Source organism: Haliotis cracherodii, unplaced genomic scaffold (genome assembly GCF_022045235.1).
Source record: "Haliotis cracherodii isolate W230 unplaced genomic scaffold, xgHalCrac1.p SCAF_7, whole genome shotgun sequence".
In the NCBI taxonomy this organism is placed as follows: Eukaryota; Metazoa; Mollusca; class Gastropoda; order Lepetellida; family Haliotidae; genus Haliotis; species Haliotis cracherodii.
In genome coordinates, this window is record NW_027266330.1 from 29,898,603 (window position 1) to 29,970,691 (window position 72,089).

The 72,089-nt window shown below is 42.1% G+C and overlaps 1 protein-coding gene across 2 annotated transcripts; it reads left to right on the forward strand.

Moving 5' to 3' along the window:
- The first annotated feature begins 5,912 nt into the window (after nucleotides 1–5,912).
- Nucleotides 5,913–50,912, forward strand: LOC139447375 (neuropeptides capa receptor-like). Of its 2 annotated transcripts, none has more exons than XM_071228693.1 (2): nucleotides 5,913–5,977; nucleotides 46,212–50,912. In XM_071228693.1, the coding sequence occupies exon 2, from the start codon at nucleotides 48,516–48,518 to the stop codon at nucleotides 49,548–49,550; it is 1,035 nt and encodes a 344-aa protein (XP_071084794.1). In that variant the 5' UTR covers nucleotides 5,913–5,977; nucleotides 46,212–48,515; the 3' UTR covers nucleotides 49,551–50,912. The 2 variants fall into 2 exon arrangements, with proteins under 2 accessions (XP_071084794.1, XP_071084793.1); XM_071228692.1 differs by lacking the exon at nucleotides 5,913–5,977 and adding an exon at nucleotides 18,941–19,038.
- Nucleotides 50,913–72,089: the final 21,177 nt, after the last annotated feature.

The window sequence follows — 72,089 nt, forward strand, 5'->3', positions numbered from 1 at the left end:
AGTAGTACATATATGTACCTACGATTTCGCGGCGAGTTACACAGAAGCTAAGTCATGTTTCAAGTCCCAACAAAACAGTCGATTCAAGTCTCATCTGGCGTGGTGGGTGGAACGTTGCTGACAGCCACGTAAAGCAATTCCATCCAGAACTAGCTAAAGGTTGGTGTGTTTTCCCAGTTATGCCACTATTTCGAGCCAACTATCTCGTTCGTGTGAGGAAAATATTCACTGCTCTTTAGGAAGCTATACCAGTCATACAGATTTTGTTTTAAGTTAGGAGTCGGATTTCTACTGAAACACGTGCTATGAGGAAGAAAATATATGGATGTTAACTTCTTTATTATGAGGAACAAAACGTTTCGGAGTATATGCTTACTCTTTCATCAACTTCATTCACATGATGAAGGAGTAAGCATATACTCCGAAACGTTGTGTTCCTCATAATAAAGAAGTTGACATCCATATATTCTCTTCCTTATGTGAATCACTTCTAAATGCCCTTCAAAGACCTGACACGTGCTATGGCTGGTATTAAAACTACAACAGCTCAATATTGACTTACGATAGTCATAAATTTGACTAACACGCAAACATTATTATTTTATTGTTTGATTTCGCGCTTAGGAATATTGACACTATATAACGGTGGCCTGAAAATAAATTTGAACCAGAAAATCCAGTGATTGATATTATGCGCGCATCCTATCGGAGTACGAAGATGAAGTACCCGATCCCGACTGCTTCTTAACACAAGAGCAGCCTGGTGGTTAAAGCGTTCGCTCGTCACGCAGAAGACCCGGGTTCGATTTCCGACATGGGTACAATGTGTGAAGCCCATTTCTGGTGTCCCCCGCCGTGATATTGCTGGAATATTACTAAAAGCGGCGTAAAACCATACTCGTTAACACAAGGATTATGTTGTTAGGGGCCTATTCTAACCTGAAATCCCCACTGGACGTGAGATGTTCATCAGAGAAAGTACCTTGATAAAAAGCAAGACCTCTGATGCATGCCAGTTATGCTTATGCTGGAGACGAGGAATCGAATGCCTGTGATAAATCTTAAAAATATAATTAAACATATTTTATTCTAATGAACACGAATTGGCACAAGTTATCACAAACAAGACCGCCCTGTCCCATTGATGTACATGTATTCTTATTTACAAATAATACACAATCTCATTAAAATCAGACCTATGTTCTCGCTGCCTCTAAACAAAGAACCTAGGACATCCCATTACGGGTCACGTCAGGACGACCTTTAGCGAACTTTGACCGACCACTGAAATCACAACAGCCAAGTCGACATCAGCCAATTAGAAAGCAGCTTTCTCGAGCTTTACGGCGCTCGTTTCAACCTAGCGAATTCCACCATTCGTGACCAACTCGTATTATGCCGGGACAAGCCAAATATCGACTCGTGCCCATCTCGTGGCCATTTTTGCGACTGGGTTCCGTCTTAGCGCAAACGGGCATACCTAAAATAATTGTCAACTCATTGCGTAATGGTTCACTTATATTTCCCCATATATTATATATATTTCAGATGCAATTTAAAGCACATCTGGACATGTGGGATTATACAGTATGATTGAACACATTTAACTCTGTCTTGGGTATATTTTTAGATGCAAGACATATGTAAAATCAAAATATATTTCTGAGCGATTCTTTGACGACGAACTTGAAGTTATACGCGCATTCTGATTGGGTTGTCGTATTTTCGCACATAACATTCATCGATAGGGGGACAAGTATTCTTGCAGGTTACGGAAAGAGGCGAGTGGTGACGAATGGAATCCCCTTTTCTGTCCACGCTTGAAAAATATATTGACACAGTTCTCGATTAATATTTTAAAAACTGAAAAAACGAACATTCCGGAATGTCTAACATATGGTTGAGAGTGTATGACAGTACTTCCTACGTACTGTGCAACGCCCTCTCCGTTCAAATGTTGATCCCACGGAACCGAGAGATAGACGATAAATTGACGGAATCGGTCGTAACCACATGTCGTTCGGAATACCCCGTTTACGTTTTCGAGGTTGCATGATTAGAAAATACATTCCGACTGTCACTTTCATGATCTGGTAAGCGACGCTTTGATTTGTCGGATGAAAGGTCGTTCTGACGTGACCCTAAATGGCCCTAAAAGGCTTCCGTATCATTCATAATTAACAATAGTGTGAAAATATATTTCCCCAGACTGTGCATAACAGGAAAGAGGTAGAGCAGTTAGGGTAAGCCTTGAAAAGACAAAACAACACTGAGCTAAACCTAGTCATTGATTCCAATCATAACGTCAGTTTAAAGTGACCCTTTACGACGTCATCACAGCAGGCTCTGTTTATTTTCAATCTCGAGCCTCATTCTCCAGTTACGCAGTTTAATGTAATTTCTCTGTCAGATCATCCCTTGAACGTATGTTTTATTGCTGCTGCCTCATCGTAGTGTCATAAACGATTACTTTCCTCGTGAGTGTGTCATGTTGAAACGGAACGTGAAACCATTGATCTCAGGGATTGAACAAACAGCTGATGGAGAATAGTGAATCAGTTCCTCCACGTAAACCATTGATTCTCCACGAGCTGAGCAACGGTGCGTTTTAGTAAAATGCGCTTCTCATTTGATAGATCCGGGAAAAAATAAATACACTGAATGTACTGGAGTCTCAGAACACATCACTTTTTTAAAAGGACTCTCGCTTCAATCAAGCGAACTGGTTTTGATGACAAAAAAACGAGGAAACAGGACATTTATTCCTATTTGCTTGTAGCATTTGAATCAAATAGTGCAGAAAACGACACAATTCCTTCCTCGTTTGGTTAGCTGTGTCAGTATTTGTGCTGTGGGGCTAACACTATGTTCACTATGCATCAAGACGGGTTGCACTGAGGGTATTCTGTCTGTGGAACGCGGACGTTAATCGATGATGTTTTCATCTCAGATATGTCTGTTTGTCTGGGAAGCTAGTGTAACTGAGCTTAATTCGGAGAACACATTGCGTTTGAAGAAGTTTTTTCGTGATTTAATTTTGCTTGCTTTACAGCGGTAATACGCCATGGAATTATTCCCAACAGAATTATGGTTAAAGGCATTTGGACTGATCATTTTGTATGGCAAGAGGCCGCATGCTTTCAGATGATTCTGATTGCCGAATTACTTACCGGTGCTTGATTAATGGACGGTCGGGTAGCCTAGTTGGTAAAGCGTTTCCTTGTCATGCCGAAGACCCAGGTTCGATTCCCGATATGGGTACAATCCCTTTTCTGGTGTCCCCCGCCGTGATATTGCTGAAATACTCCTAAAACTTTGATAAGTGTAAACAGTCCAACTTGGACCAAGACAACTTGGTCAAAGTTTTGCTTGACCAAGTTTTTTTAAATCAAAGTTTTTGAAAGTGTAAGGGGGCTATAGGACCGGTTTCTATCTCATCAAAGCGACATCAAAAACTTTGAAAAAGTTTTTGACGGCTTGTTACACTATCAAAAACTTGGTCAAAATGGACTCTGACCAAGGTTTTGATCAACGTTTTTGATAGTGTAACGGGGGCTTTAGAATCTGGCACCAAACCCATGACGAAATTGGGAAACTTTGTTGTGAGATACACCGAAAAAAACACAAAAAAAACACGTCAGCCTTGCAACGGGGAAGCTAGGGTCATTGAGTATGCATAAGCTCCTTTCGGTAATCCAGCGCTTCCACACGCAATGTCATTGAATAAGCCATGCGATGTTGAGAGTTTCAATATAATTGTTAGTGAAGCTAGTTCCGGCAGTACAAAAGCATGCGGTTTGGTATTAAACAGTGTTATCTTCTACGGGGGAGTAATGAAAAGGAAAATTAATATTGAAAAACGGACGCTATAACTTCAGGAACCGCATGTATTGCTTTTAACTCAGAAAACGAAAAGGCATAAAAAGTCAGTAATTCTCAAATAATTATGTTTATGCATTAAAGGCGTGGTTACTTTTTATAGACAAACGTGACAGACCTTCATTTTGTATTATTTTATCAGTGATCAGTTGAGTCACTTCCTTTTTTCGAATATTAACGTCACATGTGATTTTTTCATGAAACGGGAAAGTCGTTTTTTCTCCAGATCGGATAAGTATATATTTGGGAGGACGAATAGTTGAAAAACAAAACCCATATATCATTCGTGAGTGGAATGGTTACTCATGACAGGTGGGTGGGTGGGTGGGTGGGTGGGTGGGTGGGTGGGTGAGTGAGTGAGTGAGTGAGTGAGTGGGTGGGTGGGTGGGTGGGTGGATATGTGAGTGAGTGAGTGAGTGAGTGAGTGAGTGAGTATGGTTTTACGCCGCTTTTAGAAATAGTCCAGCAATATCATGGAAATGGGCTTCACACATTGTACCCATGTCGGGAATCGAACCCTGGTCTTCGGCGTGACGAGCGAACGCTTTAACCACTAGGCTACCCCACCGCCCGTGAGAGATTAGGAATACCCAAAGAAATGAAGAAGTGTCAAAACTAATAAGCGAGAGCTATGGGTTCTGAAAATACAATATACATCACTTGACTCATCTTCACATCAAGTTGACCTATATTCTGGTGTTAACAGAGATATACGTATTTGTTCCATATTCCCTCCGAACACTGGCATGACGTATACTGGGTATATGGTTTATTTCCCCCGGTTCACATATACTGCCGGGAAAAAGAAAGTAAACACTTGAAGATTTTGTACAACTTAATGAACTTTAGAAAACCTACAAAATTAGAGGTACATTTCTTAATTACTATCGGGTTCTTTCAAATACCAGTATACCTAAAGAACGGATGGATGCTATTAGAAATAATTACTTGATAGTACATTACCATCACCTCAACATACCAAATGTGGGTGTACTCTCAACATCCCGTGAGGGTCCGGGGTAAAATAGGTCTTCAGCAACCCATGCTTGCCGTGAAAGGCGACAATGCTTGTCGTAAGAGGCGTCTAACGGGATCGGGTGGTCAGGCTCGCTGACTTGGTTGATACATGTCATCGTATCCCAATTGCGTGGATCGATGCTCATGATGACAATCATTGGATTGTATGGCCCTGACTCGATTATTTACAGACCGCCGTCATATAGCTGGAATATTGCCGAGTGCGGCGTTAAAGAACAAACAAACAAACCAAACGCTGAAAACAGTCGCCGAAACACTGCAGACATAACGTCCAAAACACACCTATGATACCCGTATCGTATACATCAGAATTTGCCTGAAAATTTCTTGTTTGTTTTATTTATAGCCACTATCAACCACAGGTGTATACAGTAAACTACGTTTATAACGAACGGTCGAACTGCCGGATATATCGAACTGTTTTTTTATTCCCGTCCATTTGCTGTATATGCATGTATGTATGTATGTATGTATGTATGTATGTATGTATGTATGTATGAATAATTATATATATAACGAACTACGGTTATAACGAATTAAAATTAGTGTTCTCTTTGAGTTCGTTATAACCGTGGTTCACTGTACTTCTATTGCGTGAGAATTTACATGAATTTAACGCATGATGCTCGCCTCCTTTTGTCAGACTATCTCGTTATTGAAATAAAAGTCGTTTTATTTGATACTGTTTAATATTTTGCCAGTTTGTTGTTTAATGGCGCACTCGGCAATAATCCAGATATATGAAGGCGGTTTGTAAACAATCAGGTCTGAAGCACATAATCATGCAGTTCCCATTGTGGGCCTCGATTGTTCAATTAAACACGGACAGCGAAGTAGTCTTAATTTAACTGGTCCTTGCGTTTTCGAAGAGAAACGTCCTTTGCGAAATCAGTAGAATCGGAGGCTAGCCAATGGTTTCATTTTAGTCGATATTTGCTCACGTGAGTGTTCTTTTCTTCAGCGCATCGACTCCTGACGCCAGGATCAGCCCCCACCCGGCGTGAGCGTGCACACCAGGGCTTACCTCCAAGGACGGAACTGTCCTCTACCCAGGGGAAAGGTATGTTTCAAGTTTGCCAATCGGTGTAGCATTTTAATGTGTCTATAGAATATTATAGCATTTTAACACATTACTTCAATACAAGGTATCACAAACACTTAAGACCCGTGAAGATCCGGTGTGAACTAGGTCTTCAGCAACCATGCTTGTCGTAAGAGGCGACTAACGGGATCGGGTGGTGAGGCTCGCTGACTTGCTTGATGCATGTCATCGATGTTAATCACTGGATTGTCTGGTTCAGGCTCCTTTATTTACAGACCGCCGTCATATAGCTGGGATATTGCCGAGTGCGGCGTTAAACAAACAAGCACATATTATGCATTATTTTAGTCATCAAGCTGACCTCGGCATTTATTTATATACGATATTGGACAATTAAGATTTCAGCTACCAATTATCCTCACAATTCTTTTTATATGATTTAACAAAAATCATTCTTTTTAATTGTTGAACGGAAGTTGAAATATTAGTATGTGGCGTTATACCTCGTATCGGCTAGTGTCATCTAAATCAGAAGAACAGACAGGCTCTAGAGGACAGTGGAATAATATCTGATGCAGGCTCTTGATGACAGTGTTAAACCAATTGATGGAGGCTCTAGAGAAAAAAATATAACAACTGATGCAGAGGAAGGTGGAATGACAATTGATAAAAGCTCGAAAGGACAGTGGTAAAACAATTGATGCAGGCTCTTGAGGACATGGTATAACAATTGATGGAGGCGCTAGAGAAGAGTGGCATAACAATTGATGGAGGCGTTAGAGGAAAGTGGTATAACGATTGATGGAGGCGCTAGAGAAGAGTGGCATAACAATTGATGGAGGCGCTAGAGAAGAGTGGCATAACAATTGATGGAGGCTCTAGAGGAAAGTGGTATAACAATTGATGGCAGCTCTAGAGAAGAGAGGCATAACAATTGATGGAGGCGCTAGAGGAAAGTGGTATAACAATTGATGGAGGCTCTAGAGAAGAGTGGCATAACAATTGATGGAGGCTCTAGAGGAAAGTGGTATAATAATTGATGGCGGCTCTAGAGAAGAGTGGCATAACAATTGATGGAGGCGCTAGAGGAAAGTGGTATAACGATTTATGGGGGCTCTTGAGGAAAGCGATATAACGATTGATGGAGGCTCTAGAAGAAAGTGGTACTTTCGTTAATGGAGGCTCTAGAGGAGTGAGTGAATGACTATGGTTTTACACCGCTTTTAGCAATATTCCAGCAATATCACCAGAAATGGGCTTCATACAGTGTACCCATGTCGGGAAACGAACACGGGTCTTCAGCGTGACGAGCGAACGCTTTAACCACTAGGCTACCCGACCGCCCGACTCTAGAGGAAATAACAGTTGATGGTGGATGGAGAAGAAGTGATATAACAATTGATGACATAATGCTATATCCAGCAGACAAGAATGCGGGTATTGAATCAGGCGGTCAGCTTCTGACATCTGCATCCGGAAACATGACAAAAGAGACGACTAACAAATAACTAAATCTCTGTGGCACACGTTGAAACATATCCGTTTCCAGTCCCAGAACAGTCGCGTGCCCTGGGCGTGCCATAAAGCTCTGACTCCGCAGTTATCCTGATTTATCAAAAGTTGTTTCATCAGGGTTACGCCGCAATATGGCTGAATTAAGGCCAATGCGACGTTAAGTTACCTCACTCACTCATCAAGGTTACAACATTCAAAGCCAAAGTAAAGCTTTCAATTTTGTTATGGTAGACATATGGAGGGTTTGACGCAAAAGTGGCTAAACACTATGTACCTCTTTTGACTTTACCATAATTATGTTCCCGTGTTTCACAGTTGAACAGTTACCTTTGCATGTGTTTGTGATGGGTGCCCTCGGTGGGGCAGGATACGCTCACTTTTGTTTGATAGTGATTCATAAAAGCTTGCTCATGATATCGTTGGAATCGTAAACCCGAATCTGCTTTTAGCAGAGATTTGTTTTAGGATTATGAAAATGGTTTTGTCGCTTTTATTTGCAAGAAGCATGAGCTTCTGAGGACCTATTCACAATAGAAGTCACCACACGGTCCAACTATTGACATGTGTAAATGGAGAAGGGTTTTGAGGTGTAGACCAACAATAGTTAGATTGGACAGAGGCTAAACGGCCTTGGCCCATGGACACTGATTCAGGGAATATATACGGCTGAACATATTGCCATTAATATCTCCACCTAGTGTAACTCAGTTGAACAATAGACAAAGTCAGTGTCAGAAATACTTTCAATCAGAACGCTGAAACACTGTAACCAACCCTAAGATGATATTATTGTATAGATGTTATACAATGCCCCTACAAAGGAAGTGTACACTTAAAAAATGGATTTGACCAGATAATTATAATCGTTATCAAAACGTTATAAGGCTGAAGCAAGCAGTCGCCGAAACACTGCGACTTAAGGTTCAAAACACAACCCATTTTTAACACCTATTTAGGGAACCCGTAAAACGCATGTGTAGAAAGTTGGGGGTTGGATGGGGTGGGGAGGGGGGGATTGACACTAGGCTACATTCAGGCAGTGCATCCATATGTCGGGGGTGACGTTTAGGGGAGGAATTTGAAAGCGGACACTAAGCTCCTTCCCAGCGCGTGACACCTTCTTTACATTCTCGGTAACATCGCTGCTATCAGTGTGGAGTGAGTGAGTGAGTATGGTTTTACGCCGCTTTTAGCAATATTCCAGCAATATCACGGCGGGGGACACCGGAAATGGGCTTCACACATTGTACCCATGTCGGGAATCGAACCCGGGTCTTCAGCGTGGCGAGCGAACGCTTTACCACTTGGCTACCCGACCGCCCCCTATCAGTGTGGAAGAGGCCGTTCTAAGAATCTTGAAATTTTCCTCTAACCCCAAATGTAGTAACGTAAATATTTTTGTTCTGGGAAATATTGAAAGGGTTTACGACTGACAAGATTTCGAGATGAATTTAACTTTTAGTTTGTTTGATTTGGTCCGATTGGTTCGAGATTGAAGACGAACGGAAAATCGCCCAACTGACCCCTTTCATTCTTACTATACCAATCACATGATAGTTGTAATGAAAAAGAAATTCAAATTGACCAACACAAAAATACTATAAGCTGGGATATACATAACGGTCAGTCGGTTCCAAATTCAACTCCAAGCATGGTTGTAGCCACCTATCACAGTGGGGAGCTTTCACTGGTGGCAGCGATAGTATAGAGAGCTCCGCAAAAGGGATAACACTGTGAGGAGCTTGCTTGGACATTTGTAAGGGGACACTACTCTCGGAACGCCTTGTCGTGATTTCCACACTGCACGCTTTTAACTCAAATTTCTCCCTAAAGACCAAGTTTCACAACTTGATATCTGGCCGGCGCTTTGTAAATGGAGTAAGGAAGAGATAAATACATTTATTAAGAAATCTCGGTGAAGAAATTCATAACATATATACACCGTGCAAATCATTTTGAAGATGAATTATGATTTGAAATTTGATGAATGTATTATGACCTAACTAAATATTAACAGCATGATATTTTTTCACTCAATCATTCTTCTAGGGACAGATTTCCCGTAAAATTCTAAACCATTCATCGCTTAAAATGCCTACAGTGGTGATGGGGTAGCCTCATTGATAAAGCGTTCGCTCTTCACGACGAAGTCCCAGGTTCGATTCCCGACATGGGTACAATTTGTAAAAGGCATGTCTTATGTCCCTCGCCGTGATATTGCTGGAATATTGCTAAAAGCGGCGTAAAACCACACTCTCTCACTCACTTGGAATTAAAGTTAGGCGTACACGCTTACACGGAGCGGTCTCAACGGAGTGCGTGAATGTTGTTTTGTGCCGCGGTAGTAATAGTACGGACTTATTTTATTAGTATGACCTCTTTGGAGAATAACCTGTACAGTAAACTACGGTTACAACGAACACGCTTATAACGAACTTACGGATATAACGAACTTACTGTTTTGGTCCCGACTATTTGCTGTAGTTATGCTGTATATATGCTTATAACGAACTACGGTTATAACGAACTAAAATTTGTAGTCTCTTTGAGTTCGTTATAACCGTACTTTACTGTATATGAGCTTCGATGAATTTCATATTATCCGTTCCCGTTAAATGTATTTTGGACAAATTATGTTGTTGAAACATTAATCGTTTTGTAACGTCATAAACAATAGATGTCATCTTCCATTATAAGAAATCACGTTATGGACCTATTTGCAAACAAAAATTACTGAAATTCTTTGACCTATATCCATTCTCCTATGGGTTTTATTTACTGGTCACTAAGGCGTGGTCTAGGGCAGAGCTCTTTCTGGAGTTGTCTCCTTTAAGTCTGTCAGGATCCGATGGAGGTAGTTTCGAATTCCAGATTCGACGTCTTAGAGGTCTAGAAAATGATTGTTATGATGGGTGAAGAATACGAGTAGAAAGATACTTCGAAGAGATAAGCCTTGTTGATTAACGATCTTTTTGAACCTTCACTATTAATGTGAAAACATCCCAGGTGTGGAAGCATTGACGCGTCATGCGGAAGACCCGGGATCGATTCCACATATGGTAATAACTCACATGCACGCTCACTCTTAGGTTTGTGGTTTATGAAACGTTCGAAGCGTTTGCCATTGTAAATTATCTAAATTTCAACAATTCCACGAAACTGCAGTCGACTTCATCACAACAACAACAATAATAATAACAACAACAACCAAGGAAAATATAAAATAATAACGATAAATTGTAGAGGGAGATTATTCTACTCTGGAGCTGTAGCGAAAGGAAAAGAGAGTGAAAGGGTATATACCCATATTTTCAAAATTCCTCCAAAATAACTCGAGGCGGTCGGGTAGCCTGGTTAAAGCGTTCGCTCGTCACGCCGAAGACCCGGGTCCGACTCCCGACATGGGTACAATGTGTGAAGCCCATTTCTGCTGTCCCCCGCCGTGATATTGCTGGAGTATTTCTAAAAGCGGCGTAAATCCATACTCACTCACTCACTCACTCCAACATAACACTTTCTGTCACGTTATGTGGCCAATGGGCCAGCAGGTAGAGCATCCAGTATAAACATCCATGGCAGTTTGTGTAAACTGGCCAGGCACCATTTAGCTGATTAATGGTATCATTAGTTCAGGCTCCGATGAACATCACCCCTAAGTACTCATGGTCGCACTTAGTTTTCCCGGCGCCGGAGTCGTGTTTCGGCCTGCTCCACTGACTGGTTCCAGTACAGAGACAACGCTCCCTCGTCAGGACACTCCTTTTTTATTTTAGTAGTAGACTATCTCATGTCATCACCAGTTCAGATATCGGGTGAGGTGAAATTGGTTTTAAGGTCGCGTTCGCGTTCAAAAGTATTGCACTTTCTGCTTAGCCAGTAAGTGAACATCGACTTAGGAACTAACATGTAAATTATTCCACAGTGTGTGTGTGTTTATGCGCGTGTGTGTGTTTATGCGCACGCGTGTGCGTGTGCGTTTAGTGTATGTTTAAGTGCTTAATGTGTGTGCGTGTGCGTTTAGTGCGTGTATGTTTAAGTGCTTAATGTGTGTGTTTATGAGTGTGTGTGGGTGTTTATGTGCCCGTGTGTTTGCGTGTGCGTTTAGTGTATGTATGTTTAAGTGCTTAATGCGTGTGTTTATGCGTGTGTTTACGTATTTATGCGCGTGTGTGTTTATGCGTGTATATGTTTACGTATTTATGCGTGTGTGCTTGTGTGTATGTATCTATGCGTGTGTATGTGTTTATGCGTGGTGTTTGTGTATGTTGATGTGAGTATGAGTATGTGTGTGCACGTGTGTGTGTGTGTGTGTGTGTGTGTGTGTGTGTGTGTGTGTGTGTGTGTGTGTGGCTACTTGTACTAAACCGTCTAGAATGCTATCCTACTGAGATACTATGCCACAGTTTAACATGGATACTCCACACGGACACAGTATTCCGACTCCGAACCAACCAGTCCCCACTCCTTGAGGGAGGAGGAACTTAATATATTTAATTTTAATGTGATGAGGCAGGAACATTGTATATTATCCCCCAGAAATGTCAGTTGTCAAGCATGTCATTTTATGCATACCAGAGAAGCATGATATGACATTTTGTATGTTGGCAACAAAATTTTCTTTCAGGCAGAATTTCAAGTGACACGCCCAAGAAACATTTCCGCATTTTTAGATTTAGCGGTTCGAATGGTCAGATTATCTAGGGAAATGATGCTTACTCTACCAGCATCACACACGGTTCCTAAATTTCACCGAGGTGTGATACTTCCCTCCAACCTCTCTCCTTCCACGCTGATCCGACATGCCGTGATGAAACGCATGCGCACCGCCTGCTCCAGGCGACGTGAAACTAGCCACTAAGCGTGCACCGTTATAAATATCACGCGGATAAAGCTATTTGTCTTTTCTTGTCAGATAACGTGGCTTTCTCAGCAGGTGATCTGCCAAAGTTGATATTTTCATGCACAACCACGAGTGAACATGCCAAAATTGTCGGTGCACAAGATGAGGTGAAGAGTTATTTGACAAGGGAGATAACTGCTCTATTTATTGTTTCTGTACTGGTCGTCACGACCTTAGTTTCACAGATTGAAGAGTTCCAGTGTCACGTGTCAGTTCCCGCCTGTGAGATATCACTTTTACGTGTTCAGATATATACAGCATGCCATCTCTAAATACACTACCGGGCAAAAGAAAGGATACACCCATGTTTGATGGTGCCTAAAACTGAAACAAACAAGAAATGGTTATTCGATGGTGATGTATATGATACAGGTATCATAGTTGTGTTTTGGACCTAAAGTTTGCACTGTTTCGGCGACTGTTTTCAGTCTAGTACATTTGTAATTTTTTGCTTCTATCCATTTTCCAAGCGTATACCTTTTTTTTGCCAGGGTTTTCAATAAATTCAATAATCAAGTGTTATTCACATCAACGAGTCTAGTATCATATTTTTCTGTCTCGATGTCTTTTTCTGTATTTTAATACATAAATACTGTTAATAGTCTTTTAATTCATTCCTCGATCAGACTCGTGAAGAATCCGATTTAGAATAGGTTTACAGCAACCCATACTTGCCGTAAAAGGCGACTATGCTTGTCGTAAAAGGCGACTAACGGGATCGGGTGTTCAGACTCTGATTTGGTTGATGCACGTCATCGATCCCAATTGCGTGATTGATGCTCATTATATCAATCACCGGATTGTGTGGTCCAGATTCGATTACTTTACAGACCGCCGTCATATAGCTGGAATATTTCTGAGTGCGGCGTTAAACAACAAACAAACAAACATTCCTCGATCATAATCAACCGAAGCTTATGTAACGCTTATGATAAGTAACTTGGGTTCAACGTCGATGGGAACAGTATTTCAGTTGCCGCACGTCGTGTCGGTTTAAAGACTAACAGTAAAGTTTAAAATAATTCAGCACGGGCGGGGTGCTGAGAAACCAAATATCACCGGGGCAAATATGGGATTCGAACCCATGACCATAGGATTGTGTCACTCACTTCAATAAGACCTGGGTCAGCACTGGTCGGAACCCATATTATTTTCGTGCAGATTACGATTCGCTGTGCAGAGTTGCGTCCCTTGGACGAGCCAGTAACCCATGATTGTGGTTGGTTGGTTGGTTGTTTAACGCCGCACTCAGCAATATTTCAGCTATATGACAGCGGTCTGTAAATAATCGAGTCTGGACCAGACAATCCAGTGATTGATATCATGAGCATCGATCCACGCAATTGGGATCGATGACATGCATCAAACCAAGTCAGCGAGCCTGACCACCCGATCCCGTTAGTCGCCTTTTACGACAAGCATAGTCGCCTTTTACGGCAAGCATGGGTTGCTGAAGACCTATTCTACCCCGGAATCTTCACGGGTCCCATGATTGTGTATCCCTTTGACGCGCCAGTAATCTTTGATTGTGGGTTCGAATCCCGGTTCGCCCCGATTATGTTTCTAGGTTTGTCAGCACCATACCCGTGCTCGTGGGTTTTACCGAAGCGGTAAACGTGTGTGACCAGGCTTTCCTCCCACATTACGCGGCGTGATATAACTGAAAAAAACGGCGTTAAACCCAATACACTCACTCACTCATTGCGATCTCTCAACACAGCCTGACAGCAATCGTGAACCTCTGTTTTGTCTTCAAATCAAAGTGAATAGTTCCTTAATTTCTGTTGTGCAAAAAAAAATCTGTCTCCAAATCCAGCCGTCATATACGACAGGATCTGACGCCAGGTTTACAAGTGAATCTATGCAATATGGCTACTCGATATTTTTTAGATATTATTTAGGTAGCGTTATAAATCGTGAATATCAAAAATGAGGATTTGGTCTCGCCTAAGTAATCCGCGCAGGGAATTGTGGCACCCAAGTTGACTGAGCCATGTACAGCGGCGTAACTGTCCTATAGGTAAAAAGAAAATTGCCTTCACATTGTTCGATGTCATTTTTTTTACAGCAAAGAATTAACTTTCCCCGTGATAGTCTTCCGTGGCAATCCATCAGCCCGCTCCCTGGAGTAATAGCCCTCTATCAAAGGGAAGCTAAGCCTCTCTGGTATATTAGACGTTCGGTTCGTTCAGCGTTTGTCTGGCTACATCACATTGTCATGTCGTATCGGTGTGCAGTCAGATGTCCCACACAGCGTCAAAATGAGGGAAAGTCAAGTTTCCGAGAAACTGAATCCAAGCCACAGATTCTCCAAGCCAGACGCGGAAACTGATACCTCCACCGTTCTCGCGAAACTGTTTCGCAATTTCTATGTCCAATGCTGCCAACACTTGTAAAATGCCTCAGGTACGTCCCAGGTCTGCTCCCATAAAAAAAAGATAGAATTTCTTTTTTGACAGTTAGCAACACGAATTATATACCTCTAAGGCATGGGCGCTTTAATTCACCGAAATATATTGACAGCTGCTCAAGTACTATACTGTACATCAAGTCGCAGAAAGGAAATAATAGTTAAGGAAGAGAATGTATGGATGTCAATTTCTTTATTATGAGGAACACAACGTTTCGGAGTATATACTATCTTCACCAGAGTACCGTTCCACAAAGCAATTTTAGCGCTACGAGTATCGTAAGTGTATTAAAGTATGGCAGTTACAATCATCTTAGTGCTAAGATCGCTTTGCGGAACGGAGCCCTGGTAAATAAATGCTATGAAGCAGAGAACATAGTAAAATCTTTTATTTGGCTCCCAAAACATGACAGATGGCTCACACTGGTTTGTTTTGTGATGAGGAGGGGTACTGAGCATGGCGTTATAAGTAACACATCGGGTTCAGCTGTGCTGACGGCGAAGAGTAGGTGGATGGATGTCCGCACTCGTTGAGTTTGATGCCCGATTATTTCAAGGGCTTCGGCCCCACACAGAATCACAGGTTCTGAAACATGTTAGCTCTGATCATCCAGCCGCATCTTCCCGAGGCAAGTGAGTTAACTGACTATAAAAGTTGATTGGACTATGCATAGACTCGTTAGTCCAGCCAAAATGTAACTCCATAATACCAGCCTAGTTCGGCAAGGGTGGAAACTGGACTTTTAAGGTCAGTTAACTCTCTTGCCTCAGGAAGATGTCCAGCCGCGAATGGGTACCCGGTAGGATGAGATGGTGACGTGGCACCTAACTGCAGCTTGAATAATATAAGCCCAAGGGTGATCCAAATGCGATTAGAATGTACCCTGGTCGTCGATGGAGTGATTGTACTATGCGTATAGAACATGTTTTCGAGAGCGTTGTAAAACACGAGGGAATTAATACACGCGTAAATGAATGAGATATTCTCTTTTTTATGTTTTGTTTGTTTGTTGCTTAACGTCGCACTCAGTGATATTCCAGCTATAACACAGCGATCTGTAAATAATCAAAACTGGACCAGACTATCTAGTGATTGACATCATGAGCATCGATCCACGCAATTAGGATTCGATGACATGCATCAACCAAGTCAGCGAGCCTAACCACCCGATCCCGTTAGTCGCCTCTTACGACAAGCATAGTCGCCTTTTACGACAAGCATGGGTTGCTGAAGACCTATTCTAACCCGGATCTTCACGGGTCTATTCTTTATGTGATAGACAACACTGTATAGTGGTCTGGGGGAATCTCGGAAACAGGTACAGAACTGCACCCCTGATTCGGCAGACAGTGCAACAAATTCTTTGTTTTTGTCAGAATTCCATCTAGAAGATGTAACGGTCTGGGTCTGTGCCAGACATACACGATAAATATGGTATGATTCAGTCCAAAAACAAACACGGCTTAAAAAAAACTGTGTTCCCGTTCCGCGACCAGTTCCAGCTGTTGGCTGCGAGCCGCTGATTGACTACACGTGTTTTAGTGTTTATTGAAACTGCAGGGGATAGTTTTGAAGTGACACCAATATCGTCAGTTGGAGAAGTTTGTTTGTTTGTTTGTTTGCTTGTATTCCAACTATATGACGGCGGTAAACGGGGGTGAGGTGAGGTGAGGTCAAGTGGAATTGGGTTTAACGTCGCGTCCAAGGTTATTGCACTTAAAAAGCGACGTGCAAGTACGTGTGTGTGTTTGTGTGGCTGCTTGTACTAGTCAGGACTGATGCCGATTGATATAGTGCTAGCTCACTGAGATACCATGCCGCAGTTTAACATGAATATCCCACTCAGACACAGTATACTGACTCCGAGCCGACCAGTCCTTGTTTTAGCCCCTTAATGCCGAGCGCCATGCAGGGTAACAACAAGTACCATCTTTTAACGTCTTTTGGTATGACGCGGCCGGAGATCGAACCCCGGACCTTCCGGGCGGACGCTCTACCATTAGACCACGGAGGCGGTCGGTAAACGGGGGTTGCAGGGGACGTGACACTGAGGAAATATCTCGTGCGGACTTTGTATGCGTTACTACACAAATCAGATGGTGACTAGGTATCACGTAGGGGGGTGAGTGAGTATGGTTTTACGCCGCAATATTCCAGTATATAAGGTTGGGGACACCATTCAATGGGCTTCACACATTGTATCCATGTGGGTAATCGAACCCGGTTCTTCGGCGTAACGAGCGAACGCTTTAATCACTGGGCCACCCCATAGCCACGTATTCTGTATGGACTGTTCAACATGAGTGTTGATGCCTTTATTATATCAAAAGTGTTTTGACGAGGTGTTTACTAATAAATGCATAAATGCGTTAATTACATGATATCACAAACGACAATCTTGCTTTCCAAAGGCACGTGCAAATCTGTTTCATGCTGTACGGGACCCGTGAAGATCCGGGATAGAATAGGTCTTCCTCAACCCATACTTGCCGCAAACGGCGACTATGCTTGTCATAAGAGGCGTCTAACGGGATCGGGTGGTCAGGATGGCTGACTTTGCTAAAGCATGTCATTGATCCCAATTGCGTGGATCGATGCTCAGGATGTCAATCACTGGATTGTCTAGCCAAACTGGATTATGTACAGACCGCCGTCATGTAGCAGGAATATTGCTGAGTTCGGCATTAGATAACAAACTGTAAGAAAATGAACTCTTCCGCTTCCCTAGATACACCCTTGGCTGACATATCAAGCGAGTGTATCTGTGCTACCTGTGCTATCTGTGTCTTGATGTGCACGGGTCTTGATACACTGGGGATCTGGGATCCTGTTTGACGGGAATAACATCCGTCAAATCTAAAAACTAGGTCACCTTTGCGAACTGGGCGAATTTGTTACGTCATTTGTTATCGTAAAGCGTAACTTATCCCTTTTATCCAACAGGGAGCGTTGGTACTCTGTGCATGTAGGTATGCACATAAATACACCACTCTGACGCACAGCGTCAGATCGCAGCCCGGCCGTAATGGTCACCGATATAGAACACAAGATTGTCCTTAAAATACTCTTCTGTCTTTTGAGGTTGACATTTGTGAATGCCTTGGAGGTCTATCTGAACACAATTCCTTACCAGCCTGCGAGACAAAACAGCAAAACCTGTTCCTTTCTCGCATCAGGCTTGAACCCAGACAGTAGCCCAGAGCTATCCGACCCAGCAGGATGCCCATCTACTGGATGGGTGACAAGGAGTTGTACGGCACCCTGCCTCGGGGCCTCTAGAGAAGCAATAGAAAATTCAATTCAACCCTAATTAGTCTCGTGTCCTGGGGGACACTGTGTTTTGGCTCTCAAAGCATTCGTGTGTGTTTCTCCCTCGCCCCATGCACGTCAGCACCGTGAACGGCGGCGCCTGCTGGCAATGGGCCTCTAACGCCGCACCGACTTCATGGCATGTGATAATCGCAAAAAAAACATTTCCACATGTTTCAAAACAATAAGATACAAAATTAATGTTGCACTTGTCGCTTGTATTTCTAGCCCTTAACACTTTGTCATTGACAATTTTATTTAATACTCTTAATTTATTCTACAGTTCAACTAAACAAAAGCTACAATTAATTTACTTCTGTTATAAAATATACAAACGATTCTACTGAATATATAAACGGAGCTTCGAGTTGTATGACAGTGATGCTTCAATGAAAACATTAGTCATATATATATATATATATATATATATATATATATATATATATATATATATGACTAATGTTTTCATTGGAGCATCACTGTATGACGTAAGGAAATTATATATATATATATATATATATATATATATATATATATATATATATATATAATAATTATGTCCTTACGTCATACAGTGCTTCGCACATGTGTATACTCAAATGTTGTTAACCGCCACTCACACCAATAAACCCACCAGCACCTATAATCAGCTAAAACATATATCTATCGCATTGATAACAGACAGTATGTTTTTTTCACAACATTTTGCGTTAATCACATTCGTTTGGCTGCAAGGCACGTGCACGTAACTCCGTACAAGGGTGAGTCCGCGATCCGCGTGTAACACTATGCGAACCCTCAGCCGTCCAACCACACGAGGCAACTCTCGCAGCCACGAGAAGAGCCTTGTCCTCGACGTGCGGGCTTGTTCCGTGTTCAGATCGATACTCGCTTCTCAAAGTGGATCATGTACATTGATAGCCAGTTTCTTTTGGGATGATCTGGTAGGTATACATTTTATATTGTCATTTTATTCAATATTTGCTTTTCTACTATTTAAACGGCTGCATGAAATAATTCCTTTGTGGACGTTGCCGAGCTGCCGGGCTGTGAATCATTGAATATCTGCGATGCTCATAACTTTCCTTCAATACTTTCAAATATGCAATACTGTGCTGATATTTGTGGTTTTGATGACGGGATATTAAACATAATATTATATGTGAAGTAACACAATGGTAGCAACGTGTGTTTTATAAATTAAATTCATCAATTGTTAATTTTGAAAAAAATTATCTGTTTTGAATTGCAAATGTGAAACGTCAACGTCAGAGAGAAAAAACAATCTCGATTTTCCGACGAAACAATGGGCGTAAAAGGCAAAATTGTGATGAAAGCTATACGGATGGATCCCTGACAATGATGACACCAATTTTACAAATTTGTATCCAAGCATATTGAACGTCAGTCCCAACAACTGCCCGTTATATGTTTAAGGAAGCTGTCAACGTTTTATTCATCTTTGTAAACAGTTTGCAATTATTTGTTCGTAAGGAAATTAGTCTGTAAGCAGTGGAACCCTGATACTTCGAAAACCGCGCAATCCGGCCACTTTCTATGAGAAACAAACCTTTGTTTAGTTACTTCGTGATTCATTATTTATGCTTTAGTTCCTTATGGAGATTTACGTCCCTTGGTTACCAGGATCCACTGATTTATTGAACTATATTCCTTGGTTTCTCACCGTGCTTGGTGGTTTCATTAAATGTTAGACCCATGAAGATCCGGGGTAGAATAGGTCTTCAGCAACCAATGCTTGCCATAAAAGTCGACTATGCTTGTCGTAAAAGGCGACTAAAGGGTTGGGGTGGTCAGGCTCGCTGACTTGGTTGACTTGGTTGACTTGCGTGGATCGATGCTCATGATGTCAATTACTGGATTGTCTGGTCCAGACTCGATTTATTTACAGACCGCTGTCATATAGCTGGAATATTGATGAGTGCAGCGTACAACAACAAGCAAACAAACAAACAAACATTGAAATGTTAAGCGTCTACGACAATCATCACTTCGCGTTCCCAGCACATTGTGTTTACAGGTCGTTCTTAACTGTAGTTATGTCCAGGGCGGTATGACACAGTTTAGGATTAAAGTGAGTGATTGAATATTGTTAAATTCCTTTTTAGACCCGTGAAGATCCGGGTTAGAACAGGTCTTCAGCAACCCATGCTTGCCGTAATAGGCGACTATGCTTGTAAGAGGCGACTAACGGGATTGCTGACTTGGTTGATGCAGGTCATCGTTTCCCAATTGGATGGATCGATGCGTTTGATGTCAATCACTGTATTGTCTGGTCTAGTTTCGATCATTTACAGACCGCCGTCACAAAGCTGGAATATTGCTGAGTGCGGATTTAAACAACAAACAAACAAACAAACAAACAAAAAGCAAACAAACAAACAAACAAAAGCGTGGGTGCTACCTATAGGACAAGATATGTTTACCCTTTATACAAACACCTGGTATCATCACTGATTTAACTGATCATTCCATATAAATGTCAACGTTGTTGTTGCCATTCGCGCTCAATGGAGTCTGTTTTCTCTAGCGTGGACGTTTTATATTTACCTTGTTCGTAGCAAACACATGAGACACCAGAAATGGAATTCACGTATTGTACCCATATGGGGAATCGAACTCGGAACTTAGACGTGACGAGCGACAAAAGTAACCACTAGCTAGGCTACCCCATCGTCCCTTTTACGAATATAGTATAAGTAACCAGGTATTGCACACTATGTATGTACTACAGAACAAGTTGGTTTTTTTTTTATAAAAATTGTAATTGGTCCAGGCTTTCCATCACTAAGCAATAATGTTATCACAGATGTTGTGATATGCATCGTTGAAATCAATTGTATATAGGTAATATGGCATATTGCTGTTGAAGCTTTCAATGTGACATTTTGTAACATGTTGTGGTGTTCGATTTTCTTGGAATGTATCTTTTGAAACAGGGCGACTTGTTTCCTCTATGCTAAAAAAATGAAATACAGTAAATTACGGTTATAACGAACTCAAAGGGACTACTAATTTTAGTTCGTTATAACCGTAGTTCGTTATAAGTACATATACAGCATGACTACATCAAGTAGTCGGGGCCAAAAAGTAAGTTCGTTATATCCGTCAGTTCGTTATATGCGTGTTCGTTATAACCGTAGTTTACTGTATAATCAATTCTGTGCATTATCCAATTCATATATCTTTTCACGTTTTGTGTGACTATTGCGTGCTGGCAATGGTATTGAATGTCGCTTTATTTTGAACTTGACGTTGGCGTCAAGGAGCTTTCGTTCAGCAACTTTGTCATTGACATTCGTATCGTATGTCTTTTTGTAAGTGGAACTCTTCAACCGCCCCCTTTTATTGATTGCAGGGGAATCAAAGCATAACAACAGATCAGTATATCTGTAACATATACCTTAATTGAACTTTGTGTGACTAATGTGTTTTGGTTCGCGTGGACGGGGGTTGGTTTTACAGAGCTAGATTCTTCTGAAGCCTGTGTGGCGAACATAATCTGTTCTGTCTGGGTTTGGAGTGAGATACAATTCCCTACATGTACTTTAGCGTGTACTGTTTGTTCCCGTGTCTGAACAATTGACCCTCCTTAGCGTGTGTTTGTGAGGGGTGCCACCGGTGGGACAGGATACGCTCACCTTTTCGATAAAACCTGGTATCATCACGATCTGATTATGATTCATAGACACATGACACATCGTTTATATCTATTGATAATGCTGACGCTTCCTGTATACAAGGCTGACTGACTCGGTGTTTATACTAATGATCGACCGCTTCCGTGATCTAATGGTAGAGGGTCCGCCCGGAGAGCGGAAGGTCCGGGGTTCGATCCCCGGTCACGTCATACCAAAAATACGTTAAAAGGTGGTACTTGTTGTTACCCTGTCTGGCGCTCGGCATTAAGGGGATAAAACAAGGACTGGTCGGCTCGGAGTCAGTATATAGTGTGTGAGTGGGATATTCATGTTAAACTGCGGCCAGGTATCTCAGTGGACTAGCACTATAAATCGGCATCAGTCCGGACTAGCACAAGCAGCCACACACACATGTATATGCACGTCGCTACATAAGTGCAATAATCTTGGAGGCGACGTTTAACCCAAATTCACCTCAACTCACCGCTAGTTCACTGATACTGATCAGGAGCGTAGCTAGTGGAAATTAAAATGTAAGAGTGAGTGAGTGAATTTGGTTTTACGCCGCTTTTAGCAATATTCCAGCAATATCACGGCGGGGGACACCAGAAATGGGCTTCACACATTGTACCCATGTCGGGAATCGAACCCGGGTCTTCGGCGTGACGATCGAACGCTTTAACCACTAGGCTACCCGACCGCCCCTAAAATGTAAGAACCATATGATAAATAAATGCTTTTTAGTGTTAAGGGCAAAATTGCCTCCCTTGAGCACGCCTGTGTGACGGTGGTCAGTAAATAATCGAATCTGGACAAGACTATCCAGTGATTGACATCATGAGCATCGATCCACACAATTAGGATACGATGACATGCATCAACCAAGTCAGCAAGACTGACCACCTGATCCCGTTAGTCGCCTTTTACGACAAGCATAGTCGCCTTTTACGGCAAGCATGGGTTGCTGAAGACCTATTCTACCCCGGATCTTCACGGGTCCTCATAAACACGTGTTTATGAATCAGTATGAAATAGTGATGACAACAGGCCCACTTGCACAAAGCGATCTTAGCGGTAAGACTATTGTGAGCCAATGTTAAAGCATGGGAGTTACGATCATCTTAGCGCTAAGATCGCTTTGTGCAAGTGGGCCCAGGTATTAGCGAAAATGTAAGCCTATCCTACCCCACCGATGTCACCTGTCACAAACACATGCAAAGCCAACACACATCCAGGCTATGTTAGCAACACTGGCTTCAGAACAATGTAACTGTGTATAAACGCCCCACTCAGTCAATGTACACCGTGGCCCAGCCGTCCGAGGCGCCGCGATTCGCTGTGCAGAGTTGCGTCCCTTGGCATGCCAGAAACCTATGATTGTGGGTTCGAATCCCGGTTCGCCCCGATTATGATTCTAGGTTTGTCAGCACCATACCCGTGCTCGTGGGTTTCACCGAAGTGGTAAACGTCTGAGACCTGCATCACTTCGGGCTTTCCTCCCACATTAAGCTGACACGCCGCGATATGACTGGAATACTGTTAAAAGCGGCGTAAAACCCCAACTCACTCACTCACTCAATGTACACCGACACACTTTAGTGACAAATACGACAATTGAGGTAGATGGCGTACATATACAGATTGCTTGCTATGCAATGAGTCGTTTATACTCTAAAAGTCGCGGTTGACCAGTTACACTCACAAACAGACATACGAGACGAATGCCAATGACAAATGGTACATTAAACTGAAACGAAAGCTGTCTGTCAGTTGTTCAAACGGGAACATATGGCACGAGTCAAAATAAGGAATAGTAACTCGACTCAACAAATAAATGTTTTTTCTATGAGTGGTCTGTAAATAATGACGGCGGTCTGTAAATAGGACCAGACAACCCAGTGATTGACATCATGAGCATGGATCCACGCAATTGGGATCGATGACATTGATCAACCAAGTCAGCGAGCCTGACCACCCGATCCCGTTAGTCGCCTCTTACGACAAGCATGGTCACATTTTACGGCAAGCATGGGTTGCTGAAGACCTATTCTCTACACGGATTTCCCCGGATCTTGCATAATATTAAGTGATATCCGATATTCGCCTTTGAGCAAATTAAGTCGGTGCAGTCAAATAATGAATTATCATCACCGTCGTTTTCTCGTTTTTAATTAGGTGCTTCAAAAGACCATGATAAGATAACAATTATATGCAAGCATTTAAGATAAGGTAGCGAACTCATTATAGGAACTAATAACCAAGGTAGAAAAAAGCTATTAGACGTGTTTAAGGTAAATTATTCAGACACATACTGATTGGTAGCATATTAGGTTGCCTCATTTTCATACTAAAGGACGAAACATCGACGACAGTCGTTGAGGAATGAAATCAGATATTTTTTTATGTGGTATAGATGAAATATCGGGACATGGGCGGTCGCAGTGTGAGACAAATTTACATATTTGTTTCAGAATTGAATTGTAGCAAGTTATTTATGGTAAGGTTTTACTCCACCCTAATCAATTGACGCTGGTAACATATTTAGGTGATTACTATTTTGTTCGGTATGGCTGTGTATCGCCAATGCAATTAGGGTTCATATTAATGTTAATAAAATGATGAGAGAACACCTATATGTACGATGCGCATTGATCAGATCGGTGGTGATGGAAAACCCCCACTTAAAATACATATGCATACACGTACATGTGCAGGCGCGCTGTAACATGTGGGTATAAACTCAGTTAGATAGAAACACTACTATACTTTATGTACAGCCTGCCATACTTTATGTACAGCCCACCATACTTTATGTATAGCCATCCATACTTTATGTACAGCCATCCATACTTTATGTACAGCCATCCATACTTTATGTACAGCCATCCATACTTTATGTACAGCCATCCATACTTTATGTACAGAACACCATACTTTATGTACAGCCATCCATGCTATATGTACAACCCACCATACTTTATGTACAGCCATCCATACTTTATGTACAGCCCACCATACTTTATGTACAGCCATCCATACTTTATGTACAGCCTGCCATACTTTATGTACAGCCATCCATACTTTATGTACAGCCATCCATACTTTATGTACAGCCATCCATACTTTATGTACAGCCATCCATACTTTATGTACAGCCATCCATACTTTATGTACAACCATCCATACTTTATGTACAGCCATCCATACTTTATGTACAGCCATCCATACTTTATGTACAGCCCACCATACTTTATGTACAGCCAAGCATACGTGATGTACAGCCATCCATACTTTATGTACAGCCATCCATACTTTATGTACAGCCCACCATACTTTATGTACAGCCATCCATACTTTATGTACAGCCAAGCATACGTTATGTACAGCCATCCATACTTTATGTACAGCCAAGCATACTTTATGTACAGCCAAGCATACATTATGTACAGCCAAGCATACGTTATGTACAGCCCACCATACTTTATGTACAACCCACCATACTTTATGTACAACCCACCATACTTTATGCACAGCCCACCATACTTTATGTACAACCCACCATACTTTATGTACAACCCACCATACTTTATGTACAACCCACCATACTTTATGTACAACCCACCATACTTTATGTGCAGCCCATCATACTTTATGTGCAGCCCACCATACTTTATGTACAACCCACCATACTTTATGTACAGCCCACCATACTTTATGTACAACCCACCATACTTTATGTGCAGCCCACCATACTTTATGTGCAGCCCACCATACCTTATGTACAACCCACCATACTTTATGTACAATCCACCATACTTTATGTACAACCCACCATACTTTATGTACAGCCAACCATACTTTATGTACAGCCCACCGTACTTTATGTACAGTCCACCATACTTTATGTACAGCCCACCATACTTTATGTACAACCAACCATACTTTATGTACAGCCTGCCAAACTTTATGTACAGCCAACCATACTTTATGTACAGCCCACCGTACTTTATGTACAGTCCACCATGCTTTATGTACAACCCACCATACTTTATGTACAACCAGCCATGCTTTATGTACAGCCCACCATACTTTATGTACAGCCCACCGTACTTTATGTACAGCCAAGCATACATCACACACAGCCCACCACACACCACACACAGCCTACCATACATCACACACAGCCAACCATACAACGCAGAAGAGGAAGATGGTCGAGGGTATTTTCTGATTTTATACAATACAATATAATACAATTATACGAAAATGTTATCCATTATTATCTTTTTGCTGGCAATCACTCGTTTTCCTAGATTGTAAAAACATAGAGCTAATTCTTCAAACTCCCCATATTCCAAACTTCCAGCTGTCTGTAGCTACTTATCACAAACAATTGCAATACCGATATTTCTGTTTCTAAAAAAAATAATTTCGGAATATCTTTTGGTACTTTGTGTGGTGCATAAGCCAGTCGCTGTGCAGAATTAATCCTGAGCGTGGGTTCAGATCCAGTGAGCCTCATCGGGCCATACATAACGAATAATGCCACTCAGGAATTACAAAATGGTTCATTATCCTTAATGTATGGCCTGAAGAGGCTCCTTGGAGATGAACGCGCTCGCCTTTAACATGATATATTTACCGAACATTCTATAGGCAGACTGGTGCATCGCGTTTTCACACGTTATCTCCGGACTATTATCAAGCATTCCGTCTGTACGTTTTCGAAACGAGTCATCAACCGATAAAACGGGAATATTTTAAATTTCATGTCTTCTTCTGAAATGCACTTACCCAAGTGGGCGCTTAGCGGAATGCACTTTGTTTAAGGCTCCTCTATTTGTTTGTGGAATTTCACCCCGTCTCACATTCTGTCTGCCGATATATTGTTCTTTGCACCCTCTACATATGATTTACATAGATTACATAGTGGAAAGAACACTCCATAATGTAGAGTAGCCAGAAGGTGTTATTGACCTTGTTTGCGAGTCTGGCCACTCGATATCGCTATAGCTTCCCCTTACGACAAGCGTGGGTTGCTGAAGATCATTCTAACCCGGATCTTCACGGGTTACATATTTCAACTCCCCCCATACGCTAGTGTCGGTGTTGATGAGTCAAAGCGAGCATCCCCCAGGATCTGCTTCATATGTGCATTGTCGTTTACTTTTTGTAATATTGACTTCATCCAGACTGGTGGCAATTTTATATATTCTGTTCCGGTATTGCAATATTCTGTTTGATCGTTAAAATCAGGTTAAAAGCAGCTGTGGGTAGACACAGGGGCAATAGTTATTTTTGTATTGTCTGTGTACTTCACTTGTCCGTATTACGAGTAATTGACCGTTTGTCCGTATTACGAGTAATTGACCGTTTGTCTCACCCGATTTAGAGATCCCATCATGTATTAGCGAGTTGTGATATGAACGTTGTTAAAGAAAGCTGAAGCCTTTCGTCTCGTGTTTCTGTATTTGAAACTATCATACAGATTCCCCTATCATGGTTATAAGGCAAGCTTCTCGTCTTGTGGTTTGAGACAAAATGAAACCGGAGAAACAGTTTGTAGAATATTTCTTCTTCCAGTTTGGTGGCCGACGTGTTTACTGTGATTTCGAGGAGTGAGTGAGTGAGTGAATATGGTTTTACGCCGCTTTTAGCAATATTCCAGCAATATCACGACGGGGGACACCAGAAATGGGCTTCACACATTGTACCCATGTCGGGAATCGAACCCGGGTCTTCGGCGTGACGAGCGAACGCTTTAACCACTAGGCTACCCGACCGCCCCTGATTTCGAGGAAGAAGAGGTGGCCAAATCCTCTGAGGCGCCACACTTCGCCGCGTATGTCCCTTGAAACAAAACCTTTAACTTTGAAGGGAAATATTGCAAATGTCACAGAGTCACTTAATAACACTCTGTTTGGATGTAATTAAATAATGGCTAAGGTTATTGTTTTTCAATATTTCACGCTTTCACACACAAACGTCCTTGAACTTGGATTAGGTTGTTATTCCGGTCACCAATAGTTAACAGCGTCTGATCCAAGATTATGTGGGTTGTGGAGGCGTTGCCTCCGAGATTTTTGCACTTATATAGCGACGTGCATGCACATGTGTTGTATGGCTGCTTGTACTAGTCCGGACTGATGCAGATGTATAGTGCTAGCCCACTGAGATTCCATGCCGCAGTTTAACATGAATACCCCACTCCGACACAGTATACTGACTCCGAGCCGACCAGTCCTTGTTTAATCCTCTTAATGCCGGGCGCCAGACAGGGTAACAACAAGTACCATCTTTTGGTATGACGCAGCCGGGGATCGAACCCCGGGCCTTCCGCTCTTAGGGCAAACCTGGATTGTGAGGAATATGTTTGAGCTGAGCATTTTCAGGTGGAATACGATTAGTATGCTTTCTTCTTTGTTGACGCTTGTCGATAAGTCAACTGTATCTGCCATGTAGCTGCGCACTTTAGTAAAAAATCATGTCATCAGTATGTCAACAAGATTGCTCAATCGTTGCGTTGTACAGCCTTGGCCAGCTACCCTAGGTCATACGTGAGGTCATCTTGGTGTTGAGTTCTTATATAACTAACCTGCCAAAATGACAAAAGAAAGTATACACGTGGATATTGGATTTGACCAAAAATACAAACTTAAATCAAATCAAATCAAAACGTTACAGGCTGAAAACAATCGTCGAAATACTGAAAACTTAAGGTTCCAAACGCAATGATGCCCGTGTCATATACATCACGTTCGATTAACCACCGCATTTGTGTCCTTCGATATGTTTACGTTTATGAACTTTGGGCAATACAAAAAAACTGCTTTCTTGCCGGAACAGTTAGGTGAGGTAATTCATGTCCTTCAGTGTTTCCCCTTTGTCGAATTTGTGTGAGTGTTTGGACAATGTAAGGACAATATATTCGGGTAGCTTTGTGCGTCCAGAACGATTTCTTCTTCCATTTTACTGTAATTTTCTACCTCAATGATACGTATTATCCTACACATACCAGCCTCTTTTATAATAATCGCTTTGACATTTGTTTTAGATGTTTATGTGCTTCTATCTCAACATTGAGACACGACTTTCTCTGTGCCCCTTAAACTATATGCCCTAGTTACATCGCCTACTAGAGTGTATATATCACACCGTCGTTAAGTCACCTACTACAGTATAAATACTATGCCCTCGTTATATCCGCTTCGACAGCATATAGTCAAAATGCCAAGGCCATAAAATAAGCAGTCTCGATTATCTGCCAAAACAGATTCAATCGGGCTTAGAACACAAAAGGTAATGAAAACTATACGAATGGATAACTGAAAATCAGTGAATACTCCAGGTGTTCGCGCAAAGGATTAACCTGTCCTGTCCTGTCTGTAGCACCGCCACACACACACCGTTTGTATAAAAAAGGTGAGAGGTCGTGTGTTGCCTACAGCCACACCCAACAGCCTGAGAACAGTCGAGTCAGGACCAGAAAATCCAGTGATTAATGTCTTTAGCAATGATCCTCCTTGTGGTACCACGCCACGCTGTCAACCAGGTCACGAAATCTACAGTATATACAACCTTTTCGATCATCTGGTGTCATCAGTATTTATTAGTGATTCATTCGCACATGCTCATGTTATAGTCGGATTCGTATAATCGACTCTTCTTTTGGCGGAGATTTCAGAAAGGGTATTGTCGATTATATTTACTCTATGTATCAGTTACTGCAGAATATATAACCTTCCCTCTATATATCAGTTACTACAGCATATATAACCTTCCCTCTAGGTATCAGTTACAACAGAATATATAACACCCCTCTATATATCAGTTACTACAGAATATATAACATCCCCTCTATGTATCAGTTACTACAGAATATATAACACCCCCTCTATATATCAGTTACTACAGAATATATAACACCCCCTCTATATATCAGTTACTACAAAATATATAACATCCCCTCTATATATCAGTTACTATAGAATATATAACATCCCCTCTATATAACAGTTCCTACAGAATATATAACAACCCCTCTATATATCAGTTACTACAGAATATATAACATCCCCTCTTTATATCAGTTACTACAGCCTATATAACATCCCCCTTTATATCATTTACTGCAGAATATATAACATCCCCTCTATATAACAGTTATTACAGAATATATAACTCCCCCTCAATAAATCAGTTACTACAGCATATATAACCTTCCCTCTGTATCAGTTACTACAACATATATAACATCCCCTCTATATATCAGTTACTACAGAATATATAAGACCCCTCTATATATCAGTTACTACAGCATATATAACCTTCCCTCTATGTATCAGTTACTACAGAACATATAACCCCCCACTATATATCAGTTACTACAGAATATATAACATCCCCTCTATATATCAGTTACTACAGAATATATAACATCCCCTCTATATAACATTTACTACAGAATATATAACACCCCCTCTATATATCAGTTACTAAAGAATATATAACATCCCCTCTATATATCAGTTACTAAAGAATATATAACATCCCCTCTATATATCAGTTACTACAGTATACATTACTTGCCCTCGTCATTTCACTCGTGTGTTTCCCTCCAGATACACGTATGTACACCCTTGGCTGCCAAATATCAGTGTGTTTCTCTTCAGATACACGTATTTACACCCTTGGCTGCCAAATATCAGTGTGTTTCTCTCCAGATACACGTATTTACACCCTTGGCTGCCAAATATCAGTGTGTTTCTCTCCAGATACACGTATTTACACCCTTGGCTGCCAAATATCAGTGTGTTTCTCTCCAGATACACGTATTTACACCCTTGGCTGCCAAATATCAGTGTGTTTCTCTCCAGATACACGTATTTACACCCTTGCCTGCCAAATATCAGTGTGTTTCTCTTCAGATACACGTATTTACACCCTTGCCTGCCAAATATCAGTGTGTTTCTCTTCAGATACACGTATTTACACCCTTGCCTGCCAAATATCACAGCACAGGTATATAATTTGCTTTCCAACTTTTCAATTTCAATGGCTCCTTATATGAATGCGAAACATCGGTGAGCTGGTTTGAAGGGTGTTGGGGATGTTGTTTACATCTCATTAGCCCGGCTGTATCATGGGGACAGGTAAATCCATGGTTGACCATATGATCAATGATCACACTTGAGTGAGTGCGTGAGTTGGGTTTAACGCCGCTTTTAACAGTATTCCAGTTATATCACGGCGTGTCAGCTTAATTTTGGGAGGAAGTGATGCAGGTCTCAGACGTTTACCACTTCGGTGAAACCTACGAGCACGGGTATGGTGCTGACAAACCTAGAAACATAATCGTGGCGAACCGGGATTCGAACCCACAATCATTGGTTTCTGGCGTGCCCAAGGGACGCAACTCTGCACAGCGAATCGCGGCGTTTCAGACGGCTGAGCCACCCGTGCCCCTGATCACACTTGAAGGTTACGATGACACAGCCATGTAAGTCAGCGTAACCCTTCAATCCTCGTTTTGGAGTGAGTGAGAGAGTATGGTTTTACGCCGCTGTTAGCAATATACCAGAATGGATTTATCTCATCGTACCCATAAGTGGAGTCGAACCGGATCTTCGGCGTGACGGACGAACGCCTTCAATCCTCGTTTTGGAGTGAGTGAGCGAGTATGGTTTTACGCCGCTGTTAGCAGTTTACCAGAAAGGGTTTCTCACATCGTACCCATACGTGGAGTCGAACCGGATCTTCGGCGTGATGGACGAACGATTTAACCACTAGGCTACCCCGCTGCCCCCTCATTTTTAGATGATACCGGTGTTGTAAGCAGGCTTCGAACAGACCACAGGCCTTTCACTCGTTCCACTGAGAATATTTTGTGTTGGATAATAAGTGTTAATGTAAAAAGTCTGTAAATATAGCTGGAGTCGCATATCCATTGAAACGTGTTAGCATAAATGCCAACGCTATCCGATATTCACAATGTCTATTTCCGTGGAAGAGCCATTAACACTAACTGCCACAAGACATGATCTTGAATAGGAACTCCCTTGATGAGGCCAGCCTAGACTAATCTTAGCGTCACGACAGCCGAAACTCACATTCGTCAACATCTTAACGTTACGACAGCCGTAACTCACGTAAGTCACCATCTTAGCTCTGCAACAGCCGTAAATCACATTTGTCAACATCTTAGCGTCACGACAGTCAAACTCGTCAACACCTCGGCGTCACGACCGTCAAACAAGTCAACATCTTAGCGTCACGACAGCCTTAACTCACATACGTCAACACCTTAGCGTCAGGGCAGTCAAACACGTCAACACCTTAGCGTCACGACAGCCTTAACTCGTCAACATCTTAGCGTCACGACAGCCGTAACTCGTCAACACCTTAGCGTCACGACAGCCGTAACTCGTCAACACCTTAGCGTCACGACAGTCAAACTCGTCAACACCTTAGCGTCACGACAGCCGTAACTCGTCAACACCTTAGCGTCACGACAGTCAAACTCGTCAACATCTTAGCGTCACTACAGTCAAACTCGTCAACATCTTAGCGTCACGACAGTCAAACTCGTCAACATCTTAGCGCCACGACAGTCAAACTCGTCAACATCTTAGCGTCACGACAGCCGTAACTCGTCAACATCTTAGCGTCACGACAGCCTTAACTCACATTCGTCAACACCTTAGCGCCACGACAGTCAAACTCGTCATCACCTTAGCGTCACGACAGCCGTAACTCGTCAACACCTTAGCGTCACGACAGCCGTAACTTGTCAACATCTTAGCGTCACGACAGTCAAACTCGTCAACATCTTAGCGTCACGACGGTCAAACTCGTCAACATCTTAGCGTCACGACAGTCAAACTCGTCAACATCTTAGCGTCACGACAGCCTTAACTCGTCAACATCTTAGCGTCACGACAGTCAAACTCGTCAACATCTCAGCGTCACGACAGCCGTAACTCGTCAACATCTTAGCGTCACGACAGTCAAACTCGTCAACATCTTAGCGTCACGACAGTCAAACTCGTCAACATCCTAGCGTCACAACAGCCGTAACTCGTCAACACCTTAGCGTCACGACAGTCAAACTCGTCAACATCTTAGCGTCACGACAGTGAAACTCGTCAACATCTTAGCATCACGACAGTCAAACTCGTCAACACCTTAGCGTCACGACAGTCAAACTCGTCAACATCTTAACGCTGCGGCAGCCGTAACTCACATACGTCAACCTCTTAGCGTCACGACAGCCTTAACTCACATTCGTCAACACCTTAGCGCCACGACAGTCAAACTCGTCATCACCTTAGCGTCACGACAGCCGTAACTCGTCAACACCTTAGCGTCACGACAGCCGTAACTTGTCAACATCTTAGCGTCACGACAGTCAAACTCGTCAACATCTTAGCGTCACGACGGTCAAACTCGTCAACATCTTAGCGTCACGACGGTCAAACTCGTCAACATCTTAGCGTCACGACAGCCTTAACTCGTCAACACCTTAGCGTCACGACAGTCAAACTCGTCAACATCTCAGCGTCACGACAGCCGTAACTCGTCAACATCTTAGCGTCACGACAGTCAAACTCGTCAACATCTTAGCGTCACGACAGTCAAACTCGTCAACATCCTAGCGTCACAACAGCCGTAACTCGTCAACACCTTAGCGTCACGACAGTCAAACTCGTCAACATCTTAGCGTCACGACAGTGAAACTCGTCAACATCTTAGCATCACGACAGTCAAACTCGTCAACACCTTAGCGTCACGACAGTCAAACTCGTCAACATCTTAACGCTGCGGCAGCCGTAACTCACATACGTCAACCTCTTAGCTTCACAACAGCCATAACTACCACACTTCAACATCTAATGCCGTTCAGGGCAACAGCTACAGTTTCCGAAAATGTGCCATGTTACTTGACATTTGGTTAATCACTTACAATGGAAGACAGGCGAGTAATATCCTATGCCAACAGCGGTGGCACCGCGGAGGTAAACTCAATTAATCTGATTACCTTACGTGCACTCACTGACTACTGGATCTTGCTGTAAAGTGTTCGGTTGTTGCTGTCCACACGTGTACCTCCAGCACTTCACACGCCATCTTTATAAAGCTAACAACGGCATCAGGTGTTCGTGAGGTATCCTGTCCTCCGCCAAAGTCAAAGTCACGTCTCAGCTGTCTGTAGATATATCGAAAGACATCAATCAACGTCGAGGAGGATTACAGTCTTAATACGTGACGTGTCTCTTACCGCAACTGTAGACAACGTTATCAAATAAGCGCACGTGACACCAATAGATTTATGTGAAAGGCACACTCGTTCATTTCTATAATTATTCCATCGTTCTGATGGCATTAAAGTTCTTCATTCGTGTATATTAAAGGACTTAGTCTCTCATTGTCACAAACGGGATAAGACCCGTGAAGATCCAGGTTAGAGGCGACTAGCGGGACCGGGTGGTCAGGCTCGCTGACTTGGTTGATGCGTGTCATCGTATCCCAATTGCGTGGATCGATGATCAAGATGTTAATCACTGGATTTTCTGGTCCAAACTCGATTATTCACAGACCGCCGTCATATAGCTAGAATATTGCTGATCGCGACGTTAAACTACAAACAAACAAAAAACATACGGGAAAACGTGATCCATTGTTGTTGTTGTTGTTGTTTACATTCACATCGTCGTCCGTATACCAAGGGTCATGCCTCCAGACCACTATTTCATTTATCCGGTGACCGTGATTCCGGGTGATTTCACTGAGAACATTAACGTACGGGTGAACGGGTTGGGTGTGATGTAATAATCATGATTGTCTAATGGATGAGTGAGTGATTGAGTTGGGTTTAACGCCGCTTTTAATAGTATTCCAGTTATATCGCGGCGTGTCAGCTTAATGTGGGAGGAAAGCCCGAAGTGATGCAGGTCTTAGACATTTACCACTTCGGTGAAACCAACGAGCACGGGTATGGTGCTGACAAACCTAGAAACATAATCGTGGCGAACCGGGATTCGAACCCACAATCATAGGATTCTGGCGTGCCCAAGGGACGCAACTCTGCACAACGAATTGCGGCGCCTTAGACGACTGGGCCACCCGTGCCCCCTCTAATGGATGAGAATGTACGTTCGGTTATATAAGATGATGGGGTACGAAGTTTACGTCAGTGTACGTCAGTGCACATCAGTCTCAATTCTTTATTTCTGTACTTAAGGCCAAGCCTACAAGAATAATATAATATAACAGCAGTTAGGGATCGGGTTCGTACACGAACAGGATAGTAATAATCTTCTCACAGTGATTGCTTTGAGAGAGGAAAGCATGTTGCATTTTATTTTATTGATTTTTCAAATATTCTGTTTGCTGATGTTGCCTCACATCGAGAGCTTGATGGACATATAATCGAAACTCAAACTTAAGTACCAAGGATATACTACACAAAGAGAGATAAATTATACTCGTATATCGATTGCTTTCATAGATGAAAAAGGGGCGGTCGGGTAGCCTAGTGGTTAAAGCGTTCGCTCGTCAGGATGAAGACCCGGGTTCGATTCCTGATATGGGTACAATGTTTGAAGCCCATTTCTTGTGATATTGCCGGGATTTTGCTGGAATATTGCTAAAAGCGGTGTAAAACCATACTGTGAAATTCGAAAGGGTTGTTTTGTTAAACATATGACCATGTTGTTGATTAATATCTACTCTAACTCATTAAAATACCGTGAACTCGGGAAAACCCGGTAAAATGCTCTATTACTGACACCTCGGTTGTCTGTGAACCTCGCTAGTCCAGAAACTCCATTAATCCAGGAACTCCATTAGTTCAGAAACTTCGCTCGTTTAGAAACCGCACATGTAAGAAAACTTATATACCAGAAATCCCGTTAGTTCAAAAATTCCTTTAGTCAAGAGCCCCCACCAGCCCAGAAACCTTGCTTGTCCAGAAACTTCGTAAGTTCAGAATCCCCATTAGTTAGGTGAGTGAGTGAGTATGGTTTTACGCCGCGTTTAGCAATATTCTAGCAATATCACGTCGAGGGACACCAGAAATGGGTTTCACACATTGTACCCATGTCGGGAATCGAACCAGGGTCTTCGGGGTGACGAGCGAACGCTTTAACCCCCCCCCCCCCCCCCCCATTTGTTAAGAAAACCAGAAAAAATGTCTGTACTTATACTGCTCCATTCAATACACAAGGTGCATGCTCAAAGCGGTAACAGGTCAATGGATGAGTGTGCAGTCATTTTTATTCTCAACTTCCTGCGGAGTATACAACCCAAGCTGCCTTGTCATGCGATTGAAGGTTAACAGTCATAATAAACTATCACCCCACCGGGTACCCATGTTACTGCTTGATGACCAGAGGCATATGCCGAACAAAGTCACTTGCCTCGGTGTTCCAAGCCGTAATGTTGCCGAAAAGTGCTTGCACAGGCAAAAACCTTTACAGTGATCACTCACGGAGGGGTGATCAATTATTTAACGTCGCCGGGTCTACAGACCATTTCCTCATAAGCCAATGAAGTCTCTGTCGTTGTGTGACATTTAGAGAGGATTACTGTAGATCATCTAGCTTCACCAAGTCTCCATCCAGTGTCGTTAAGCACTGGTTATTGTATCCACTGAGCAGGCACCAGGACAAGTAGAGAATACTTATTTGGCTCCACTTTGAACTACAATAAATGATTTGAAACAAGAAAACGATCACAGAACATTATTTTTCTTAAAGGAAATAATTCGCTGTGCAAACGTTTTGTTTGCGTGAGTTACATCGAAACAGTGAAATTAGGTTGAATATTATCGCGGAGGATAACGTATGTAGGCTGTCATACATACCCTGATACAAATATATCCAATACAGCCCATGCAAGTCTATAATATTTGGCAAGTCTAGATTACTGCAGTATCAGGCAATGAAGAGAGTCTCTGGGCTCCTTTTTATTATATTTTTATTAAGAAAATTTAACAACTGTCTTTTTTTCTGTAAGATATGTTCTTTTCAGAGACTAGATGTAAGTCTAATATCCCCGACCAGACGAGTTTTACAACGGCGACCCCTTGACCCTCCAGGATACCGAGTTTTATTTTCCTGACGTGCATGTTCATAAAACATGTGCTCAAACGCGAACGCTGTGTGCATTAGGGTCGCGCAGCACTGGATTTACCTCTAAGTATTAAATTACGCAGACATGTAGAATATTAAATATTATATGTGAATGTGCTAACTTAATTGTAGATGTAAGAGGAGGAAATCATATGTATATATTCCCGTCTAGACGAGTTTTACGAGGTGGATTCTATAACATTCTGTGATAATGGATCAGGATGGGAAGCCCATTATGTTTATGTCAGCTTGACTTCAATAAGAAACGCGTCTCAGCACTTAATTTGCCTAACCGAATGTGTTTGTTTTATGGGCATCACATGAGTTTCTGGGTCGTGCTAATTTCAGGTGAGATCAGGTGAAATTGGGTTTAACGTCGCGTCCAAGATTATTGCACTTATATAGCGACATGCATGGACGTGTGTGTGGCTGCTTGTACTAGTCCGGACTGATGCCGATTGATAGTGCTAGCTCACTGAGATACCATGCCACAGTTTAACATGAATACCCCACTCAGACACAGTATACTGACTCCGAGCCGACCAGTCCTTGTTTTAGCCCCTTAATGCCGAGCGCCAGACAGGGTAGCTGATTTCAGGAAAAAAATGTTCAATTTGTATTATGCGCCATTTCTGAAACTTCTTTCAGAACACCTGGTGTCATCGCTGATTTTCAGGGATCCATTCATTCAATTTTCCCCACTTTTTAGTCTTTAAAGCCCTAGGGAATCTGTTTCACTACAGTGAACATAACACTTTGACGGAACTATTTTCATACAAGAGTTATCTCCCCGCAAATTATGTCCCCTTTATCGAACACGAACTGTGAATTTCATATTTACGTTCCACACTGACATGACAAAATAATGACAGATAGAGCTTATATCGCCTCTTGCCGTTTGTGTGTAAAACGTCTCTGTGTGTTGGGTAGGGGGAATTTATGTTTGAAGCTTTTATATGTGTAATGAAATAATTTAATTGTCTGGTAAACATATTTAAACATCACTTTCCCCGTCATTCCATAAGAGAAACATGGTATTTCACTCGACACTTGATATATCCCATTTATCATATAAATGGCGTTCAAAATGGTGTGAAAGAAACCTCCGTCGAAACCGATTAATTAATGACGGCATCCCGACGGGTGGTGTGGAAGCACAGTGGTTTTACTGCTTCCTGAGGCAGGAGAGTTAACTGACTATAAAAGTCCAGTTTCCGCCCTTGCCGAACTAGGCTGGTATTATGGAGTTATGCATAGTCCAATCAAAGCGCGCAACGAAATCGAAATCCAGTTCGCAAACTGTAATGCAGATTTCGGTCGATTGTAGGATTTGCCAGGCATGTGCACCGCCAACTCGTTGTCAACAGATATTTTCATGTTTCGAATCAAGTTGCTCACGTGATTCGATGCATTTCGCGATGTAAGACCCGTTTTATCCCAATATAGATAGTGATTATCGATCAGATCGTCCTGACTGGGCGCCGCCACTTTGTTTGAAGCAAATGCAAGTGATACGAGAGGTGGAATCTGATTTGTCAATAGGAGTGGCATAGAAGGGATATAACTCGTAATAGCCACTGGTGGCGCTACGATCGACCCCAGTAATTCCAGTCGAGTTCGACAAGGGTGGAAACTGGACATTTAGAGTCAGTTAACTCCTTCGGCTCGGTTTTAAGGATCGGCTGAATGTTTTCAGTTCTTTTAGGTGCGAATCGAAAAACCAATATGCAAACTGTATGAATCCCTAGGGACATTGCTTTTTCGATTCATACCTCAATCAACCGAAAAAAATACGGTCAATCATTATGATTAAATTCGGCATCAGTAGCATGTGTTATGTACATTAGATTAACGAAAAACAATGTATACTATTAAATCAAAGCAGACGAAAATGACAAGACGGATAAACATTTCAGGCGTATGAATACATACTGTGGTGTCAGGTGATTGTTTAATTTATGCACATAACTTGACACGCCCACAAAGTCAGCCACCAATCAACAGGGAGTAGCATCAAACAATGTTCAAAGGACCTATCAATCAAGGCAATAGGCGAGAAGAACAGTAAGCCTGTAACGAACCGGGACAAATGTATCCAGGAGATGGCAGCTGTTTGAAATGACTTGATATGTAACCGCCAGATTCAATCATTAGTTGCCTGAGAACGGGAAGACGAGTTGGAAAATGCGGGTGAGAAATGAAACCCAATGACATGAAATTTGTGGAAGCCGGGCGAGCGTAAAAAACAACAAAAGTCGAGAGAGCCTTCGGTCACGAATGGTAGTTTTCGCTAAATGGTCCAATGCATAATTCCCACTCTACTACACAGAGCTCCTAGCGATCGGCAGCCAGGATAGTACCTCTGCCACAGGCCAGCGCCATGTTACGATTCGTCAAATCTTAGACAGTCCATTCAAGATATTGCAAAAGTTTTTCATCCGTTTCACTATTGACGGGTCTACACATTTTAATAAACAAATGTCATAGAATGGTTACCTTTCATTAAGAAAGTATCCTTAAACCTGAAAATCTGCTTCCATTTGCGTAGTTAATCTTTGTTTTCATTGGTTGCACGTGCTGTCATCGAAACCTTACGGGAGCAAGCGATACGGTCACGTTGATGTGTTAAGTCAAAGCTGCCGTACAAACAGTGGTATCCGATATCTTGTCACTCACCTCACTGTCGCAGTTGTAGTAGCATATCTTTACAACTATGCAAAACAGTTATTATGTAAAGCGCACCGAAAGAGTTGGAATAGGCCAGTATGTTGTGATTTTAGAATATGCGCGTTTGTTTACTAACAAGAGAAACGTCTGGTCACGTGATATGCAAATTAGCCTGTGGCAGCAGTGTAATGCTGTCACCACTGCGTCGGAGTGTGAGGGAATTCCCTCAACTGTAATTGGGATTTCCCAACATTCCGTAGCGGTGAAAGGCGCTTCGGTGGGCGTGGCTTAACCGTTTACATTTATTGGGAAATGAGTGCAATAACACGTGACCAATTCAGCTAATCAGAATGCAGAAATTGCAATGAACGCAATGAAATTGTGATTGCCTCGTCACGCCGAAGACTCGCGTTCTTTTACTCACATGGATATAGTGACAGAATTATTGCTTATAGCGGCACAAAACATACTCACTCTCTCAGTCGAGCTGGATGCAGTAAAGGTGCAGACAGACGGGGTTCAAAGTTTTCTGTAGACACTATGTATGCAGATGTAAACAATAAAACTGTATCCGACTTTCTGGCGACAGTCGTAATGTGGTGCATCCTTCTATTAATCTCCCTATTTCTGACGCAGGGCAATAAAAGGGGAGGGATGGGGGATGGGGTTCCGGGGCAGTATCGGCCTCCAGTAGTCATGTTTGTCTCCCTGTGTGGTTCTGGGGCAAAATAGATCTCCAGTAGTCATGCTTGTCTCCTTGTGTGGTTCTTGGGAAAACTCAGTCTCCAGTAGTCATGTTTGTCTCCCAGTGTGGTTCTTGGGCAAAATAGGTCTCCAGTAGTCATGCTTGTCTCCCTGTGTGGTTCTGGGGCAAAATAGGTCTCCAATAGTCATGCTTGTCTCCCTCTGTGGTTCTGGGGCAAAATAGGTCTCCAATAGTCATGCTTGTCTCCCTCTGTGGTTCTGGGGCAATATAGGTCTCCAGTAGTCATGCTTGTCTCCCTGTGATGTTCTGGGGCAAAATAGGTCTCCAGTAGTCATGCTTGTCTCCCTGTGTGGTTCTGGGGCAAAATAGGTCTCCAATTGTCATGCTTGTCTCCCTGTGTGGTTTCTGTGGCAAAATAGGTCTCCAATACTCATGATTGTCTCCCTTAGGTGGGGGAGCCCCCGGGGCAGACTAGGACCCCCGTACCCCAATACATGTCTCCGTGTAGACTTCCGGGGAAGAACGTATTATGACATCACGAGGATCCGCTGTCTATAACAGCTACATATTACCATCACAGAATAGGATTTGCAAATTAGAATCCCCAAATATATTTATTCATGGAAGCGCGATACGCCAATTATTTATGATACATATTTATAGATATCCGACAGTTGTTTTTCTTTTGGCATCACAAACGACCGATATTAATATATACGACGTTCTCTTCGTCGACAACAACCACGGTCTGACGTATACGATCAGTTCTGTGACGGCTAGTGTTGGGAAAGTGACCATTTGTGCAACGGACTATTGGCGGCATAATCCCGTTATTCTATATTCATAGCAGGATCTCAAAGGTCGGATGTATCTGTTATAGCTGTTGACGATGTTATGTGACGTAGGAATGCAGTATAGGAAGCCAGCCACACATCATTTATTCTTGAATTATTTTTACGCCGTCCAGCAGCATTCCAGTTATAAGACGGCGGTCGGAACATAACCGAGTCTGGACCAGACAATCAAGGGATTGACAACATGAGCATCGATCCACGCAAGTGGGATCGATGACATGCATCAACCAAGTCAGCGAGCCTGACAACCCGATCCCGTGAGTCACCTCTTAGGACAAGCATAGTCGCCTTTTACGGCAAGCATGGGTTGCTGAAGACCTATTCTATCCCGGATCTTCACGGGCCGTGATATAATGTATTCACATAAACCTGATGTGAAAATTGAAGCTAGTGCAATATTATACCTATTACTGTTGTTGCAATTTGAAGAGGAATGAACAAAAAGAAATAGCTTTTGTAATCTCTGAATAGCGACAAAGAGAAAGGTCTAAGTTAGTGTTGGTTAACATTGATTGCATGACGCTGTAAGTGAGTGAGTGAGTTATTATTTAACGTCACATATTTCAGCCATATCGTGACTCAAGACGCTGTAAAATGATAAGGGCTTTTGGTAAGGGATGTGCACGAGATCATCCCTTATTAATGGCTTCTACGTTTTTCAGACGCCATTTCTGTCGCCTCGCTTGAATTAAATACGTTCGTAACTAAATTATTTACCAAAGAATATACAACATACAACGTGTTCGCTGCAATGTTGCTGATGAGATTGTGGCACGCCATGATGGAACGCCCTATATCAAAGCCTCGTGGTTGAGCTACTATATTCGACTTAAGTAAATGTTGATATAATCTGTAATTTTCGGGGTTGTGCCACTATATTTGTCTTTGTTTTGATATATATCGACAAGTCTCGGGGTTGTGCTACAATATTCGTGTTTGTTTTGATATATATCGGCAAGTATCGGGGATGAGCTTCTATTTTCGACATGTGTTGAAACTCTTAGGGTTGTGGTACTACATTCGACCTATTTAGATATCCTGTTGGCACGAGATGCGAGGATGAGATTCTGTGCCCACTTCTCCCTTGGACCCGCCACCGAGTAACGCTACAGAATGCATGTCCCGTCGAAGGAAGACCCATTGTATTATTGGAACTTTATGAAGAACTACTAGTATTTGGATAATGGCTTAAACATGATAAACTATTTAAAATATTTCATATATTTCTTCATGGAAAATTACTTCACGTACGGACATAACAGCAATAACTGAATTCAAGAACAGCAATAGCTGAATTCGTTAAATGACAGGTACCATGATTTATAGTGCGCCACATTTTACCTGTGATGGCGGTTTGATGTATTGACTAAATGGCATTTCCACTACATAGCACCACCATTAGAAACAATTATTTCGAGAAACGGAACTCTTTGAGAAACGTTCCAATATGGGTGGAAACATTCAACCCTTGGCGACCTAAATCAATGTCCACACTTCAACGATATACCTCACACGAGGCACACGACTGTCCATGACAAATACATTCTCAGAATAAATTGACAAATTGTGAAACAAATTGTTTGTAAACGTTCTGCCGTCAGCAATAGCGATGCTCAACATGGAAAGCTACTCGTTAGTTCTGTAATACGATCGGTGGGGCTAGGATCGAAGCGGCACAATGGTGTCGTGTGTTATATATTCCCGTGAAATACAAAGTTGCTGGGTCACCGATGTAGAACTCGTCAATATTTGTCGATAATACCATTATTCTTTTGATTAGGCTGTTTGTTTCCTTTAACTCAGCAAAGTAATTGTCTGTTCAATTACACGTTTGGGTGAACTCGCCCCACGTGCACTGTGTGAGAAAATAGGAATCTATTGCACCAATCCTTGTAAGGCAGAACTTCTTTCTCGCGGAGGCGGTCGGGGAGCCTAGTGGTTAAAGCGTTCGCTCGTCACGCCGAAGACCCGGGTTCGGTTCCCGACATGAGTACAATGTGCGAAGCCCATTTCTGGTGTCCCCCGCCGTGACATTGCAGAATTATTGCTAAATAACCGTAAACCCATCATCATCATCATCATTATTATTATTATTATTATTATTATTATTATTATTATTATTATTATTATTATTGTACATAATCTACCCTGCTGCCGTATATGTTATTATATTTATGTATTTCATATGCCACAGTTTGTGGCCAGAAAAGCAAATATAGTAATGCTGTCATACGAATCTTGCTGATAGTTGTATAATCAGGGTTAAAACGTTCAACGCCTCAGAAAAGCTTTCAAAAAGTGTTATTGTGGGGGACATTACAAATTTGACGCATCAGTGACAAAAATGATGTCCGTTGCAATTACCTATTTCGACTTGTACCCTATGTTCCCGTGGTTTTTTTCAGGTGAACAATTGACTCGTCTTTGCATGTGTTTGTGACGGGTGCAACTGGTGAGGCAGGATACGCTCAGCTTTTTGCGAACGCCTGCTATCCCTACTATTTGATAGCGATTCCTGAACACACACTCATGATATCGCCGAAACCGTACAACGGACTCTGCTTTTAACAAGATTACTTATGATAATGAAAATATGTTTTTTTCGCCTTTTTTATGTAACAAAACCCATATCAATACATGCCAGCAATCCAGACCTGCTTGTCCACAAAAGGGCAGAACAGCGCGGACAAGGGTTTTTACTGTATACAGGAACTGCGATCAGTGGGTCGATGTTCGTCATGATTGAGGCGGGGGCATGGGTGGCCCAGTCGTCTAAGGCGCCGCGATTCTCTGTGCAGAGTTGCGTCCCTTGGGCACGCCAGAAACCTATGATTGTGGGTTCGAATCCCGGTTCGCCCCGATTATGTTTCTAGGTTTGTCAGCACCATACCCGTGCTCGTGGGTTTCACCGAAGTGGTAAACGTCTGAGACCTGCATCACTTCGGGCTTTCCTCCCACATTAAGCTGACACGCCGTGATATAACTGGAATACTGTTAAAAGCTGCGTTAAACCCAACTCACTCACTCATGATTGAAGCTTACAGGACCCATTCTACAATATCCATTTGGATTGTTGACAGACAGCAACAAACAAACACATACTTTTTTGTGGCGGGTGTTACCGTTCGAGCAGGCCATGTATACTTTTGTCGTCAGCATCTGGTGTTTTTCAGTGATCCATTCAGATCATCTTCATCACTATTTTCCCTTTTACGCCCGTCGAATTTTGATACCTACGTACCAATGATCTCTTTATCCGGACACTTGTTAAACCGGACAGTTAGGCTGTTCGGATTAAGAGGGTTTAATCCACGATCTGGTGTAGCGCATGGTAAAAGGTAGTCATGGTACAGAGGAGAATACCAACCACGGCGTTCAGTACATGCCTAATCTCCATTCAAACCATAATACAAAGTTAAACTGTGCACAAAATGCCGTTTAAACATGTCCCTGTATATCATATCATCATCTATTCGCCTACACATAAAACAGCGAATTGGGGAGATGGTATTAGCGCAGCCTTCAACAGTATTTCAGTAATGACATAATTGGCCACTTATTGTGGGAGGACCCTCCAACGCGACGAAGGCCTTAGACATCTAAACATTACGGTAGCACCATCATCTCCACACAGTGCCTTAGTTTCATTAGCGTCATTCCAGTAAGAGCTCTGTGAGCAGGTGCTCGAGTCGCGTCGAGCTTGTCAAAGAGACAGAGGGAGCGGAAACACATGGAGAAGGAACGCTTTTGTGTGGAGAGGGAACGTTACACAATGGAGAATAAACCTTATAATTTGGAGGGGAACGTTGTATTATGGAGGGAGAAGGGAACGTTGTATTATGGAGAGGGGAACGTTGTATTATGGAGAGGGGAACGTTGTATTAAGGAGAGGGAACGCTGTATTATGGAGAGGGGGCGCTTTAATATGGAGAGGGAACGTTATAATATGGAGGGGAACGCTGTATTATGGAGAGGGGGCGCTTTAATATGGAGAGGGAACTCTATAATATGGAGAGGGAACGCTATAATATGGAGAGGGGAACGCTATAATATGGTGAGGGAACGTTGTATTGTGGAGAGGGAACGCTGTATTATGGAGAGGAACGCTGTATTATGAGAGGTGGCGCTGTATTAAGGAGGCGGGGCGCTATAATATGGAGAGGGAACGCTGTATTATGGAGAGAGGCCGCTATAATATGGAGGGGAACCTTGTATTATGGAGAGGGGGCGCTATAATATGGAGAGGGAACGCTGTATTATGGAGAGGGGGCGCTATAATATGGAGAGGGAACGTTGTATTATGGAGAGGGAACACTGTAATATGGAGGGGAACGTTGTATTATGGAGATGGGGCGCTATAATATCGAGAGGGAACGCTGTATTACGGAGAGGGGGCGCTATAATATGGAGAGGGAACGTTGTATTATGGAGAGGGAACACTGTAATATGGAGAGGGAACGCTATAAAAGTATGGTGAGTGAACGCTATTAAATGGAGAGGGAACGGTGTACTATGGAGAGGGAACGCTGTTCTATGGTTGGAGCTCAATAAATGGGAAAGTAACGGTGTATTATGGAGAGGGAAGGCTATAATACTTCTTTCAAAAAGCAAAAAGGAACTTTCGTATAAAACCCATTCGCGACAAAACAAACAATATCATAAACATCTAAAATACAATGATTCTAGTTCAAACCCATCCGACAACGATGACGTTAAGAGACGTTGCTGGGAGCGGCGTTTACACCCGGACATAGTCTGAATCTACTGTCAATGCCGATAAGGACATGCACTCAGAGATGAAAAAACCCTATCCCACTGAGAATCCCCTCAGTGATCAGTGCCGCTAATGAATCGTGCATATATCTCATTCAGTCACGATGTTCCGCGTACGTAGCTCCGGGTCGCTACCAACACCTATTCAGAATTCATTAGCGTGTGTGTATGTGTGTGTCGGGGGATATGGAGGGAGGGGAACTTCAATTTATAACTGCCGGGATCACCTGACTCGATGGGGTAATGACAACTCTTGCACCTGCTTGACTGGATGATATATGTGAGTGAATAACTGATAGCAATAACCTTTACAATTGTTTATTTCAGACAACACCTGCAGGACGCACCTTCCTGCCATCAATCAACACGGATGGGGATACAATGTGCAACCATCCCCAGAAATGGTGATCGTCCAATGGGAAGGGCCTGCTATCTGTATCCGGAGTCACCGGCTTTTACCGGAAGTGACCCAGTGCCACATTTCCTTGAAAGACTTGGACGCAGCTACCAGCTTGTTTAACATCTTCCCTCGCGACCTATTAAGCACGAGTGCAAGTTGACAAGTGCTGTGCATTGGGGTCAAGGGGAGACTTGAGGCTATTGGATAAAAGCTTCCAAAGTCTATAATTTTGTGCTTTGTGCAAGTGACAGAGAGCGGTTAGCGGTGCTGCTTGGCGAAGAATATATGACCAGACAGGCCATGGTCGTCAATACCCTACAGGGAGACGAACAAATGAAGATCAGGGCAAGAGCTTCAAACAAAACCCAGTCTTAATGTGAGCGAGTGACGTCCGTGTTGCCTCAGATTAGTACCAGGCAACGTATGTCAATACATTGAAGGGTCTAGCGCTGATGAAGTGCTCTTGTTTGTTAAGAAACAATCATTTGAATTTCCGCTTTCCGGGAACAATAATGGTGTCGATTAGTGTCATTAAAACGTGTGTTAAGTGTGTGCTTGGGAAGATAGCTCTTGGAGAGGGTTTTTTATAAAAAAAGACCTTTTGTCGTCGTCCCCAACACAACAAATGTCTCACGAGATCACCTCTTGCCATTAACGCTATACCTCATCTGCTAGTTCGGAACAATTGATGTATATATATATGGACATGGTACTTCCTTGTACGGATTAAAGAACGGTACGTGACCGGTGAAGGTTTATTCAAGGACTTATCAAATTTACGTGTGTGCAGGGCGTGAATATTCTTACATTCATCAGCGGATATTCACACTGAAACGCGCCACGTTCCGTTGCAACGCTGGAATGACCTGCTAAATGATCAAGGTGTTTAAGGCTTGTGCCCAAGGTATTTGTTCAAGGAGCGTGCCAAAGGCATTTATTCAAGGCGTGTAATCCAAGTCATTTATTCAAGGCGTGTATCCAAGATATTTGTTCAAGGCGTGTATCCAAGGTTTGTTCAAGGCGTGTATCCAAGGTTGTTCAAGGCGTGTATCCAAGGTAGTTCAAGGCGTGTATCCAAAGTTTGTTCAAGGCGTGTATCCAAGGCATTATTCAAACTCTTCACTTTTCTGTATTCTGCTGAGTCATTGAGCATCACTGAGATCTTTTGTACCACTGAAGTCTTCCGTCCCCGCGTTCACGGCGTAGTCCGACAATGCTATTCATGTTTTTAGAATATCTTTGAAACATTGCATTCGGGATAAATGTTTTGACACACTTCAAGGTACCGCACAAGGTTTGTCTGAAGAGAAATCTGGCATGTTTAAAAGCATCATGATTGCCGGAGACCCTAACGACTGTGCCGTGCTATTTTCGTACACATAGGTGTTTTAGCATTCAAACTGAAGAGGAGGAAACTTATATAAAGGAGGATACCACATAACTAACACGGACGTCACAACTGACATTTAGAGACAACGTATAAAAATATTGTCTTCTCAAGATATCTCAATAACACCGGATAAGTGAGTTTGACAAGGATTAAAAATTGACTCCTAAATGTATGTTGCAATTTTTTAATTGTCAGACGTTCCGAAGCCGTCAATAGAACACGAGATTTATTTAGTCGATTTTGCAACCAGTGGGATTACATTAATGACGAATGCACTTTCATTGAATTCCAAATGGTCAGATTATTATCGTGCAAAGATACCTCATATCGCCTGCTAAAGAGCTGGGAAATATCAACAGGCGTTGTAAAGATTGTCTTGAATAATTCCTCCTCCAACACAATGAATCAGTGAATAATGAAATTTTATCAGAATTGATGGATATCGAGCCTGTGGAATGTGCAATTCATTTGACGAGGAAATTCCCTTAGTCTTGAGTGTTTATATTTAACTGAAGTTGACGGTTTACCACTACAGACCAGAGCGCTGTTCAATACGGATTCTGGCCCACGAAATGGTGCATTGACAAGACTTAAGATTGTATCCAATTAAACCAGACAGGATTTTCAATCGTATAAGCTCAAAGTTGGAACGAATGTTAAACCATGTGTTGATAAATGCCTAAAAATGCGCAAGCTGTGTCCAGAAACATCTACAATGTGGAAATATGACAGCCGTGTAGAGTAACCCAATAATATCACGTCTGAATGAGAAGTAGTCTATCATAGCTCATCCATGCCTACAAACGTCCCGGTGAGTGAGTTAGTCACAGAGTGAGTTCCGATGGGTTGTTTTCTCACACTCATAATGAACAGCTCACGGAACATAACGTCGTCGATGCCGCCGGAACAGACGCTGATATACACCATTGCGATGATTCTCAACACCTTCATCCTCCCCGTCATCGTCTTCACAGGCCTGGTGGGGAACACCGTATCCTGCATGGTCTTCGTCGGCAAGGATCTACGCCGCCTCTCCTCCAGCGTTTACGTCCTCGCCGTGCTCATTTCCGACACGGGGACGTTGTTGTCCCTGCTCTCAGTGTGGCTGGAAGTTCTCGGATTTGAAATAAATCATATGCAGGGTATATGTCAGCTGTTCGTCTACCTTACCTATGTATGTAGCTTCCTTTCTGCGTGGTACATGGTGTGTATAACGGTGGAGAATTTCATTACAATCTGCCACCCAATGAAGGTGAAGGTCATGTGTACAAAGAACCGCGCAAGCGCAGTTGTGGTTATACTAGCTGCAGCCGCCATGCTAATGTACAGCGTCACTGTGATCACGACTCAGGTGCGGACGGATGCTTATAACAGACAGCTGTGTCATCAGAACCCGGATTTCGACTTTTTGGTGTCCGTGTATACGTACGTTGATTCCATAGTGACCCTTCTACTTCCGGTGTCAAGTATAGGGTTTATGCTTGTGGCCATGGGTTTCTCTATAGCGAATACGGTTCGATGGAGAAAGAACAGTCCACGGACAGACAGCGCTCGGAGATGTATTAAAAGTCCGCAAGTCCGAGTGACAAAGATGCTGTTTGCACTGTCAACGACATTTTTAATAATGAATGCTCCCTTGCATTGCATGAGACTCTACTACCTTCTCAGGGAGAGTGCCAATGTCCCCACGCAGATGTCGCACACGGCAGGGCTGGTGCATCTATTTCTGCTGTTCATCTCCTACTCGCATTGTGCAGTGAAGTTCTTCCTGTTTATTGGGTTCAGTAAAAACTTCAGAAAAAGTTTGAAAGAATCGGGATGCATGTTTTCCGCTTGTACCAAAGACGTGAACTCTTCAAGTCAAGTCTACGTATAGACCGGTCAAAAGCCTGCCCAATCTACAAGTGTTTACTATTTGGTTTTTATTGTGGCCAGACTAATGAGGTTTAACTGTATACCATTGTCATGGCAACTGTTTCATCATAGCATTGTTTTGGAAGGTGAGGTGAAATGGGGTTTAACGGCGCGTCCAAGATTATTGCACTTGTATAGCGACGTGCATGACGTGTGTGTGTGGCTGCTTGTACTAGTCCGGACTGATGCTGATTTATAGTGCTAGCCTACTGAGATACCATGCCGCAGTTTAACATGAATGACACTCAGACACAGTATACTGACTCCAAGCCGACCAGTCCTTTGTTTTAGCCCCTTAATGCCGAGCGCCAGACAGGGTAACAACAAGTACCATCTTTTAACGTATTTTGGTATGACGCGACCGGGGGTCGAACCCCGGACCTTCCGCTCTCCAGGCGGAAGCTCCACCACTAGACCACATGAAAACATATGAAGAAATAAGCAGGCCCCCTTACTTCTTCATATTTTGATAGACAAAGAATTTGTTTATGATGGAGAAAGAGCAAATAACAGTACATGATGTCGCTAAAAGTTGCTTAATGGCAATGTATTTATCAAACATCTGTCTATGTTCATTGAATCATTGGAGAATAACACCCCTTTCTTCATGTAAATGAATAATCTCATTTGATACAATTTGACAATATACACTGCCGGGCAAAGTTAAGTACACCCATGTCTGAACGTGGGTAAAAATGAAACAAACACGAAATGGTTATTCGAGGGTGATATATTTGATGCTGGTATTATGGTATTTGGACGTTAAGGTTGGAGTGTTCAGGCGACTGTTTTTACAACCGAGTAAGGTTTTGATAACGTTTGTAATTGTTTGATTAAAATAAATTTCTAGGTATAAACTTTTAGCCCGGCAGTGTATTACCCTGGTATGTGTTGTGTTACATACTTACAATATACGCAGTATATAGACATTGCAAGTTCCTATGTACTGTGTAGGCGCCTTTCGGCTATGTACACGTATTTGGTCAATAAGAAATCATAAACATTTATGTTTTGAAATGTAATCTCGTTTTAATTACTTTTTGCATGACTTGCGGGAAAAGTGGAATGTTTTATTCTAATTGTGCTATTCATATATACAGTCAAACATCGTTGTGTCGAACTTTGATGTGTCGAGCTTACGCTTGTCTCGAAGTAAACACTTGGCCACTGCATATTCCTTCTTAATTCATCAGTTGTCGGTTGTGTCGAACCTCGGCTAACTCGAAGTATTTACCTAGGTCCCTTCAACTTCGACACAACGATGTTCGACTGTAGGCGTTTTAAATATGTTTTTTATGTGTAACAAAGCATTAAACAACATATGTACCAGAGAGACGAGCTTGGTCAATTTAACTTTCAGTTACAAGGACAGTGAGCATGTTGGAAGTATGGGACACGGGGATTCCTATTTCCCACACCACTGGTCTGTTAATTGTGGGGTCGAATCCCGGGCTTCTTCATCACCTGTTTAGGGTTTCAACAGAATGTTCAACATCTATGACCTGTGCCAATTCGGATTTTCCTCCCACATCAATCGGTCACGCCGTGATAAAACTGAAAGGTTGTTCAAAGTGGCGTCAGAGCCATTCTCACACATCACTCATTCTTTTTTGCTGCATTTTGAGTTGCGTCCCTGTGCCAATCACGGATCCGCTGATTCCAATTTTAAACTCTTCTCTTCGTTTGTAATGAATTTCTCCATTTTGGCAATCGCTGTGGACCTGCACATATTGTATAACTGAAATATACTACTCAAAGGAGGTTTTGTGTTTTACAGTGTTCTTTAACTTCTTTTGAGTAGTATACTATTCAAAGCAACGCAAAACCACTGACTTACTTACATGTAAGTACTGCTTGAACCACGGACGGCGCCTCAAGCCCACTCAAAATTCAGTATTTTTGAAGTGAGTGATTTGCTTTCAACACGGTATTATTCTGATGTTATAAACAAGAGTTACAGTTTGCATTTGTTACACTGCCACGCAGAAGTTATATACATTATTTTCGCAACCCGTAAACAACGCAAACACAAAGCGGAAATACTGAGGATTATCCGAGGATATTTGCGAATCTAATTTCCCCTTTTGTAGTTGGTGAGGTGAAACTGGTTTTAACGTCGCGTCAAGATTATTGCACTTACATAGCGACGTGCATGTACGTGTGTGTGTTTGTGTGGCTGCTTGTACTAGTCCGGACTGATGCCGATTTATAGTGCTAGCTCATTGAGATACCATGCCGAAGCTCAACATGAATACCCCACTCAGACACATTATACTGACTCCGAGCCGACCAGTCCTTGTTTTAACCCCCTAATGCCGAGCGCCAGACAGGGCAACAACAAGCATACCATCTTTTAACGTTTTTTTTGTTATGAACCCTAGACCTTCCGCTCTCCGGGCGGACGCTCTACCACTAGACCACGGAGGCTGTCTTGCCCTTTTGTAGGACCACGGACCTATCCACAAGTCCGTGGTAGGACTAATTAATCTTGTGGTACCGGCATTGGTAGGATGACATGCTATATCCCATAGCGTTTTACCATAGTCTAGGATTAACTGTTATATTTTACTACCACACCATTCCTCCATGAATCATATAACTTAAACTTTTAAAGGACTTCAAATCCGAAGTAAGTAGATTGGTCAAGAACAAATAATGAATGACCTACACATTATAATTTACAAATGACTGTCAGTGTTATCAGCTACTGTTTGTATTGTTTCATTGAACAAAGAAATATTGTGTCGGCCATCTTGAAGATTTAGACTAGACGCCGAATACGTGCTCGTCCGATTTAGGAATGACTACTACACTCTTCAAAAATTAAAGAGAAACGCACAGGTATGTAGTTCATTGAACCTGACTACACAAAAATCCGGTATATAAATTGGATATATGTTATTGGAAGATGTTGGTGGCTTGTTAAAAATGTCATGGAGGAAAACAGTAAAGCAAAATGCACGTGCAAGTTATTACATTCGTACCTTGTGGTAGTTGCTATTAAAAGGCAAGCATAAGCCAATACTTTGTCATTCAATTGTCAACATTTTTTCAAGTTCGAAAATGCCAAGACTCCGATCGGAACATCGCCATAGGACGTATCTAAAGAGGGGAATCGCAGTCTTATGTTGCACGCCACGGCACCATTTGCCGCCTTTGTGACCGATGCACACAGTTCAATTCCACTGCAGACCGCCTGAGAACCGGCTGATCGAGAGTTACCACCCCTGCACAGGATCGCTGCATTCGACTGTTCCACCTACGTCATCGCAATGCCACAGCTACAGAGACTGCAGGACGCATCACTGGTTTGAGGAGGATTTCGGACCAGATTGTCAGGAACCATCTCCGCGAGGCTGGAATCCGACCCAGAAGACCAGTCATCGTCCCTGTTTTGCAACAGATCCATCGACAGCGACGCTTGCGTTGGTACCATACCTTACAGCCTTAGAATTTGAGAAACTGCAGACGAGTGTGGTTTAGCGATGAATCACTATTTCTTCTTCACCGGCTAGATGGAAGTGAGTGAGTGAGTATGGTGTTACGCCGCTTTTAGCAATATTCCAGCTATATCACGGCGGTGGACACCAGAAATGGGCTTCACACATAGTACCCATGTCGGGATTCGAACCCGAGTCTTCGGCGTGACGAGCGAACGCTTTAACCATTAGGCTACACGACGCATAGTCGCTTTTCACGACAAGCATGGGTTGCTGAAGACGTTTATATATTCTACCACGGATCTTCACGGATCGAGTCTCTTTAATCACCCCTGAATCCCGAATACTACTTAACACAAATATCAAAAGCATTGAGCAAAGAGTGCGATGTGAAGTTAAATTACTGATAAAATTTTGAAATAATTCAATATGATAACGGAAACTTTGAATACGTCATTAATTTGTTTAACATGTTGAATCTGCAAACCAAATATGATTTCATTTGCGTCCAGCGTACCCCACCCAATACCGTCTAAATAGTTCCCCGAATCCCTCGTACCAAAGGGGGTTGATAGCCTCTTAAAAACCTTCAACACTACCATCTCATCAAAACACGGACACGGATAACTCTTAGAGACAGGGTAACGGACGGCACCGCTCTCTGATAAATGTAAGGAAGGCACCTTGATCTCACCCACAGATCTACATGTAACAGAAATACCGTATTCGACGTAATAAGCGCCCCGCTCTAATAAGCGCCCACGACAATATATTTACTAATATATTGGCCAGTGAACAACCCCAATTGGCACCCCTACCGATTGATCAATGTACACAGGACCTATTTATTTGTAAATAATACGCACTCGTGTGTAATATGCACCCTCAATTATGGGTATTTAAATTCTGGAACATATATCAGTCGTATACAAACATTTCAGGCTGTCAGCATAAACCACGAAATTTATCTTTTCACCAAAATGATATTCTAATAAGAGCCTCCTATTTCTAATTTTGAGAGCGCCCTGGGCGCTTATTACGTCGAATACGGTACATAAAATTAACAATTAAATGATCAAACACTTCGGGATTGCAGGGAAAGAAACACGGTTTGTTCTTGTTGCCTGTAAAGGCACCAATTTAACTGTTTGTGTCTTTGTTTGAAGAATTTCCACTATAAACGAGAATGTGTCATATCTGCAAAAATATACACGCTATATATTTTCCCACTTAATTGCGTCAGTTCGGATTATCAACAGCTGTTTTTTAACGCTTGGTGTGGCACACTGAAGTGGACTGGTCCTACAACATACCAATAGTAGAGGCTGAGAACGGTTTGGGGGCACGGGTGGCCCAGTCGCGATTCGCTGTGCAGAGTTGCGTCACTTGAGTACGCAAGAGCCCTATACTCGTGGGTTCAAATCCCGGTTCGATTATGTTTCTAGGTTTGTCAGCACCATACCCGTGCTCGTGGGTTTCGCCGAAGTGGTAAACGTCTTAGACCTGTCTTTCCTCCCACATTAAGCTGACGCACCGTGAGATAACTGGAATACTGTTAAAAGCGGCGTTAAACCCAACTCACTCAGTCCCTCACTCACTCACTCACTTAGAACTGTTTTCTCCATAAACCACTGCTAGTGGCTGTATTTTCTTAGATGTTATTTTCGAGCATATTATTGATGTTTGTTTGTTGTTCAACGCCGCATATTCCAGCTATATGACGGCGGTCTGTAAATAATCGAGTCTGGACCAGACAATCCAGTGATTGACATCATGAGCATCACTGGATTGTCTGGTCCAGATTCGATTATTTATTATTGATATAAACATATTTTGGTCCAATATAAAGAATTTCCTTTTATACCACTCAATAATTCATATCAGAGCCCCGCTCTACACACATTATGAAATGATTTCGTAAAGACTACAAACGCACAATAGAGTTTTCTACTTGTTTTACAGTATATATATGAACATGTGCATAACAATAATTCTACTCTGTACAAAACTGTTTACTATCCTGCATATATTTATCAGTATCCATTTTGGTTTGGGGGATACGCCCCGATTCGGGGTGGCGGGGGGGATACTAGTAGACAGTTGTAAGTTACGTAGGACTGAGGGAAGGGGATACTTAAGACAAGCATGGCAGGACAGTTCTTTTGTTTGTTTTTGTTTTGTTTTTTTGTTTAACGCCGCACTCAGCAATATTCCAGCTATATGACGGCGGTCTGTAAAATGATCGAGTCTGGACCAGACAATCCAGTGATTAACATTGCAGGACAGTACGTTATTATATGTAATATCATTATTGAATCCCTTTCGTACTATTTTTTAATGATATTTTAAACTATTTTTTCTTGCATATTAAGAGTACATGACATTAACACGTGTTTCACTAAGTCATAGGCTACCGTTCAGCAATGAGATTCTCGCGATTCTATCTTAGAACATCATATTTTGACCATATGAGACAGAACATAAAACTATGAAGGAACTAAGTGTCAGGAAAGTTGCTAAATTCTATGTTGACCTTCTGATCTGACACTAATCTATCTTAACAAATTCTGTCTGCCATAACTTGTTTTATAAGCATTAAAGATTCCCCATTCTTATCTTTTCATTTACAGCACATAAACAGAAGTAAACATTCTATTTTGGTCGGACAGAGATAGTAGACAGTTAGGTAGGACTGGGAGGGGGACGGGGTGGGGGTGGGGGTGTTGTGGGGGTGGGGAGGTGGTGGGGGCAATGATTAGGACCTTAAAACAACTGCTGACGCTGGAATGAAAGTTTCATGACACGACTGAAACGAACCAGAAATTGGAAATTGACTCCAGACTACTTAGTTTCTAAACATGACTACTGGTTTAAACTATAACACACCAACATATATGGTGTACGGCGCATTGGGTAGAGAACCACTAAGCATTAACATTGCCATATCATACTTGTGCACGTTAGTATAACCTAATCCTAATAATAAGATTGCATCGTTTCTGCTGAAATATATGAACGCGACAAAGTTGGTAATTGATAAAGCCATTTTAACACACCTCATTCCTAATGACGCACCTAATGTCTTTGACGACCCCAGCGAGTATTATAAAAAATGGATTGTAACAACAGCAGAAAGTTCTTAGAGACAATTTTGTCAAAGTGATGTCTTTAAAGATTTACTGCACTTTGAGAAATATTTCGTCTTCCTGATCATATTTCATTACCTTTACTGTATTTTAGAACTGGTAACTACAAACTACCAATAGGTTGTTTTGTTTGTTTGTTTGTTTGTTGTTTAACGCTACATTCAGCAATATTCCAGCTATATGACGGCGGTCTGTAAATAATCGAGTCTGGACCAGACAATCCAGTGATTGACATCATGAGCATCAATCAACGCAATTTGGATCGATGACATGCATCAACCAAATCAGCGAGCCTGACCAACCGATCCGGATAGTCGCCTATTAAGACAAGCATGCTAAAAATAGGTGGTAAGGGTACTATACCACGAGCACAAAGGATATGTACATTGGAGGAGTCTCTTTTACTTTGTGACGAATTCCACTATTTATTCACATGTAATTCACTTTTAACCTTACACACTAAATGTATTAATGAATATTACAAAAATGGTAAAAAATAATCAAATATTTAATCTGTTTACAAATGGTAAAATATCTACTGTAAATATTGTCATAGTTCCTTAAATAAACTGGGCGGCAAAAGAAAGTATAGGTCGAGTTCCATGATCGATAAAAAAATAACAAGAAGAGGTTTTGTTGTGAATTATAATATAATCTAGGGTAACAAATGATTGATCAACCACAGTTTGAAAGAAATTGTGCAATCACAGGTAATGTAAGCTCAAGGTAAACAATGGTTGGGTAAGAAATATCATTTTCAAAAGTTGTCTGAAATGTCACCCAAAAAATGTCAGACACACTACAAATTCATTGTTGACACAGTTGCCTTCAGTAGCGTGTGCGACCTCCAGCTGCCTCAATGCATGCTGTGATACGCCGCCTCATCGATGACGTCAGTCTTCTGATGACGTGGACTGGAATCTGTTGCCACTCGTCTATCAGAGCCTGCTGCAATTCTTGTCTGTTGACGGGAGGCTGATGGCGTGCTCTAATCTGTCTGTGAAGATGGTCCCACAGATGTTCAATAGGATTCATATCGGGTGAGTGGGGAGGCCAGGGCAAAACGTCGACGTTCTGTTGGTTTCGAAAGTTTCGAGTCAGTCTTGCAGTATGGGGCCTGGCATTGTCGTGTTGAAACAATGTCCCCTGCTGTTGGTTTTGTAAGGTTTTTGTAAGCACAACTGGCTGCAACACTTGGTCTCTGTACTGCACAGCGTTGAGGTTTCCCTGTATAATCACCAAATCTGTCTTCTGATCTCCACAAATACCGCCCCACACCATGACACCTACCCCGCCAAATGGATGGACCTCTTTGGGGAGTCAAACGTTCCCCTCTGTGTCGATAAAGTCGTTCTCTGCCGTCATTTCGAAACAAGTTAAACCGACTTTCATCAGTAAACAGCACTCGACGTCAATTTCTCATTTGCCAGCGTCGAACCTGCCTCGCCCATCGCAGTCTCGGGCGTCGATGTTGAGCAGTCAGTACCATTCCTCGGAAAGGACGATACGCTCGGATTCCAGCAGCACGAAGTCGTCGTAGTACTGTACGTTGGCTAATGGGATGTCCCAACACTGTTACTGCCGTCGCCGTTACGAATCTGTTTCGCATGTGAATGAGCCGTATCTGACCTTCTTCAAGTGGTGTCACTCGGGGTCGTCCGGTTCTAGGCCTGTCCTGTGTTCTCCCTGTCTGCCTGTACCGTTGAATCAGCCTGGCTACTGTCAATGGTGTACAACCAGACCTTCTGGCAATTTGGACCTGTGTTGCCCCCATTTCGGCCATACCGATGTCTCTCTCTCTCTCTCTCTGCTCCTGTGACAATCGTGGCATTTCTTTTGTGTGCTTTCATCACGTGTGGTTATACCCTGCAGACGAACGCATTTATACAGCTAACATGCACGTGCAGTTTATGCCATAGGCGGGAAACTTGTTTCACCGCACGAGCGCCGTCAAAGGTGGGTCGTTCGGGTGAGGTGTTTTTTGGTACCTGTTCCTTGGCAGTCATATTCCCCATACCCACTTTCAAATAGTTATCGCTGTTTTTAGGAAAATTACAAATTGCCAACCTATACTTTCTTTTGCCGCTTATTTGAATGCTACACAATGATAAATTCTAACACAGATATGCCATATTGCTGTACGTCTATTTCTAGAGCGTCCGCGCGGAGTGCGAAAGGTCGGGGGTTCCATCCCCAGCCGCTTCATACGAAAAAAGACGTTAAAAGATGGTACTTGTTGTTACCCTGCCCGGCGCACGGCGTAAAGGGTTCTGCAACCCCGGAGTGAGTATACCGGAAGGGGAGGGGTGAGTTTGGTGGAACACCCGCACCCTTTGGAACCCTGTCCGATAAAGAAGGCCACACATGACATCAATGAAGATTGACGATAACTTCTATCCTCTATACAACAATACAGGTACGAGATGGCCGCGCGAGTTTCCTAATTCACGTTCCCAGGGAAATTCTTCTCCATGAAGACCCCTTTAAATAGAATAATGAATGAAATAATGATTCCTTAATGTCTTCACTTCTAAAAACATACAAATACGACAACAAATGTCCACTTGATGAGACGAAGATCTTTTTGAACATCAGAATACCGAGAAGGCTAAATTTGACTGTACTGTCAGTTATCAATAGCAGATCTAAAAACAGCCAAATCACTTTTTTTGTCTAAAGTTGGTTTTATCTAAGCCGTATTGAGATGTATGGAGTCGCATTTGTGTTCACACCTCGGTTATTTATTAAGTATTAACGTCATTTGAAACTCGTCTTTGGGCATGTTTATGGGAGTGTCTCCTTCCTTCACAAGATCAGTTACAAGACACTGATAAGATGGGACGGGAGAGGAAACTGTTGTCAATAATGCATGGCAAGTGCGTGCGAGCAGAAACTACATGGCGGAAATGGAGCACAACGGAAGGCCTACAGGATTAATCATTTCCCCAAACACCTCTACAAACTTGGAGGCATACACAACACACCTCCAGGAACTATTGTAATTAATTAATTCCACCGGGACAGGCCAAATGCGGCCACTCGGCGTGGTAACTTCCTGTTAACTGTAAGCGATTTAACGAGCGCTTCCGGTAGATCCGACTTAACACGGGCGAGTGTTACCTCGTGACCCATTGATGTAGCGCTCGCGGTACCAACAGCAGAAGCTGTCGCATTATGAGTTTGGGTTGGTTGGTTGGTTGTTTAACGCCGCACTCAGCAATATTCCAGCTACACGACGGCGGTCTGTAAATAATCTAGTCTGGACCAGACAATCAAGTGATTGATATCATGATCATCGATTCACGCAATTGGAATCGATGACATGCATCAACCAAGTCAGCGAGCCTGACCACCTGATCCCGTTAGTCGCCTTTTACGACAAGCATAGTCGCCTATTAAGGCAAGCATGGGTTGCTGAAGACCTATTCTACCCCGGAATCTTCACGGGTCATGAGTTTGGGGTTCCTGGGAGTACCTCCTATTCAGTTGTTTCTCTCCCATTAGCTGCTCAGTCAGTAATGGGTTGCTTGACATTAGACGGATGTTGTAACATCCATGTCATTGAGTGAGTTTGGTTTCATACCGCTTTTAACCGTTACATCACGGTGTGTCAGCTTAATGTGGGAGGAAAGCCCGAAGTGATGCAGGTCTCACACGTTTACCACTTTGGTTAAATCCACGAGCACGGGTATGGTGCTGACAAACCTAGATACATAATCGGGGCAAATCGGGATTTGAACCCACGAGTGAGTGAGTGAGTGAGTATGGTTTTACGCCGCTTTTAGCAATATTCCAGCAATATCACGGCGGGGGTCACCAGAAATGGGCTTCACACATTGTACCCATGTCGGGAATCGAACCCGGGTCTTCGGCGTGAGGAGCGACGCTTTAACCACTAGGCTACCCGACCGCCCCTTGAACCCACGAATATAGATTTCTGGCGTGCCCAAGGGACGCAACTCTGCACAGCAAATTGGGGCGCCTTAGACGAAATGGCCACATGTGTCCCCGATGCATCCACGCATTTGTAACCTTGTCTTCTTCTTCTTCTTCATGGTACCCGTGAAGATTCCGGGGTAGAATAGGTCTCCAGCAACCCATGCTTGCCGTTAAAGGTGACTATGCTTGTCGTAAAAGGCGACTAACGGGATTTGGGGGTGACTTGGTTGATGCATGTCATCGATCCAAATTGCGTGGATCGATGCTCATGACATTAATCACTGGATTGTCTGGTCCAGACTCGATTATTTACAGACCGCCGTCATATTGCTGGAATTTTGCTGAGTGCGGCGTTAAACAACAAACCAACCAACCAACCAACCAACCAACCAATCTTCATGGATTTGTTCAACATTTATAACGAATGGTCTCACATGTTACTCAATGTGGGAATCGAACCCGGATTCTCGGCATGACGAACGAGCACTTCAACCACTAGGCTACCCACCAACACTTACCAATTTGAAAACATCATCACAAACAAAACACTAAGAAAGGGTAGATATTCCACATCTTTATGTGTTGTAGTCATCAGGTAAATATGTATAACCTTTTCACTGCCTACCAGTACACTACTTCATCTGGTTAACATATTATTCGACCGCCTGTTTGGTCTAGTTGAACGCCACCCAGAGAGCGGGAGGTAGTGGGTTCGATCCAAGGCCGTGTTCTTCCTATTCCTGGAGCTCGGCGATCAAGAGATCAAACAAGAACTGGTCGGTTCCGTGCATTCATTAGTCCATGAAACGCGATAACTGATTCAGACTTCTTCTTGGTGTTATGTTCAATGTGAACGTTTTGACTATGTTACTTTGGCTTTCTTCTTTAGTAAGACCGCGTCTGTGGTCTAGTGGTAGAGCGTCCGCCCGGTCCGGAGTTCGATCCTCGGCTGCGTCATACCAAAAGACGTTAAAAGATGGCACTTGTTGTTACCCTGTTTGGCGCTCGGCAAAAGTGTCTAAAAAAGGACTGGTCGGCTCGGAGTCAGAAAACTGTGTCTGAGTGGGTATTCATCTGACTGTGCTAGCACTATAAAGCCGGTATTAGTCCGGCCTAGTACAAGCATCCACACACACACACACACACACACACACACACACACACACACACACACACACACACACACACACACACACACATGAATGCACGTCGCTATATAAGTGCAATAACACACACATTTGGGCCAATGGTGCATGGTAAATTTGATTAGAGTTTGGAATAAGGTGAATTTTCAGTGGAATATCCCTTGAAGACATTGTTAAACCTGACTGGATTCCTAAAATATTTCGGAAATATTATTGCGAATGAATACTTTGTCAACTATCTTTACTGTCTACCCGTGAAGATCAGGGTTACAATTGGTCTTCAGATGTACGAGGCGTCTATGCTTGTTTTCAGAGGCGGCTAACGGGATCGGTTGGTCAGGCTCGCTGACTTGGTTGATGCATGTCATCGTATCCCATTTGCGTGGATCGATGCTCATGATGTCAATCACTTGATCTTCTGGTCCAGACTAATCTAATTATATCTACGTATTTACACACTAACTATTTGACGTGATGCGAACTAGTCTATTGGCAGATGTATGCTTATGATGTCAATTGCTGGGTTGTCTGATCCAGACTCCAGCCCGTCGTCAAATTATTGGAACATGGCTGAGAGCCACGTTGAACACACAAATAAACTTTGACGTCACGACAGGTCGAGATTGTAACTTTTGCTTTGTTTATTTTATAAATAAATTAATAAGAACAACAGTCCAATGACCATATACGAAAAAACGACGTTTTCGTGTTTTTAGTTGTACCTTTCCCTTTTACCGAATCATGGTTCATCAAACCTTCCACCTTTAATAGTGTGCTATAACAGAAGATCATGAAATGATTGCATATAAGTTAGCAATCCTTTACTGACATTATAGAAGGGCGACGCCATCCCCAATGGAACAGCTATAATATGTCAGTGAGTGGTGTTTCTTTTTAGAAATCAATTTACGACTGGACATCAAATCATAAGGGTTTCAGACAGGAGAAAACGTTATGTTATAAAAATGAAGCAATTCTACGGCATTCAGTATAGGTCGCCCGCCGTTTAAACACACATATATTCATTCCAGAAGTCGAATCGTATATACCTTAATATAAAACGCCAACGCCAGAGAATAATCTGTCTGGATTATCCGCCGAAACAGATTCCATTGGGTGGAAAAGGTACAATAGTGGTGAAAGTTATACGAATTGATAACTGAAAATCAGCGGTGACACAAGGTGTTGGCGGAAAGGACAACCATGTCCCGCTCTACAGGTAGAACCCACCACTCACACAATTTGCATGAAAGGTAAAGTGTTAGTTGAAACAGCAGTACTCATGTCATACGATGGAGCCATGTAAACAACCGAGAATTGACAAAACAATCAAGTGATTGTGGACCAGAGAATCTAGCGACACGATAACGCGATTACCGATTGTATTGAAAATAAAACGATGTTTTAATTCTGAATTACGTCCGTAGAGATTCTGCCAATTACAAGTAAAGGGGCATTAATAACACTAATAAAGTGCCCTGCAAAAGAAAGTATACGCTTGAAAATTGGATTTTACCAAACAATTACAAACGTAATGAAATCGTTACAAGATTGAAAACACTGCAAATACAAGTTCCGAAATACAACTGTGATACCCCGATCAAATGCATCACTATTGAATAACCATTTCTTGTTTGTTTCATTATTAGGTCTTAGCCACCATCAAACATAATGGTATACTTTCTTTTGCCCGGCAGTTTACAGGTCAGGACGATCGTGACATATACCAGAAAATAAACATCTTCCCGAGGCAAGAGAGTTAACTGACTATAAAAGTCCAGTTTCCACCCTTGTCGAACTAGGCTGGTATTATGGAGTTACATTTTGGCTGGACTAACGAGTCTTTGCATAGTCCAATCACAATCACGCAACGAAATTGAAATCCGGTTCGTAAACTGTCATGCAGATTTCGGTCGATTGCAGTATTTACAAAGCATGTGCACCGCCAACCCGGTGTCAACAGACATTTTGCAACATTTTCCTTGTTGTTAATCAAGCTGCTCACGTGATTTGATGCACTTCGCGATGTAAGACCCGTTTTATCCCAATATACATCTTGATTATCGATCAGATCGTCCTGACCGGGCGCCACCATTTTGTGTGAAGCAAACGCAAGTGATACGAGAGGTGGAATCTGATTGGTCTAAAGGAGAGGCTTAGAAGGGATATAACTGGTAATAGCCACTGATGGCGCTACGATCGAGCCCAGTAATTCCAGCATAGTTCGGTAGGGGTGGAAACTGGACTTTTAAAGTCAGTTAACTCTCTTGCCTCGGGAAGATGGTAAATGAATAACTGGTGAAGATAAACACAGTTACACAGTCAAAACGTTTACATGTAACATAACACAAACGAAGAGACGCGAGAAATCTGAATCACTTATCGTGTTTCATGAGATTCTGAATGGTTTTATTTAACAGTTTGTTCAAACAATTATAAATGGAATTTTACGAATGGCTATTGGGGTCAAAATTGAAATATGGAAAAGACACGAAAAGAAATTCGTTATAACGAAAAAATGAATCGTATTAGGGAAAAAAGATTCGCTATTACGAATATAATGTTTTTTTCATAACGAAAAACAGATTCGTTATCAAGAAATTATTTCGGTAATAACGAATCTTTTATCCGTTATAACAAATTTATTTTCATGATAACGAATCTTTTTTCCGTTATTACGAAATTATTTCCGTGATAACGAATCTTTTTTTCCGTTATAATGAATTTCTTTTCGTGTCTTTTACATATTTCAATTCTGACCCCAATAGGCTTTCGTAGAATTTCACTATGGACGCGTGGTATCGTTGATTTTAAAAAATACTATAACTAAGAATGTTTGTGCCTAACTGAAAGGGAGTGAGTGAGTTTACCAGCAATATCACGGCGGGGGACACCAGAATCTGGCTTCACACATTGTACCCATGTGGGGAATCGAACCCGGATCTTCGGCGTGACGAGGGAACTCTATAACCACTGGGCTACCCCACCGCCCCTAACTAAAAGTGAAAGATGCCAGATGGTGGGCGAGATGGAAATCGTCTACTACGCCGCAATGTTTCGCTGTGCAGATTTGCGTCCCTTGGACGTGCCAGAAACCCGGGCTGGAATCTCAGTTCTCCACGATTATGTCTTGTCAGCACCATTCCCGTGTTCGTGGCTTTCACCAAAGTGTACGTCTGAAACCTGCATCACTTCGGGGATTGCACCCACATTATACATGTATCTGGAATACTGTTCAAAGCAGCGTTAAACCCGGCTCCTCACTCACTCGCCCATTTGTTCGACAGCAGCTATATTCGAAAATAAACAAATCATGTATCTTTCGTCTTGAACATCTTCTTCTCGGGAACCACAAGACCAGAAAAGCTCATACTTCAAAATTTTGTTCCCTCTATGATGGCACTTGAACGCGTTAAAGAGGGTCGATTGCGATTTTCAATAAGGCCATTACGAGGTCATATTTGTTGAAAATGTAATTAAATTTGGTGCACGTCTAGTTATAAGAGGACTCAACATACATATTCTGTTTTTGCAGTATTTTGATTGATTTCCACTTTCTTGTTTTTTAGTGTGTGAGGACCAAGTGATTACACCGGAAACCCCTTGGGTAGATGTGTGTGTGTGTAACGCGAGATAAACCCGGTCAATACAGCCATACCAGTCTGTCTCTGCTGTATACGGAATACTTCACTGTCATATCTATCCACAAGCCGCGAGAAGCAATGAAGAAACTTGAACCACTGAAAATGTCAAAGGTTTAGGAGTGGAATATTTTACATCAAATAGGATCACTTTGGATTGCTTTCAACCTTACCTCGTTGAAGACGATGGTGCAAAATGTTGTGTGTTTGTGGATCGTTCTAAATTGTAGAAAATGCATATTTGAATTACAACCTCGTAGGGATTTCATGTCAGGATGGATCCTCAGTTCCTAATGCTTGTCCCCCAGTGTAAAATTGATCCCCGGTGCTTTATGCTTGTCTCCCCGAAGAGATTCCGAGACAAACCAGATCCCTAGTGTTCCATGCTTGTCTCCCTGTAGGGATTCCGTGTCAGAATGGATGCCCACTGCCTCATGCTTGTCTCCTTGTCTGATTGGATCCCCTGTGCCTCATGCGTGTGTCCTGTCCAGAATAAATTACCTGTGCCTCATGCTTGTATTCATGTTGAGAATAGATCCCCAGTGCCTCATGCTTGTCTCCATGTTGAGAGTGGATCCCCAGTGCCTCATGCTTGTCTCCGCGTCAAGAATAAATTACCTGTGCCTCATGCTTGTCTCCATGTCCAAAATAGATCCCAGTGCCTCATGCTTGTCTCCATGTTGAGAATGGAAGCCCTCAGTGCCTCATGCTTGTCTCCATGTCCAGAATAGATCCCAGTGCCTCATGCTTGTCTCCATGTCCAGAATGGATTCCCAGAGCCTCACGCTTGTCTCCATGACCAGAATGGATCCCTAGTGCCTCCTGCTTGTGTTCTGTCCAGAATGGATACCTAGTGCCTCATGCTTGTCTCCATGTCCAGAATGGATCCCTAGTGCCTCCTGCTTGTGTTCTTTCCAGAATGGATCCATAGTGCCTCCTGCTTGTCTCCATGTGGAGAATTGATCCCCAGTGCCTCCTGCTTGTCTCCATGAGGAGAATTGATCCCCAGTGCCTCCTGCTTGTCTCCATGTCCGGAATTGATCCCCAGTGCCTCTTGCTTGTCTCCATGTCCGGAATTGATCCCCAGTGCCTCTTGCTTGTGTCCATGTCCGGAATTGACCCCCAGTGCCTCAAGCTTGTGTCCTGTCCAGAAGTACCTCATGATAGCCGAATGTAATGGCGTTTGTATGGCAAGGTTCCATTTCTTGCCAATGTCATCTTGCTCCGACAGTGATGGACGTTGATCATACTATTAACGATCAGCTTGTCTGGCCAAGCTGTCGGTGGATTATTGCTGACTGTGGTGTACAAGGCGAAGATTGTAACACTGGGAATGTTTAACTTCATTCCATGGTTTTATGTAACACCCACAGCAACATCTTGTAGTGCCATTTGTGCCAGCAGAAACTGCTCAAGGGCGTTACTAAGTACTCTGCATTGATTAATCTGCGTTGAGTTCTACAGCACCATCGTGAAGCATTTTGAAAGTTAACCAAATGTTTATGCTGCCATGGTGATTTTAGAATGGAACCACGCCGAATAAAGTCATTGTCGGTAATTGTCTGTATGTCTAACCCTCACACTACAGCTGGAAATAGTCCATATTGCATGTTTTTGATTTAGAAGCACCGATATAGCCCTGGAGAAAGTTGAAAAACTCATAGATGATTAGCTTTGTTAAGCACACGTGGTCACGTGCATGCAGTGGAGTATTGTCAGGAATACAGTACTCGTGCTTCTGGCTATTTAGTTGTGGAACCTTTGGCAAGCATATTGTCTCAAAACTATGCAAATAAAATTACACGCACATGACTTTTTTCAAGCAATACCTAATGAGGCAAAAAGTGTATTTCCGTGATTCAAAAGGTTATTTAGTTGGTTGGCTAGACGCGACCAGAAGCGATCGCAATAATAACCAGGTCTCAGCTCTTCAGACCAGATGACACGCTGGAGTGTGTTTTCGCTGTTGTAATATATGACGTAACAAACGCACAAGGCTTTATAAGTCTTATCACGCTACACTGCGTGTCTTTTATTGTGGTAAAGGCCAATGTATGACCTAAAATGATTGGATAGGATTATCGAGCGCTTTCCTTTGCTCTAAGGTAAAAAACAAACAGGATTAACCAAGTTTACGTGTCATAGAATATTTATAACTCTTTGTGATGATGTGTGTTTTCACCCTGGTGGTGATGTTGTTTATTAGCGTAAAGGGGCCACAGGCCCATGATATGATATGAAGTATATTAAATAATACAGAATTTAAGATGTGGCTACAAATACTTTTATCCTTAAAATAATTTTGTTTTTTTAGCTAAGAATATATACTTGGCAAGATACTTTAGTGAGGTGGTGTTTGTGAGGGTGTGTGTGTGTGTGTGTGTTGGGGGGGGGTGCGTACAACATAGTAACTGTCTGAATTTCTCATGGCTGGGGAATTCACAATACTATAACAAAAGTTATATTCAGTTTATATTTGTGGTACTACAAAAAAATGGGCGTAACCGTTTATTCCTTGGTACATCATATTATAATCTCTCGCTTTCACAGATTTGGTTATTGAGCGTGTTTATTTAGTTGATTGGCTAGACGCGACCAGAAGCGATCGCAATAATAACCAGGTCTCAGCTCTTCAGACCAGATGACACGCTGGAGTGTGTTTTCGCTGTTGTAATATATGACGATAGATCATCTTTATTTCCTCCAGTTGTTGAAGATACATTGATATGAGATATAAATGTATACATATATAACAGCTGATATATTGTATGTACAGACAGTTTCACATCGTTATCAAATGATGTTTCTTAGTAGGTTTTTCCACATTTTAACAGTTTTACAAACACGAAGCATTATATTTGCCCATAGATTGTATTCAATTGCCATAGTACTTTCTGTTGGCAAACCGCCAAGTAAAAAGGACAGAAAGGTATCGTCATCATCGTTCCAGATACTAGAAAAAGTTGTCACATCTAGTAAATCAATAATAGACTCAACAAGAATATTTCTTTGTTGTTCAGTCTTTTTACAATACATAAACACATGTTTGATAATATCAAAAGCAAATGTGCCGCATAAACATTCATCAGATTGTATACTGTAGGTGCTAAGGCATAATAAATATGCTAAATCATAGAAGTGTTCCAGTCTTTCTACTGTAAGTAACCAAAGTCTGTGTACCTTAGGTGATCGTATAAGAGAGTATCGTTTTAGGTTTTCTCTTGAATGAATCTCTGCATGAATTATGATATGGTCACATACGCTTATATGTTCTTTAACTCGACTCGCCCATGCATGTTTGGAGGGGAAATGAGAATAAATGGTATATGTGTTTATGTCATTATTGAGTTCATACTTGTTTACAAGTGAAAGCATGTGGTATACGGGTGACATTTTACATTTATCATCTTTTTCTTTAATTGTATCGAGTTCATACTGAACACGTCTGTGCTGAAATAGTCTTTTAAAGGCAAAGTTAATGTCACTATTACATAGTCTTCCCAGAAATAAGAGAGCTCGTTGATCAATGTACGCCTGGAGAGAAATTAAACCCAGACAATCTCTGGTGACGACGGAAGGAGTGCGTCTAGACAGTCCTTGAATCTTTTTACAAAAATAACGTTGAATAATTTCAAGCATTTCGTATTCCTTCGGTGACAGTTTACCCCATACACTACAAGCAAATAGTCCACATGGTAAAATTACCCTTTCCCATATACGAACAGCTGCGATAGGATTTAAGCCACCAAAGTATAGTCCATGATTATAATTTATATTGACTAACATTCTGAGTTTTTCACATATTAGATGGGTACGTTCTAAGGTTTTCTTTGATGTACTTAGAAGCAATCCAGCATAAGTTACATTTTCCTTTTTAGGAAGTACTTGTGAACCAATGTAGACACACTGACAGACAGATTTGCGAATATTCCCAAACAGTAGAAATGAACTTTTACTGGCATTATATTTCAAATGCCATCTATTAGCATAGGTGTATATATTATTCAGTAGACATTGCAGTCCGTCAGGGGAGCTGCTCAACAGCGTAGTATCGTCTGCTAATAGGATGCCAGGTGTATTACCCCATGGAAGACACAAGCCACGCCCTAGATCATCAAGTGAATACAACAAGTCGTTAATATATAGAGTAAAAAACCATGCCGATAAAACGCGACCTTGACCAACACCTTGCTTAACATGAAACACATTTGAGGTAAAACCTCCAATGCTTACACATGATTGCATTGAGGTATATATTGTGCGTAAAAGTCGCCATAATTTTCCATTAATACCAAAGTTATACAGTTTGAAGAAAAGACCATTAAGCCAGACTCTGTCAAAAGCTTTTTCGTTGTCGAGAAAAGCGCAGTAAACTGGAGACTGTCTTTCGTTATAATAAGCTATGCTTTCCATTAATGTAAACAGGGCAGTTTCTGCCCCAGCCCCTCTCCTAAATCCAAATTGAAAGGGATGGGGGAAGCCTTTAGATTTGTTTGCCCACTCTTCAATTCTATTCAGCAGAAGTCTTTCGAACAGTTTACTTAATACTGGAGTGAGGGTAATACCTCTGTAGTTAGTGGGGTCGTCTTTACGTTTACCATGGCCTTTATGGATAGGTAAAATCTTTCCAACGTTAAACATTTTAGGTACATATTCATGAGAAACAATTTTATTATAGAATATAACAAGGTGATGGATAATAGATCTACCAGAGTATTTGATATGTTCATTAACTATGCCATCGGGACCAGGCGATTTTCCACTTTTTAGACGTTTTATAGTTGCCAATAACTCATCAGATGTGAAAGGACAAATCAACGTGGAACTAACGTCACTGTTCCCTTGGTCATTATACGAATCATTTTCAATCTGTTCCATGCGAATATTCACATAATCAGTAAAATCTGAGTCAAAATTGATATCATGATTTGGCATTGATAAATCCTTGAAATATTTAGAAAACAGATTACAAATTCCTTCCTGTGTATTACAGGATTCTTCATTATACACAAGCGTCTGGGTTTGTTCCTTCTTTCTTTTATATTTCTTGGTTACTCTAAAGTACTCTGTTACATCGACCTCAGCTGCTTCATATATTTCCTGAAACTTTTCGTCTTTCAGTTTTTGTTTGGAACGGCGATGCTGCTTCCTAAAGATACGTTTTGCTCTTTTATACTCAATGTAATTTGCATCCTCTTTATCATGAGATTTACCATTATAGATCCATTCACTACGGCGTTGTCGCATTGTACGATGCAACATATTTAAATTATCCTTTTTCCAGTATGGTTTTAAATGAGATTGGAATTTTGAAGATGGTATACTTAGTTTAGCTGCAGCCTGTAACGCTTGTAGGATATAATCGTGATAACATTCAATGTATTCATGAGGAGATGCGTACTGAGTTTCGTCAAACTGAGCACATCTAAAATGATTGGATAGGATTATCGAGCGCTTTCCTTTGCTCTAAGGTAAAAAACAAACAGGATTAACCAAGTTTACGTGTCATAGAATATTTATAACTCTTTGTGATGATGTGTGTTTTCACCCTGGTGGTGATGTTGTTTATTAGCGTAAAGGGGCCACAGGCCCATGATATGATATGAAGTATATTAAATACAGAATTTAAGATGTGGCTACAAATACTTTTATCCTTAAAATAATTTTGTTTTTTTAGCTAAGAATATATACTTGGCAAGATACTTTAGTGAGGTGGTGTGTGTGAGGGTGTGTGTGTGTGTGTGTGTTTGGGGGGGGGGGGGGTGGGGGGGGGGTGGGGGGTTGCGTACAACATAGTAACTGTCTGAATTTCTCATGGCTGGGGAATTCACAATACTATAACAAAAGTTATATTCAGTTTATATTTGTGGTACTACAAAAAAAATGGGCGTAACCGTTTATTCCTTGGTACATCATATTATAATCTCTCGCTTTCACAGATTTGGTTATTGAGCGTGTTTATAAAATCAGCACAACCATAATAACAAAAATAACAAGTGCATTTATAATGCACCAGATTCCATTCACCAAGTGGATGCTCATAGCGCTACACAATTATTACCACGGTCAATGGATCAGTAAGCACTCGATTTTCATTCTCAGCTCCCTGGGATATATACAACACCAATCTTTTCAAGAAATGCATAGGTAAAGTACTGGTTGGTATTATGTTTGTGTCGAAGTAAACACATTTTCTCCGTATCTAGGATTATGGTTTAGGGTTTCAGACAATTTGTTTTTATGGCGATTCCGAAAAAAACGAAAACTCAATTGTTATTGGCATTATTAGTTGTTCCCACGAGTTAAATTTGGTTAAATAAAGAATCTCACCCGAGTGTCTTTTGATATCAAATATATCAACGAGTGTTAATATACTACTCAAAAGAAGTTAAGGATCACCCGATTCTTTCATATTGGTAATGTTAATCTGCATGAGAGATTAACTATTGTAATATTGAAGAATCAGATGATCCTTAACTTCTTTTGAGTAGTATATATTTGATATCAAATGACACAAGGGTGAGATTTTATTGATTACCCAACATTATTCTTCCAACTTTTACATTTTGTTGACAGTAATAAGCAGTGTCTTGGTGTAAAAAGTACTGCTAAAAGCTTCAGTAGCAGAGCCATTAGTGACCACTCCAGCGATATCTCCTATGGGAGCCAGTTTTGGATGATGAATTAGAAATTTTGAATCAGCAAGAATGTTAACATTTTTAGGGCCTTAGGGTAAATCCGGACTTCGGATTGATGTGCAATACAAGGAATAGACATGTGATGATAGTAAGGGGCTATGGAGGCAAGGGAGCATTCCATTTCCCCAGGAGTTGAACATTCTTGCAGTCATCATCAGCTGAACATATGAGTGATCGTCTGCTCTTTTCTTGCAGTCACCATCAGCTGAACATATGAGTGATCGTCTGTTCTTTTCTTGCAGTCACTATCAGCTGAACACATGAATGACCGCCTGCTCTGTCTTCCAGTCACCATCAGCTGAACATATGAGTGATCGTCTGCTCTTTTCTTGCAGTCACCATCAGCTGAACATATGAGTGATCGTCTGTTCTTTTCTTGCAGTCACCATCAGCTGAACATATGAGTGATCGTCTGCTCCTTCTTGCAGTCACCATCAGCTGAACACATGAATGACCGCCTGCTCTTTTCTTGCAGTCACCATCAGCTGAACA

Excerpts from the sequence above, each read along its gene's own strand:
- LOC139447375 (XM_071228693.1), top strand. The coding sequence starts at position 48,516 with ATGGGTTGTTTTCTCACACTCATAATGAACAGCTCACGGAACATAACG.